Here is a 71,632-nt window from a genome sequence, read left to right as displayed (position 1 = left end):
GGAGAGGCTGTACATGCCCCTCCCCCCCATACTACCAGGTGGCCCAGGTACACTACAGAACTCTGCCCTATATGGCACCTGCTTGCCTTAATAGTCAGGCCTGCCTACTGCATGGCCTGAAGTACTTCCCTTAGGTGGTTTAAGTGATCCCCCCAGGTAGAACTGTATACTGCTATATCATCCAGATAAGCTGCACTGAACTGTTTCAACCCAGACAAGACCCTGTTCACCAACCTTTGGAAGTTGGCAGGTGCATTTTTTAATCCAAAGGGCATTACCTTGCACTGATAATGTCCCTCTGGTGTGGAGAATGCTGACCTCTCCTTTTCTCCATCAGTGAGGGCAATCTGCCATTTACCTGAAGTCAAATCAAAAGTACTCAGGTACTTAACAGCCCCTAACCTATCAATGAGCTCATCAGCACTAGGTATAGGGTGAGCATCCGTCTTTGTGACTGTATTCAAACCTCTGTAGTCCACACAGAACCGTAACTCCTTGGGTCCCCCCCGAGGGTTAGGTTTAGGTACCAGTACCACTGGACTGACCCATGGACTCTCAGACGGTCCAATTACCCTCAGCTCCAGCATCTTAGCAACCTCAGCTTTAATGCCGACTCTGACAGGGTCAGACGACCTGTACAGTTTACTTTTGACAGGTAGGCTGTCACCAGTGTCAATGTGGTGCACACACCACTCAGTGATGCCTGGGGTCAAAGAGAACAGGCCAGCAAACTGCTCCAGCACCTGCTTACAGACTCTGTGCTGCTGGTCTGCCAATTTGGGAGAGAGTACAACTCCCTCCACTGACCTATCTTGCACATTAGTGGAGAGGTCGGGCACAGGCTCAGTTTCCTCCTCCACACCCTCATCAGTGACCAGTAACATGGTCATGTCGCCCTGTCATGGTGAGGTTTCAATCTATTCACATGCAGGACCCTGTGAGGGTTCCTGGGGGTGCCAAGGTCAACCAAATGGGTAACCTCACCCTTCGTTTCTAAGATTGGATAGGGCCCACTCCACTTGTCATAGAGGGCCCTGGGAGCCACAGGCTCCAACACCCCCACCAACTGTCCTGGAGTATACTCAGGCATAGTAGCCTTTTGATCATACCAGTGCTTCATGAGCTCCTGGCCCGCCTCCAGTTTCCTGTTTGCCTTGTACTCCGCCATTCGAGATCTCAGGCCTAGCACGTAATCAAGCACATTGTCCTTCGCTTCTTTAAGAGGCTTCTCTAAAGACTCTCTTAGCAGGCTCAATGGCCCCCACACAGGATGTCCAAACACCAACTCAAAAGGACTGAAACCAACCCCTTTCTGTGGCACCTCCCTGTAGGCAAACAGTAAGCATGGGAAGAGAACATCCCATCTCCCTCTGTATTCTCTGACAACCCATTTATCATGCCCTTCAGGGTTTTGTTGGATCTCTCAAGACCATTTCCTTGAGGGTGATCGGGGGTGGTGAACGTGTAGTTGACACCACACTCATCCCACATAGCAGTCAGATAGCTGGACAGGAAGTTTGTGCCCCTATCTGTAAACCCTGGTATCCAGGCTTTTGGCATAGGCAGCAACTTTGACACACACTTCTTCCTTAGTGGAGATTTATGATCACTTTTGGAAAACCCACTCTGGTGAACACACCAAGCAGTGCTCTAGCCACTGCAGGAGCCTCAATGGTTCTAAGAGGTATGGCTTCAGGGTATCTAGTAGCATGGTCAACTACCACTAAGATATACCTATTCCCTGATGCAGTAGGTGGGTCCAGGGGACCAACAATGTCCATCCCCACCCTTTCAAAAGGGACCCCAACCACTGGCAGTGGTATTAGGGGAGCCTTTGTCTTGCCCCCTGCCTTGTCACTGGCCTGACAGGTGTCACAGGAGTTGCAAAACTCCTTTACCTTTTCAGACATATTGGGCCAGTAGAAATGGTTCACCAACCGGTTCCATGTCTTTGTCTGTCCAAATGTCCTGCCAAGGGGATATCGCAATTGAAGGTCAGGATGAACTCTCTGTACTTCTGGGGCACCACCAATCTCCTGGTGGCCCCCTCCTTGAGGTTTCTGGCCTCGGTATAAAGCAGTCCATCTTCCCAGTAGAGTTTGTGAAACCCACTGTCATCCCCCTCCTCTAGCTTAGAAGCAATCCGCCTCAAGCTCTCAAGGGTGGGGCAGTCTCGCTGTCCCTTACTGAACTCTTCCCAGGAGGGTCCACCTGCTCCTGTAAGTTCTGCCAAATCTGACAGCTCTGGCGGGGGTGGAGTCCCTCCCTCAGAGGCTAGATCCTCCCCATCAGGGTTAGATTCTTCCTGCACCTCTGGAGTTCCTTGGGTTGGCTCACCAGGCCCAGTGCCCTTGTCCTTGGATGCTTGGGCCCTTGTTCCAGGGTCCAAGTGTCCAGCCCCTCCTTTCTGGCTAGTCTGTGACCTAGTCACAGCACATACCCACTCAGGGAGCTCTAATATTTTCATATGGAGTCGTCTCTCCACCTCTGACCACACAGAGGCTTCAAGATCATTGCCCAGTAAACACTGGACTGGGAGCACCTTTGACACAGCTACCTTCATAGGGCCTGTCACACCTTCCCATTCAAAATCCACCACAGCCATGGGATGGAGTTTGGTAGTGCTGTCTGCATATGTCACCTGGTGAAATTCACCAGGTAACAACCTCGCTGGAGGCATCAGTTCATCCAGGACCATAGTTACACTAGCCCCAGTGTCTCCGATAGCCTCAACCTCAGTCCCATTCACTTTAGGCCTCTGCCTGTACTTGTCCATGTTTGGAGGTAAGGCAGCAAGGGTGGCAAGGTGGCAATACTCACCCCACCCAGGGACACTAAGGTTGCTTCCACCACCTGCCTGTTCTGTACACCACCCTCCACCCCTACACTGACACTGGCAATCCCTGTGGATGGCCCCTTAGGGGGGAGCTTCTTGGTGCAGACAGCATCTCCCTGCTTATTCCCTGGCTGGTTATAGTCAAAGCACTTAACCACCTTTGAGGGATCAAAGAACCTATCAGGCTTTCCCCGAAACCCCCTCCCTTTGAATTTGGGTTGGCTCGGTCCCCTCCTCCTTGTGCAGGTTTTTGTGTGTCTTTGAAGGACTCCTTAAGAATTTGACCTTCATTTCCCTGGGCTTCCGCTGGGGAGGGACCTTTCCTCCTTTCTTCTGGTCACCCCCCTGATGTTGAATGGAAACCCGGGTTCTCACCCACTCATCAGCTGATTCCCCCAGCTCCTCGGAGTCTGTCAGCTTAGAGTTCAAAAGATACTGGCGTAACTTCTCTTCTGCACAATGAGTCAAAATGTGTTCTTTCAAAAACAAATTATACAATCCCTCATATGTGTCAACTTTGTTACCAACAATCCAGCCTTCCAGTGACTTTACTGAAACGTCCACAAAGTCTACCCACGACTTTGAACTCTATTTCTGGGTGCCTCTAAACTTCACCCTGTACTATTCTGGAGTCAGACCAAATCTCTTGACTAAGCATGCCTTCATCTGCTGGTAAGATTCTGCATCCTCTCCCTTCAGGGTCAGGAGCCTATCGCTCCCAGCTACTAGAATCAACTCCCACAGGAGTGCACCCCAATATCTAGATTGAACCCTACTCATTTTAAGGTCCCTCTCAAAAGCTGCTAGCCACTTGTCAATGTCATCCTCCTCAGTGTACTTGGGTACTATGCCCTTGGGAAGTTTAGGTTCAAATCTACCACCCTTGGACATCTCAGCATCTTCTTCGCTTTCGCTGCCACCATTCCTTTTCTCCTCCTCCCTATCCCATTTTCTCTTAGCCAATTCGAATTTCTCCTTCTCCAAGGCAATCAACTCTAATTGAGCCTGAAGCAGTCTCTCTGCAAGGGACAATAGTGGTACCCGAGTAAGGGACCCTTCCCCACTCCCACCACCACCTTGATTCACCTGGCTAACACTAGTCACAATGGGAACCGTCTCATCCTCACCCCCCCACTGGGTGAGGTTGGGGGGGGGGAACGTCTTCCCACCCCCTTGGATTCTCCTCCGCTGCCCTGGCCCTAGGGACTCAAGCAACCCTGCCTTCCTCATCCTCTTGGCAGGATGCAGCCCCCTAAGCCTACACTGTCTCTAAGATCCGCCATCTTAAACTGGGACAGTTTAGCCAGGTCCAGCTCCATGGTTCCCTAGTTTTGGGTCACAAAAAACTAGGCACAATAGACTTAGAACAATTTGGAAAAATCAAAACAATGTATTAAAAACGGTTTAGTCCAAATTAGAAAAATCAAAATCAAAAGTTTTAGCTCTAATGTAGTAACAGCACGGTCAAGATATCTTGTTCCCATATACCGAAAATGCAGAATTTCATCAGTAAAAGAATTGTTATTTGTGTGCAAACAACCACCTAATGAATTTGTATGTTACAATTTCTATAAATTTTTTTAATCTTTTTTAACATTATTTTAAGTCGTAATGAATTTCCTTTCTTGTAAACTGTTTCTATATAATATTTGTGGTCCTCAGTTGAGTACCGAAACAAATAAAAACTTTTTGACTTTGACTTTTGACTTCTAAGGCAATTTAGAGGATTTTTATAATCTTAAATTATTCACTGAAAAGTGTACTTTTTAAACACAAGTCCTCATCCACACCGCTGAACACCAAATGTTGGAAAGTGGGTTATTGGTAGGGGCAAATGTAGGTCTGCCACTGGCAATAAGGCCACTAACACATGATAGGACTCTGCATAGATCTTGGAAAAATATTCCTTTGCTCAACCCTTGGAAACGTGGCTGCGAGCAGACAGGCTTAACTTCAAAGACAGGTATGTAAAGCATTTAAAAACACAATTTCAGTAAATAATTAAGACACAACACAAAATAAAAATCCAACACCAATTTATAAAAATAGGTAATATTTTTATCTTTTAAATGACACCAACACGAAAATAATCCACTGTAGATTAGTCACTTTAGTGCTTAGAAACCAACAGCACCCCTTTAAGTCATTTCGTTTTCTCTGTCAGGGACATACCTTTATAAATTGTTCTGAAGAATTCTCACCACTGTAGAGGGCCGCCTTCAGCAAGCGGGGTCCAGTTAGAACACCTTCCTGGCATTCTGCTTGCGGGTCCCAAAGTATCCAACACACAATCCAAGGTTCTGAAATCTCCAAGAGGGTCCTTGAAAGTGTGAAACTTCAATTCCGCAATCCACTTGAACAAAACCCTTACAAAGCCACTGGTATTCCAGGCTTTGAATTCTTTGTAGGGCTGTCCAGGTGAGCTCTGTTAACCTGTAGCTTGTAGGGAGTTTCACTCTTGAGTCCATTGGCAGCAAGGTAATCCACAGGGCTGTAGTTTCAGATGGTGCAGTCTTCATAGGCCAGGCCTTAGAGTTCCTTGCACAGCAAAAAAATCTTCAGCAGGGCACTTCTTGCTTCATTCAGTTTCAAGCCGCAGATCTGGAGGGCTCTGCCCCTCTCAGATACTTATTCAAAATTCTCTGGGTCAAGCACCAGGTCACTTCTGACCAATGAGAGCAGGGCACCTCCTCATAGTTATGACCACATCCTGTGGAGTGTGGCATTAGTTTGTCCCAGAGTGCATCATTCTACCAAATTCATAATGGCTGATTTTCCAGCAAGGAGGTACGACCTGGCTAAACACACCCCCTGGGATATCCTATTTCCATGGATTCTCCCCCTACCATCTACAGATACCTTCCTTAAGCCTAGCCCTGACTCTGGGTCAAGACTGTCATAGTGGACTGAAACCCAGGCCTCCACTCTGCCTTTGAAGAGCGTAGTTTACAACGCCACCTCCTGGCCTGGCATTCCTATAGAACAGCACACTGCCCTCCCAGAAACCTGGCTAATCCACTTACCTCTTACCAATCAGGGCAGACCACTGAAAGGCTGAATTTGGACTTACAAACAGGAAAGTCTCATAACTTATTGTATGTACACTTTAGGAGAAATTTAACAATATAATATTGTTGGATTTACTACCACCATTCTGGGAAGTCTTTGAATGGTCCGGCAGGTCCTCTACTATCAATATTTATTAATCAATCACTTCCTACCATGTTAACCTATGGACCATGGGGTTTGCAATAGGGAAAATGACCTGGGCCACTTTTCAAGAACCAGGGCTTATAAAACGATATTTAATAAGTATTTCCCTAACTTCTACAGGACCCCCACCCCCTGTGCAACTAGGGGAGACTTCAAGGGTTCTGAATCTGCAGAACGATTGCAGATCATCCTTACCCAATTCTTCTAGCATCAAAGTCGAATTTGAGCACCTCTTTAATACAATGTGGGGAAGTGAAATGTCAAATTTCACTTTACCCAGGCATATAAAAAATCATTTCATAAGGGCTCTCCTTATAGATAACTGACCCCCCCCCCCCACCCCTGGGATACCTAGGGGTGACCCTGGGGGTCCCTAACATGGAAAGACATGGTAGGTTTTTAATATTTAAGGGCCCCTACCCCCAAAGTCGAATTTGGGCACACTTTAAAGTTTAGAAGCTGTCCTGGCCACCAGTGCAGCTTTTAAACTGACCTCAGGCTTCAGCACTGCACACATGCTGGTGCAGAGAATCTGCTGGCCCTCAAACTGCCATGCCCCAGGTTACTGGAGACTTCTAGGTCGTTTCAATCCCCTGCCCTATTACATATTAGGGGCTTAGGTGGTAGGTCATGCCAACTACAAGGGTACCCCACCATACTATTGTGTACCCTAGTGTATGTTGGGTGTCTTAACTGTGTTCCTTATAGCTTGGCACTTGCCCTGGGCCTCGTTAAACATAGCCCAGGGTCAGTCAGAGTCAGTTACCACCAGTTCCAGTCAGCAAAAAGTTGGGGGTGCCCAGGGCACAGGATGACTTTGCAACACATGCCTAATGTCCCCTAAAGTGCGTGTGGGCAATGGAACGGATCTACTGAAGTCAAAACAGTTTATGGCGACTTGTGGGGTTTTAGAGGATATTTCTGGGTTAGCTTTAATTTATGTCATTAGGAAGGATCTGCACTTGGTGGTGGTTAGCTGCAATGGGGGAGGCGGTCCATCCTCGCACTCCAGGCATCAACATCAGTGGTAAGGCAGCTCCCAGCCAGGTTAATGGATCCAGGCAATGCCGCACAAGCAGGGTTGCATCGGGTGACCTGCTCTTCCCACAGTGCTTTTTGGTCCTCAGCATGTTGGCGATAGTGACAGCCCGCAACTCTGGGCACTGTCTCTCTGTTAGAGATGACCAAAGCAACGGACAATAATTATTTCAACATACATAACATCTATTGCCGGCTGCCCATGCCAACCTTATAGCACTGTGGGCCTGGAATAGTCTGAATATTCACACTTGCACAATTGTTTGGGTTAGGAGTTGTCATGTTACTAGGACTGGCAGCAAGTCAGGATCAAGGTGGTGCAAACTGAAGTGGCCTCCGGAAGCAAGGAGGGCCACTTATTCTGTGGGGGTGATATGGCAGACAGAGGACAACGCATACATCCTAGGTGCGGTTTTGACTAAATGGACTTTGCAGTTAGAGACGGGATTGTATTTTGCATTTAGCGGATTCTTCGCTGCGTGACCAACAAGGTCCTTGGGCCACCTGGAGTGAGGCACGTGCCCTCTCTTTGATTTATGGATAAATGCTGCCACTTCTGAAAAGAAAAAGAAAAAAAAACGAACCGAGGTGTGAACGAAAGGAGCCGCCTGCCACCAGCCCTGGCATACAGGTATGCAAATCAAGCATGTGACGTTTGAAATCTGTGGGCACGGCTGGGCTGCGCGTAGGTCCACCATAGTGGGGTTGTTAGACGGACCGGGAGGGTCGGCCGAGGATAAGGGGAGAGGTCTCCGGGGAGAGCCGTCTCCAGCGATCGTACAGACAAGTAACTTCCCCCCCACAGACGGACACCACACCAGGTTAAGGTTTAACGACACTTTATAAGCAATTCTTTAAGTACGGTGAAATGATACAAGGAGGTCTGGACTCAGGGGTCCCCTCGATTCTGGTCTATGGATTGGGAAAAGGGTAGCGGGACAGTCTTGTTACCAATAGCTGGAATAGCTCTCAATCCTCGAGCTCGGCGTTCTAGATGGACGGGCCGCGGCGGAGCCAGCAGGTCCCGAGATGGATGAAGGAAGCGACGGTCCGCGGCGGAGCCAGCAGGTCCCGATGAAGATGGTGGTTACAAACGGTCCGCGGCCACGCCAGCAGGTCCCGACGACGATGAAGGTTTACGAAGGTTGCGGCAGCGCCAGCAGGCAGGACGATAGTTCGCAAGGCAGAGCTACGGCAGCGCCAATAGCCCGTCAAGGATGAGTTCTTCTCTGCGTCTCTCGACTCCAGGATACAACTACCTTCCTGCTCTGGAGCTACCCCAGTTATAGGGCTGGTGCCCTTTGATGTCCGGACCCTCGCACTTGGAGGTCGGGGGGTCCGGGATGAAGGAGTCCAGACACCCAGCAGGGGGGTGGAGCCAGCGCCCGGGGTGGTTGTGGGCGAGCGGTACCTGGCGGGGGAGAGCCATCGACACCTCTTTCTCCCATTGACCTGCCAAGTAGTCCGCTCACCTCCTGGGTGGATGGTGGTGCCGGGATGTCTGAGGCCTGGCCAGGCCCAGGGTTGGGGTCGATCGGGGGCCACGCGGCCTCGTGGTGGAGGGTCCAAGATGGCGCCCAGGCTGGGTGCGCGGGCCGGTAGTGGATCGGGCCCACGAGGTCGATATGTTCAGAGGCAAGGGTCCCGGAGGGGACGGAAAACGTGAAGTGGTGGTGTGTGGCACTTGAGGGGCCGGGCTCGGGCCTGGTCGGGCGGAGGTGGAGCGGCCATTCACGTGGCCTGTCCAACATGCGTCCCTCCCAGCTGAAGGCGGGGAGAGTCACCCATCCTCTTGGGGACTCTCCTCGTCGAGGCGGAAACAGCGGGACAGGCCATCCGCGTTGGCGTGATCTGGCCCAGGCCGGTGTTCAACAGTGAAGTCCATCCCTTGTAGGGAGATGGACCAACGTAGTAGTTTTGGGTTCTCCCCCCGCATCTGCATCAGCCACTGCAGGGGTCGATGGTCATTCTGCACCCGGAAGTGTGTGCCAAAGAGGTAGGGCCGGAGCTTCTTGAGGGCCCATACCACAGCGAAGGCCTCCCTCTCGATGGTGCTCCAGCGTTGTTCTCGAGGTAGGAGTCGCCTGCTGATGAAGGCCACTGGCTGATCAAGGCCTTCGGTGTTCAATTGAGACAGGACCGCCCCAATGCCGTGGTCGGAGGCATCCGTCTGGACGACGAATTCCCGGCTGTAGTCGGGGGCCTGGAGCACAGGGGCGGAGCACATGGCGGCCTTCAGTTGTTCGAAGGCTGTTTGACAATCTGGGGTCCAGTTGACCTTCTTGGGTTGATTTTTGGACGTGAGTTCTGTGAGGGGCCCCACTATGGTACCATAGTCTTTCACGAACCGTCTGTAATAGCCCGTGAGTCCCAGAAAGGCGCGTACCTCGGTCTGGGTGATGGGGGGCTGCCAGGACTGGATGGCGGCAATCTTGAGCTGCAGAGGGGCCACCAGGCCGCTTCCCACCTGGTGTCCGAGGTAGGTTACGGACCCCTGACCAATTTGGCATTTGCTGGCCTTGATCGTGAGGCCAGCTCGCTGAAGGGCCTGTAGCACCGCTCGGAGGTGGTGGAGGTGGTCGGACCAATGGTGGCTGTACACAGCGATGTCGTCTAGGTAGGCGGCGCTGAATCCTTCGAGCCCGGCCAAGACCTGATTGACGAGCCGCTGAAATGTTGCTGGAGCATTCTTCATGCCGAAGGGCATGACCTTGAAATGATAATGGCCATCAGGAGTGGAAAATGCAGATCGTTCTTGGGCCCGGGGTGTGAGGCCGATCTGCCAATAGCCCGCCGTCAGGTCGAAAATACTGAGGTAGCGGGCAGCTCCCATGCGGTCGATTAGTTCGTCTGCCCGGGGGATGGGGTGTGCGTCCGTTTTAGTGACCGCATTCAAGCCCCGGTAGTCGACGCAGAACCGGAGTTCCGGTGTGGTGCCGGGAGGGGCTGCTTTGGGGACCAGTACTACCGGGCTGGCCCAGGGGCTGTCTGAGGGCTCAATGACCCCGAGCGTGAGCATTTTGGTTACTTCTTCCTGGATGCAGGCCCGTACCCGATCTGGTACGCGGTAGGCCCGGTGGCGGATAGGGGGGCTGTCCCCCGTGTCCACGTCGTGCACACACCAGGAAGTGACACCTGGGGTGAGGGAAAACAGGCCGGCGAACTGCAACAGAAGGTCTCGACATTCTTGGCGTTGTTCCAGGGTGAGGGCCTCCGAGAGTTGGACCCCATCCACAGAGCCATCTTTCTCCCGAGTCCGTAGGAGGTCAGGGAGGGGTTCGGAGTCTCCTTCGGCTCCATTGTCTGTGGCCATCAGGAGGCTGAGTTCTGAACGTACAAAGTGGGGTTTCAGTCTGTTAGCGTGGAGGACTCGGAGGGGGTTCCGTGAAGATTCCATGTCGATGAGGAAGGTGACGGGACCCTTGCGCTCGACTACTTTGAAGGGCCCCGTCCACCTGTCTTGCAAGGCGCAGGGTTCGGTGGGGGACATCACCCATACCTGTTGTCCGGGTTCAAATTCGATGGATGAGGCATTTTGGTCATACCACTTTTTCATGTCCTCTTGACTGGCCTCCAAGTTTGCTTTTGCCAGCTCTCTGAACCGTCGGGTCTGGTTGCGGAGGGTTAGGAGGTATTTGAAGACATCTGGAGGGTTCTTTAGAGGGGGCATTTCCCAGCCTTCCTTGACTAGACTGAGGGGCCCCCGTACGGGGTGTCCATACAATAATTCAAATGGGCTGAAGCCGAGGGACTTCTGGGGGACCTCTCGATATGCGAAGAGGAGGCACGGCAGCAGCACATCCCACTGGCGACGGAGGGGCTCTTCCAACCCCCCAATCATCCCTTTGAGCGTGCGGTTGAACCGCTCAACGAGTCCGTTTCCTTGAGGGTGATAGGGGGTCGTGAATCGGTAGGTGACCCCACACTGTTGCCAGAGGGACTTCATATACTTAGAGATAAAGTTTGTGCCTCTGTCGCTGACGACTTCTCGGGGGAAGCCCACACGGGAGAAGATCCCCATCAGGGCCCGGCCGACTACCGGGGCTGTCACAGTTCGCAGGGGAACAGCCTCGGGGTAGCGGGTGGCGTGGTCCACCAGTACCAGGATGAACCGATGTCCTTGTCTTGTACGGGGGTCCAGGGGCCCCACAATGTCTATCCCGACCCTCTCGAACGGGGTGGTGACCACGGGAAATGTTTGCAGGGGGGCTTTTAGTTTGCGGCCGCTCTTTCCACTGGCTTGGCACGTGGGGCAAGATCGGCAATGTTGGAGTACATCATTCCTCATTTTGGGCCAGAAGAAGTGGGTCACTAGGCGGCTGTAGGTTTTATCCTGACCCAGGTGTCCAGCCAGGGGGACATCGTGGGCCAGGTTTAGCAAGAAGTCTCTAAAACGGAGGGGCACCACTAGCACTCGGCTGGCCCCCAGCTCCGCGATCCTTTGCTCACTGTATAGCAGATCATTGTCCCAGTAAATCCAATGTGTTCCGGAGGTATCCCCTGCGCTCTGGGCGAGGGCTTGTTGGCGGAGTCCCTCGATGGAGGGACAGGTCTTCTGCTCTTGTCGAAACTGCTCCTGAGTGGGCCCCCCCTCTTGATGCCACTGGTCGAGGCCAGCGAGGTCCGGAGGTTGAGCTGGTTCTGGGGGGACGGCACGGTCGGTGTCTTCGACTGGGGCGACCGGGGGAGGAGGCGCCGGCCATTCGGGCTCCTCCGGTCGGGGATTGGCACGGGCGGCCATGGACCGGGTGGTGACGCACGCCCAGTCCGGGATGCCCAACATCCCCAGGTGTTCTCTTTGTTCTACGGCTGCCCACGGAGAGCTTTCAAGGTCATTTCCCAGGAGGCAGTCTACGGGGGCGTCATCCCGGACCGTCACTTTCAACATGCCGGAGACCCCTCCCCATTCGAAAGGGACGCAGGCCATCCGACACAGACTTTCCGAGTTATCGGCTGAACGGACAGGGCAGAGAATGTTTGGTAGGAATTGTTCTGGGGTCACCAGGTGACAGCGGACGGCTGTTACACTGGCCCCGGTGTCACGGAGGGCTTCGGCCTGGCGTCCATTGATGCTCACCCATTGGCTGTACTTCCGGGTGTTAGCGGGTAGGGGGACCCGCGGGACCATGTCTTTCCCCCCTAAGCATGCTAGAGCCATGGCGGCTGGCTCCCATTCTTGATGCTCTTGCTCATATTCTTCCTGTTCCTCGGAGATCTGTTCTTCCCCCAGGGCAGCAGCGGCCACTTGGCGGGGTCTTGGGCTCTGGTACTGTGGGCAATTTGGGTCGTTTGCATAGTGGCCGACTCGTTGGCATCGGTGACACGTGACATTGGCTCGGTATCCCGGTCGCGCCGGGGTGCTGCCCCGGTTGGCCGGGGGGGTGGTGCTGGTAGTGGGGGCGACCGGAGCGTTGTCTCTTCCTCGTCCTTGGCCCCCTCCTCCTCCTCGGGGACGGTGCTGACCGTTGTTGTTCCGGTTCTGTTCATAGGATCCATTTCGGCCCACTCTGGTGATTTCCCACCGGTCAGCCTCGGCTGCGAGCTGCCGTGGATCAGTCAATTTGCTGTCGAGGAGGTGCTGCCGGAGTTCAATGAAGCAATTGTTTGATAGATGCTCCCACACCATGAGATTGAATAGTTGTTCGTAAGTTGTGACATTGCTTCCTTTGATCCAGCCCTCGAAGGCTCGGCTAAAATAGTTCACGTAGTCCACCCAAGTTGTACCCGGGATGCGGGTGCAGTCTCGGAACCTCTGACGGTACATCTCGGGTGTGAGCCCATAGCGGGTGAGGAGGGCAGCTTTCATGTGGTCATAGGAGGTCATCTGGTGGTCCGGGAGCTGTAGCAGGGCATCGCGGCCCTCATTGAGGAATCTCCCCCATAGACCGGCTCCCCAGTCGCTTCGATCGATCCGGTGGGCGGTCATAGCGATTTCGTAGGCCTTGAACCATTGCTGGATGTCGTCCTCTCGGAAGTATTCTCGAACGACATCCTTGGGGATGTGTACCTTCTTATCTGTTGTCCCTGGGGTGGGGGGTTGCTCGGGCACTCCTAATTCTTTGTTCTGCTTGCGTAAGTCTATCTCAGCTAACTTGCGCTCGTGTTCATATGCCAGTCTCTTTTCCTCGAGCTCCCTTTGTCTCTGTTTTTCCTCTCTTTCTTCTCGGAGACGCAGGTGCTCTAAGCTCAGTTTCTGTTCGGCCAACTTAAGTTCAACATCCATTTTGAGCCGGGCCATTTCTAGCTCATGTAGCCGTGTTTTTTCTCGTTCCTGGATCTCGTCTTGCGAGAGACCCGTTCTTCGCTCCTCGGGGGCCGTGGTGTTTTTTTCTACTGCTGCGATGTTTTGGTCGGTGGTTCCGACGGCCCCGGTTTCTGCCCAGGACTCTAGGGCATGCTTGAAATCGTCTTTGGTACTTAGACCGGTGGTAGCTGTGAGAAGTTGGCCCGATATGCAACGTTCGCTATTCTAGCGACCGCTATGTATCGTACCAACGCCCCTTATGGTGTTTGGTTGTAAGTCAACCTATAGACCAGCTATCCTAGTAGCGTGGATACGAGCAGTCTAAGGCTAAAGACTCGAGAGGGCGTGTTAAGCCAGCTGTTTACCACACATGTACCCCTTGAACACCCAGTGAAAGGACACCACACAAGTGTTATGAAAATAAACAGGACATTTATTAAGAATCACAACAGCCCTGTACTCTTTATGAGGACAGGGTACTAAGCACAAACCAAATCTCTTTAGCAAATACTTCAAGTGCACAATTTAAAAACAAGTGTCCGAGGACACGGGAAGGTTAAGGTTTCGGGCGGACCCGATAAGGCAAGTCGGAAGCGAGGGACTCGGGACCCTAGAGTAAGGAGGCTATGCAGGCACCGAAATGCCGAGTTACCTAGCCACGAGGGCTGCGGCTGCACAAGTCTTACAGGCGTCGGGGTCTTCGCTGACGAGCCAGGAGCCGGAAGAAAAGGAGTTGCTGGCCGGCGACCAGTGCTGAATAGTTCGTAGAGATCCAAGCCTGGATCGGAGATTGAAGAAACCTGAAAGCAGAGGGGACCAAGTTCGTACTACTAGCCAGTAGTCAGAGGGTACCAGGAAGGCACCGGTTGGCCGTCACCTCGACCAGGTGAGTGGGCGACGCTAGGCTCTGCAGTCTCACGGACCAGGAGGCGTTGTCGGCGACCACGGTGGAGGTGCGAGCTGCCCCACGAAGGATGATGCTGTCGGCGTCGCTGGGCCCAGGATGGGGCAACAAGCCTTGGCAGATCTCAGGGCCACGTGGTGGGCCTAAGATGGCGTCTTGAGTGGACCAGGAGGGTCCGGGGTGCTTCTCGCAAAGATGGAAGCAAGGGCCAGTCTGGAGCAACCAGACCAGCAGTGATGATTCTCGGATGTCGTCACAGAAGGGCACAAGCCAGCGGCTAGTGACCAGACAACGTGCTGAGCAGCGAGCAGAAGGGCCCCACGCAGATCGTGGAGATGCTGGGAGACTGCACTTCGGTGCTGGAGCGGCTCAGGGTCGGGGCTTCTCGGACCCCAGAGCACTCACCAGAGAGTTACCTCGATGGTCGTGCTGGTTTTAAGAGCGTGCAGGTTCTGATGATGGCCGGTCCCTCGAGGTCTCGTCGCACCCACAGATCACAGCTGAGCTGATTGTGAGAAGTTGGCCCGATATGCAACGTTCGCTATTCTAGCGACCGCTATGTATCGTTCCAACGACCCTTATGGTGTTTGGTTGTAAGTCAACCTATAGACCAGCTATCCTAGTAGCGTGGATACGAGCAGTCTAAGGCTAAAGACTCGAGAGGGCGCGTTAAGCCAGCTGTTTACCACACATGTACCCCTTGAACACCCAGTGAAAGGACACCACACAAGTGTTATGAAAATAAACAGTATATTTATTAAGAATCACAACAGCCCTATACTCTTTATGAGGACAGGGTACTTAGCACAAACCAAATCTCTTTAGCAAATACTTTAAGTGCACAGTTAAAACAAGTGTCCGAGGACACGGAAAGGTTTAAGGCAAGTCGGAAGCGAGGGACTCGGGACCCTAGAGTAAGGAGGCTATGCAGGCACTGAAATGCCGAGTTACCTAGCCACGAGGGCTGCGGCTGCACAAGTCTTACAGGCGTCGGGGTCTTCGCTGACGAGCCAGAAGCCGGAAGAAAAGGAGTTGCTGGCCGGCGACCAGTGCTGAATAGTTCGTAGAGATCCAAGCCTGGATCGGAGATTGAAGAAACCTGAAAGCAGAGGGGACCAAGTTCGTACTACTAGCCAGTAGTCAGAGGGTACCAGGAAGGCACCAGTTGGCCGTCACCTCGACCAGGTGAGTGGGCGACGCTAGGCTCTGCAGTCTCACGGACCAGGAGGCGTTGTCGGCGACCACGGTGGAGGTGCGAGCTGTCCCACGACGGATGTCGCTGTCGGCGTCTTGAGTGGACCAGGAGGGTCCGGGGTGCTTCTCGAAAAGATGGAAGCAAGGGCCAGTCTGGAGCAACCAGACCGGCAGTGATGATTCTCGGATGTCGTCCCAGAAGGACACAAGCCAGCGGCTAGTGACCAGACAACGTGCTGAGCAGCGAGCAGAAGGGCCCCACGCAGATCGTGGAGATGCTGGGGGACTGCACTTCGGAGCTGGAGCGGCTCAGGGTCGGGGCTTCTCGGACCCCAGAGCACTCACCAGAGAGTTACCTCGATGGTCGTGCTGGTTTTTAAGAGAGCGCAGGTTCTGATGATGGCCGGTCCCTCGAGGTCTCGTCGCACCCACAGGTCACAGCTGAGCTGATGACGGGGGTAGAGGTCAGAGGTGCCAGGGAAGCCGGTTCTCGTCGAGCTGGGCCGTCGGATTCCTTGAGGAAGGACTTACAGCAAACCGCAGAGTTCTTAGATGGTGCCCGCTGATGCAGGGTGACTACTCCTTAGCCACAAGGGAGAAATCTTGAGAAGAGTCTTGAAGTCCTTTCGTAGAAAGTATTCTTGATTCAAAGATGATCTAATTTGGAAGGGTCCCCGCTCCGGCCTTTATCCTAAAGAAAGGGGTGGGTACATGACTAGGTCCTGCCCTAAGGGTGGGACCAGGAAGGGGGGTAGTTACACCCCTCTCCCCTGCCGGACTTTCCCCAGGCCAGGGCTGTCGCCCCTGGAACTGGTTCTAACCGGCAGATGCGTAGTGAGCACCGGGGTGCCACTCCGCAGTCACCTTCTCGCAAAAGCCCTACCTACCCAGAATACACAAACCCTGTCTGGGACGGTGCGAACACCGCCCTCGACAGGAAACCCTTTGTCCAAGCGCTCCTCGCTGGAAGGACTCCCAGCAGCAGGAGGTCAGACTCGTGTCTGTGGTGGCAGCATCCATTTTGTGGAGCTGAGGCTTTCGTTAACTTTAACCGGGGTTCACAGTTACGTACATGTCGTGTCCCTCTAGAAGGGCGGAATGCTAACCTCGTCGCCAGAGTTGGTGAGAGGGCAGCATCCCGATTCGTATGACACCTTACTCGACATGTCTTGATAACGCGACACCGAAGTTACCGATGTGGCACGCGCTATCATGGACCAGCCATTGGGTCTTTTCTCCGCAAGCTGCAACCGGCTCGGCTCGGGCCAGAACACAGTTCACGCGAGCCCATGCACTCTGCCTTCAGGATTGTCAAGGCCTGCCATAGGAGTGACTGATAGGGACTCGGGTGTCCATTGTATGGTTAGATATAGAGCTACTATATCTAAAGCAAAGGGTGATTACACGACTTCGCCCCAGCTGTCATGCAGCCAGTTGTGTCAAATTTAGGAGGCCAGCCAGGGGTGGCATAATACATGCTGCAGCCCCTGGCGGCCCTGGGTACACCTATGCCCTGAGTTACAGGGTCTGATAAGGTGGCCCAGTACCAATTGGTAAATGCACCTAGGGTACATATCGTAATTTAGAAAGAGAACAGCCAGGCTGTGGGTCTGATTGGCAGGCCCACAGCCAGAGAAAGTCGTAAACCAGTGAAACAAAAGCAAAAAATCTGGGTGATCATAGGATTGCAGACCCTACTCTCCTACATGACCCCCCCCCAAACGTCGGAACAACTAGCTAACCTTGACCAGGTGAGTCTTCTTGTTCTAAGTGGAAATATCTGGAGAGCCCATCGGCATTGCCATGATCAGTACCAGGTCTATGTTCCACTGTGAAGTCCATCCCCTGTAGGGAAATGGACCACCTAAGCAGTTTGGGGTTTTCACCCTTCATCTGATTTAGCCACAAGAGGGGCTTATGGTCGGTCTGAATCTTGAAGTGAGTGCCAAACAAGTATGGCCTCAGCTTCTTCAGGGCCCAAACCACAGCAAAGGCCTCCCTCTCGATAGCTGACCAATTCTTCTCTCTAGGGGTCAGCCTTCTGCTTATGACAGCAATGGGCTGGTCTTGACCATCAAAATTCAGTTGAGAAAGAACAGCTCCCACACCCAACTCAGAAGCATCTGTTTGGACAATGAATGGTTTGGAGTAGTCCGGACTCTTGAGGATAGGCGCCGTGCACATGGCCTGCTTTAGGTCATCGAATGCTTTTTGACAGCTCGCTGTCCACTGAACCTTTTTTGGCATTTTCTTACTTGTCAGTTCATTTAATGGTGTCACGATGGAACCATAGTTCCTGACAAACTTCCTATAGTAACCAGTCAGGCCCAAGAAAGCTCGAACCTGAGTCTGGGTGGTTGGAGGAGCCCAGTCCCTGATTGACTGTATCTTGCTCTCCAGTGGCTGAACCTGACCTCCACCTACAAGGTGGCCCAGGTATACAACCTGTGTCTGCCCTATCTGGCACTTGGTGGCCTTGATAGTGAGGCCTGCTGCTTGCAGCGCCTCCAATGTCTTCCGCAGGTGGACCAGGTGATCCTCCCAGGTGGAGCTAAAGACAGCAATATCGTCAAGATACGCCGCACAGAAGTCATCCAGCCCAGTAAGGACGTGATTCACCAACCGTTGGAAGGTGGCAGGTGCATTTTTCAGACCAAAGGGCATCACCACGAACTGATAATGCCCACCAGGGGTTGAAAATGCCGTTTTAGGCTTGGCGTCCTCAGCTAACCTGATTTGCCAATACCCAGCTGTCAGGTCAAACGTACTTAAGTAGTTGGCCGAAGCCAGACTATCAATAAGCTCGTCTGCCCTTGGTATTGGGTGGGCGTCAGTCTTAGTGACTGCATTGAGACCCCTGTAGTCTACGCAGAACCTCATCTCTCTCTTACCACCCTGGGTGTGAGGTTTCGGCACTAGAACTACGGGACTAGCCCAAGGGCTATCCGAGGGTTCAATGACTCCCAGCTCCAACATTTTCTGCACTTCACTTTTGATGCAGTCTCTAACGTGATCAGGCTGCCTGTAGATCTTACTCTTTACGGGCAAGCTGTCACCAGTGTCGACCTCATGGGTGCACCAATCGGTCTGACTGGGTGTCAGAGAAAACAGATGTCGGAACGACTGAAGAACCTGTTTACAGTCGCTCTGTTGATGTTCGGAGAGGCTGCCACAAAAGACAACACCATCTACCGAGCCATCGTCAGGATTCTGAGTGAGCAGGTCGGGGAGAGGGTCACTCTCCTCTTCCTGTCCCTCATCTAGGGCCATGAGCAAACTCATGTCCTTCCTGTCGACATATGCTTTTAGCCTGTTGACATGAAGCACCCTGTGGGGGCTCCGGGGAGTTCCCAGGTCGACCAGGTAGGTGACCTCTCCCTTCTTCTCCAGGATGGTGTGGGGCCCGGACCATTTGTCCTTGAGTGCTGCTGGGGCCACTGGCTCCAACACCCACACCTTCTGTCCGGGCTGGTAAACAGTCAAGACAGCCTTTTGGTCATGCCAAGCTTTTTGGAGTTCTTGGCTGGCCTTAAGGTTTTCGGATGCCTTTTCCATGTACTCAGCCATCCGCGAGCGGAGGCCAAGCACATAGTCCACTATGTTGGTTGCCGGCTTTTTGAGAGGTCTCTCCCATCCTTCCTTCACCAAACACAGGGGTCCCCTTACAGGATGCCCGTACAAAAGTTCAAAAGGGCTGTAGCCAACCCCCTTCTGTGGGACTTCTCTGTAGGCGAACAAGAGGCAGGGGATCAGGACGTCCCATCTACGCCGAAGCTTTTCCGGTAGTCCATGAATCATCCCTTTTAGGGTCCTGTTGAATCTCTCAACAAGCCCATTGCATTGTGGATGATAGGGTGTAGTGAACTTGTAGTTGACACCACATTCCTTCCACATAGCAGTTAAGTAGCTCGACATAAAGTTTGCACCTCTGTCGGAGACGACCTCCTTAGGGAAGCCCACTCTGGAGAACACTCCAACCAGGGCTCTTGCCACAACAGGTGCTGTAGTGGTCCTAAGGGGAATAGCTTCAGGGTACCTGGTGGCATGATCCACTACCACCAGTATAAACTTGTGCCCTGATGCTGTTGGTGGTTCCATGGGACCGACGATGTCGATCCCCACCCGTTCAAAGGGCACCCCCACCACAGGCATTGGTATAAGGGGGGCCTTTGTCGTGCCACCTGACTTACCACTGGCTTGGCAAGTGACACAGGAGCGGCAAAACTCCTTGGTATCCTCATTCATGTGAGGCCAGTGAAAGTGCGAGACAAGCCTGTCCCACGTTTTCGTCTGGCCTAAGTGACCTGCTAAGGGAATCTCGTGGGCCAAGGTAAGTAGGAAACCACGCTGAGACAAGGGGACGACCAGCCTCCTGGTCATGCCAGGCTTGGGGTCTCTTGACTCAGTGTACAGGAGTCCATCTTCCCAGTATACCTTGTGGGTACCTGTGGCGTTCCCAGCAGCCTCAGCAGCAGCCTGCTGTCTGAGGGGTTCAAGAGAAGGGCAGTCTAACTGGTCCTTCCCCAGGTCTTCCCTTGAGGGTCCCCCTGAGCCCAAGAATTCAACTTGATCAAGTTCGAACTCCCTAGGCTCAGTTTCCCTCAATTCCTGTAGGTCAGCCTCCTCTGAGACTTGATCCTCGACCTGGGGCAAGGGGGAAGGCGCAGCCTTAACCCTACTGCTCTTTTTCTTGGGAGGTGTCTGGTCCGTTGTTCCAGGATCCAGTACCTGTTCAGTGGGGCATTTCCTGACCTGTGACCTAGTCACAGCGAACACATGTGCTGGCAAACCTAACATTTCCATGTGAGTCCGGTGCTCCACTTCTGACCATTGTGACGACTCCAAATCATTGCCCAACAAACAATCCACTGGGAGGTCTGGACTAACTACAACCTTCTTTTGGCCAGTTACCCCTCCCCAGGAGAAAGCTACAATTGCCATACTGTGATTGGTAGTGACATTGCTTGCATTGGTCACCAGGAATTCTGTACCTGGCATGATCTGTCCAGGGTCCACAAAGTTAGGCGTCACCATGGTGACGCTGGCACAAGTGTCCCTATAGGCCTGAGCCATCTGTCCATTTATGAAAGGCGTCTGTCGGTATTTGCCCAGCGTATTGGGACTTATGTCAGGGGACACGTCCGCGTCCCCTGTACTGACAAGGACAGCCTGAGTGAGTGTGCCAACTAAGTTGTCACGCCCCTCAGAACCCAGGGTTAACCCTACTAAACCCTTGGGAGGCGCACTACCACTGCTGACTGTACTAGGGGGCACAGGTGCCTTAGGGGCTGCAGTGGCAGGAGTCTGCCCTCCTCCTTTCTTGGTGCACTCACTAAACCAGTGAGATTTACTTTTACAGTACTGGCACCATCTTTTGGATTGGCCTTCTTTCTTCTTTTGGGGAGCCTGACCCCCACCCTCTTTGGGTTGTTGGGGACCTGTCGAAGACTTCTGGTCATTTTGTTCCCCCTTAGAATCTTTACCCTTCTGGTCTGCTTTCTTCTGACCACCTTGATTCTGGCCCTGGTTCTGTTTAACTCTCGTACGAACCCATCTGTCTGCCTTCTTTCCCAATTCTTGGGGAGAGGTCAGATCCGAGTCGACAAGATGCTGATGCAACAACTGGTTCTGACAATTGTTTAAAATTTGTTCTCTCATCATCAAATTATACAATCCTGCGTAATCAGTAACCTTACTGCCCAGCAACCAGCCCTCAAAAGCCTTAGTGGCACAATCGACAAAATCAGACCAGTCTTGAGCCTGCGTTTTCTGGGTATCCCTGAACAGCACCCTGTACTGCTCAGTGGTTAGGCCGAACCCTTCAACGAGTGTATTCTTCAAGACGTGGTAATTATTAGCGTCCTCTACCCTTGTGGTGAGGAGCTTGTCTCTTCCTTTTCCTTCAAAGGAGAGCCACAAGATAGCTGCCCACTGACTCTGGGGAACGCCTTGCACAGTGCAGGCCCTCTCCAAAGCAGTAATCCATTTGTGGATGTCGTCCCCTTGTTTAAAGGGGGGCACTATCTTCCCAAGGTGTTTCGTATCGAAACTCTTTTCCCTATTACTAGGTACATTGCTGCCACCAGTGGGGATTGCCCCACTTAACTGTTGCTCTCTAGCGAAAGCAAGCTTTTCCTTGGCCAGGGCAAGTTCTTCCCTTTCGATCCTTAGATTAGCTGCCCTTTCCTTCGCTTCGTACACTCTCCTCTGAGGGGACGTCATCCCTCTTTGAGAAGAGTTGTGAGAGCCGTTGGTATGAAGGGATCTGCCAGAGTCTCTTGACAGAGATCGGGCTCGTCCATTCCCCAGGTTAAGCGGAACCGACAGCAGCGCCGGGGTTCCCCCAGTACCACTATCGTGTCTGCTTAAGTTGGACCGTGTTAGTCTGACGACTTCTACCTGTCCCTTATCTGCCTCGTCCCCAGAGAGATCCTCATCCTCGTCCTCCTCTCCCTCTTCGTTCTCAGTTACGAGGTGGATGAGGTCAGGATCATCTCGGGTTCCCTCGAGGGGAGGCATGTCTCCTTCTGGATTAGAAGAGCTACGAAGTTTCTCAGCTCTCCTGGCATCATAAGTCTCCAAGAGACCAATCAGAAAGGACGTTGTGGGGTTAGACCCCTGCTGAATCTTCCGGGAGTGACACAGTCGTCTTAACTCCTTGAAGCTCAGCACAGTATATCCTGAAGGGATGACCTGTGGAGAGTCAACTGACACAAGGGGAGACTCAGAGTTTCCTCCTTGGCCCGACATACTGTTTCTAGTGTGGTGTAAGTGATGCACCTACCTACACTATGTGTTTTCCTACTGATCCCTTGCTAAGAGTTGTAGCCAAGGTGTGCTAAGCCTTGAGGAGCTACAACAGCTGGTTCAGTAGAACTCAGAGTATTCTAAGCTTGAGTTATATGTACTAACAGTACTTGCGCGATCTTTCAACAAGATATTCTTAGGATACGTGTGGTAAAACAACAGCAAGCTCAAATCCCAACCGCTGCTCACCAATGTGAGAAGTTGGCCCGATATGCAACGTTCGCTATTCTAGCGACCGCTATGTATCGTTCCAACGACCCTTATGGTGTTTGGTTGTAAGTCAACCTATAGACCAGCTATCCTAGTAGCGTGGATACGAGCAGTCTAAGGCTAAAGACTCGAGAGGGCGCGTTAAGCCAGCTGTTTACCACACATGTACCCCTTGAACACCCAGTGAAAGGACACCACACAAGTGTTATGAAAATAAACAGTATATTTATTAAGAATCACAACAGCCCTATACTCTTTATGAGGACAGGGTACTTAGCACAAACCAAATCTCTTTAGCAAATACTTTAAGTGCACAGTTAAAACAAGTGTCCGAGGACACGGAAAGGTTTAAGGCAAGTCGGAAGCGAGGGACTCGGGACCCTAGAGTAAGGAGGCTATGCAGGCACTGAAATGCCGAGTTACCTAGCCACGAGGGCTGCGGCTGCACAAGTCTTACAGGCGTCGGGGTCTTCGCTGACGAGCCAGAAGCCGGAAGAAAAGGAGTTGCTGGCCGGCGACCAGTGCTGAATAGTTCGTAGAGATCCAAGCCTGGATCGGAGATTGAAGAAACCTGAAAGCAGAGGGGACCAAGTTCGTACTACTAGCCAGTAGTCAGAGGGTACCAGGAAGGCACCAGTTGGCCGTCACCTCGACCAGGTGAGTGGGCGACGCTAGGCTCTGCAGTCTCACGGACCAGGAGGCGTTGTCGGCGACCACGGTGGAGGTGCGAGCTGTCCCACGACGGATGTCGCTGTCGGCGTCTTGAGTGGACCAGGAGGGTCCGGGGTGCTTCTCGAAAAGATGGAAGCAAGGGCCAGTCTGGAGCAACCAGACCGGCAGTGATGATTCTCGGATGTCGTCCCAGAAGGACACAAGCCAGCGGCTAGTGACCAGACAACGTGCTGAGCAGCGAGCAGAAGGGCCCCACGCAGATCGTGGAGATGCTGGGGGACTGCACTTCGGAGCTGGAGCGGCTCAGGGTCGGGGCTTCTCGGACCCCAGAGCACTCACCAGAGAGTTACCTCGATGGTCGTGCTGGTTTTTAAGAGCGCGCAGGTTCTGATGATGGCCGGTCCCTCGAGGTCTCGTCGCACCCACAGGTCACAGCTGAGCTGATGACGGGGGTAGAGGTCAGAGGTGCCAGGGAAGCCGGTTCTCGTCGAGCTGGGCCGTCGGATTCCTTGAGGAAGGACTTACAGCAAACCGCAGAGTTCTTAGATGGTGCCCGCTGATGCAGGGTGACTACTCCTTAGCCACAAGGGAGAAATCTTGAGAAGAGTCTTGAAGTCCTTTCGTAGAAAGTATTCTTGATTCAAAGATGATCTAATTTGGAAGGGTCCCCGCTCCGGCCTTTATCCTAAAGAAAGGGGTGGGTACATGACTAGGTCCTGCCCTAAGGGTGGGACCAGGAAGGGGGGTAGTTACACCCCTCTCCCCTGCCGGACTTTCCCCAGGCCAGGGCTGTCGCCCCTGGAACTGGTTCTAACCGGCAGATGCGTAGTGAGCACCGGGGTGCCACTCCGCAGTCACCTTCTCGCAAAAGCCCTACCTACCCAGAATACACAAACCCTGTCTGGGACGGTGCGAACACCGCCCTCGACAGGAAACCCTTTGTCCAAGCGCTCCTCGCTGGAAGGACTCCCAGCAGCAGGAGGTCAGACTCGTGTCTGTGGTGGCAGCATCCATTTTGTGGAGCTGAGGCTTTCGTTAACTTTAACCGGGGTTCACAGTTACGTACATGTCGTGTCCCTCTAGAAGGGCGGAATGCTAACCTCGTCGCCAGAGTTGGTGAGAGGGCAGCATCCCGATTCGTATGACACCTTACTCGACATGTCTTGATAACGCGACACCGAAGTTACCGATGTGGCACGCGCTATCATGGACCAGCCATTGGGTCTTTTCTCCGCAAGCTGCAACCGGCTCGGCTCGGGCCAGAACACAGTTCACGCGAGCCCATGCACTCTGCCTTCAGGATTGTCAAGGCCTGCCATAGGAGTGACTGATAGGGACTCGGGTGTCCATTGTATGGTTAGATATAGAGCTACTATATCTAAAGCAAAGGGTGATTACACGACTTCGCCCCAGCTGTCATGCAGCCAGTTGTGTCAAATTTAGGAGGCCAGCCAGGGGTGGCATAATACATGCTGCAGCCCCTGGCGGCCCTGGGTACACCTATGCCCTGAGTTACAGGGTCTGATAAGGTGGCCCAGTACCAATTGGTAAATGCACCTAGGGTACATATCGTAATTTAGAAAGAGAACAGCCAGGCTGTGGGTCTGATTGGCAGGCCCACAGCCAGAGAAAGTCGTAAACCAGTGAAACAAAAGCAAAAAATCTGGGTGATCATAGGATTGCAGACCCTACTCTCCTACACTGATGACGTGGGTAGAGGTCAGAGGTGCCAGGGAAGCCGGTTCTCGTCGAGCTGGGCCATCGGATTCCTTGAGGAAGGACTTACAGCAAACCGCAGAGTTCTTAGATGGTGCCCGCTGATGCAGGGTGACTACTCCTTAGCCACAAGGGAGAAATCTTGAGAAGAGTCTTGAAGTCCTTTCGTAGAAAGTATTCTTGATTCAAAGATGATCTAATTTGGAAGGGTCCCCGCTCCGGTCTTTATTCTAAAGAAAGGGGTGGGTACATGACTAGGTCCTGCCCTAAGGGTGGGACCAGGAAGGGGGGTAGTTACACCCCTCTCCCCTGCCGGACTTTCCCCAGGCCAGGGCTGTCGCCCCTGGAACTGGTTCTAACCGGCAGATGCGTAGTGAGCACCGGGGTGCCACTCCGCAGTCACCTTCTCGCCAAAGCCCTACCTACCCAGAATACACAAACCCTGTCTGGGACGGTGCGAACACCGCCCTCGACAGGAAACCCTTTGTCCAAGTGCTCCTCGCTGGAAGGACTCCCAGCAGCAGGAGGTCAGACTCGTGTCTGTGGTGGCAGCATCCATTTTGTGGAGCTGAGGCTTCAGTTAACTTTAACCGGGGTTCACAGTTACGTACATGTCGTGTGCCTCTAGAAGGGTGGAATGCTAACCTCGTCGCCAGCATTGGTGAGAGGGCAGCACCCCGATTCGTATGACACCTTACTCGACATGCCTGGATAACGCGACACCGGAGTTACCGATATGGTACGCGTTATCATGGAACAGCTATTGGGTCTTGATTCCGCAAGCTGCAGCCGGGCTCGGCTCGGGCCTGAACCTAGCTCACACGAGCCCACGCACTCTGCCTTCAGGATCGTTAAGGCCTGCCATAGGAGTGACTGATAGGAACTCGGGTGTCCATTGTATGGTTAGATATAGAGCTACTATACCTAAAGCGAAGGGTGGTTACACGTCTTCGCCCCAGCTGTCGTGCAGCCAGTTGTGTCAAATTTAGGAGGCCAGCCAGGGGTGGCATAATACATGCTGCAGCCCCTGGCGGCCCTGGGTACACCTATGCCCTGAGTTACAGGGTCTGATAAGGTGGCCCAGTACCAATTGGAAATGCACCTAGGGTACATGGAATCCATTTTAAAGAGAGAGCAGTAGGCCTGGGGTCCTGATTGGCAGGGTCCCAGGTCGACTATGTCCAAAACCAGCTAAAACACAGGGCAAAAAGTTGGGGGCAACCATAGTCAGGATGTACCTTCCTACACAACCCCCCCCCAAACGAAAGGAGATAAGGCTATCCTTGTCCAGGTAAGCCTCTATCACCTAAGTGGCCATATAAGGAAGGACCAGCTCTGGCTTGGTTTCCCCCTGTGTCATGGTCCACTAGGCAACCCCTCACCCTAAGGGTATCTGAGGGTCTCCACCATAGGGAATCTCTGTCTCTGGTGTGCCTTGGGAAAGACGAAGGCTGATGCTGGGATGGAGTACTGAAGTGAGGCTCCTCTACCTTTGGGCTCAACTTCCTCCAATCACCATTCATCATGTGTGCCTTCCTTTCTTTAGCTGAGATGCACTGAGCTCTCAGGGTCAGCCTCTGGCTACCTAAAGCTGGAGGCTGAGTCCCTCTGTTTGGCTTACTGGGGGGACAGGTCAGGTCTGGGGTGTTTAGGCCCCATGTTTGGCTGTGCCCAACAGTGTCCAGCTGTGGGAGTTCCCTAACTACTTTTAAGGGGGATCCCTCAGGAGTCTGTTCTATTTTCACTTGGCTAGGTTTACCAGCTTCAGTGATCCTAATCTGCTGATTAAGGGGTTCTTTTGGACAGGGGGCCCTTTTGGGTCCACCACTGGCCTCCCTGTCCTCTTCAGCCCTGGGCTGACTGAGGCAGGGTAGAGAGGTGCAGGTTACCTGCTCCAGACTGGGTCCCACCTGGGAAGGGTCCACTGCCATCAGGGGCTCTGCCAGGCTAGGCCTGACTACCTCTGGGGCAGTTCCTTCAACAGGGGTAGAGTCAGTTCCCTGAGGAGGCTGGCTCTCACCTAGTGTCTGGGAGGGGGAAGACTCTTCTTCCTCCTCAATGCTCTCGGTTTGAGTGGAGTGATCCATTGTTTCAGGCTTCACAACCTCACTATCTGTTTGAGTAGAGGCTGAGACCATTTCAACCTTGCCAACCTTTTCAGGAGGGCACTCAGTCTGTGTTTGGGCTGTGACTGTCACAGCCCTCCTATCCTGTCCTGGAAAGTCTGTCTGAGCCTGGGCAGTGGCTACCACTGCCCTTCCAACCTTTTCAGGGAGGAATGGTGCTTGGACTGGGGCTGTAGCTATTACTGCCCCACTAACCTGTCTGGATAGGCCTATCATTCTGGAATGAGTTTCTTGCTCCACCTCAGCCCATGCTGAGAGTTCCAGGTCATTCCCCAGTAAGCAATCTACGGGTAGGTTATCTGTCACTGCCACTCTCATGGGCCCTGTGACATTACCCCAGCTGAGCTTGACTACTGCCATGGGATGCCTTCTCTTCATTCCATGAATGTCCGTCACCTGATAAGTAAAACCAGGGGTCAGTTGAGCAGAGGGGACCAGATGGTCACTCACCATGGTGAGGCTGGCCCCTGTGTCTCTGAATGCCTCAACTTTCTGACCATTCACTAAAACTTCTTGTCTATACTTTCCCAAAATGTGGGGTCCAGTAGTGAAGTTGGCAAACCCCATGCCAGTCTCACAGACAAGAGTGTGGTCAGGGAACCTGGCTAAGCCATAGTCCTCCTGATTGCCCAAAGTAATGCCCACCACATTCTTGGGGGCACTCCCACCACCTGGGGGATTACCACTAGTGGTAACAGGAGGTTTAGGAGTATTACTTGGGGGTATGTTTTCCTTATTGCTATTTTTAGGGCACTTGGCATCACTTTTGTAATGGCCCACCTGTTTACAGGTATGGCAATAAGGTTTCTTCTGTTCTGAAGGAGTGTTCTGGGACCCACCACCCTTGTTGGAGTTTTGGGGCCCTTGGGAAGTCTTCTCTGTGGATTTATCCCCACCCTTCTCTTGAGGCTTGGTCGATTCCTTTTTCTGGTCACCACCCTGGTTTTTAGGCCTAACCCTGGTTCTGACCCATTTGTCTGCCCTCTTACCCAATTCCTGTGGAGAGGTCAGATCAGAGTCTACCAGGTGCTGGTGTAATAACTGGTTCTGACAATTATTTAAGATTTGCTCCCTTATAATTAGATTATACAATCCTTTAAAATCAGTAACCTTACTACCCAGTAGCCAGCCTTCAAAAGCCTTAGTGGCACAATCGACAAAATCAGACCAATCTTGAGACTGCGTTTTCTGGGTATCCCTGAACAGCACCCTGTACTGCTCAGTGGTTAGGCCGAACCCTTCAACGAGTGTATTTTTCAAGATTTGGTAATTGTTAGCATCCTCCACCCTTGTGGTGAGGAGCTTGTCTCTTCCTTTTCCTTCAAAGGAGAGCCACAAGATAGCTGCCCACTGACTCTGGGGAACACCCTGCACAGTGCAGGCCCTCTCCAAAGCAGTAATCCATTTGTGGATGTCGTCCCCTTGTTTAAAGGGGGGCACTATCTTACCAAGGTGTTTCGTATCGAAACTCTTTTCCCTATTACTAGGTACATTGCTGTCACCAGTGGGGACTACCCCACTTAACTGTTGCTCTCTAGCAAAGGCAAGCCTTTCTTTGGCCAGGGCAAGTTCTTCCCTTTCGATCCTCAGATTGGCTGCCCTTTCCTTAGCTTCGTACACTCTCCTCTGAGGGGATGTCATCCCTCTTTGAGAAGAGTTGTGAGAGCCATTGGTTCGAAGGGATCCGCCAGAGTCTCTTGACAGAGATCGGGCTCGTCCATTCCCAATGTTAAGCTGACCTGAGAGTGGCCCCAGGGGTTCCCCAGTACCGCTATCATGTTTGCTTAAGTTGGACCTGCTTAGTCTGACGACTTCTACCTGTCCCTTATCTGCCTCATCCCCAGAGAGATCCTCATCCTCATCCTCCTCGCCATCTTCGTTCTCAGTTGCGAGGTGTATGAGGTCAGGATCGTCCCGGGTTCCCTCGAGGGGAGGCATGTCTCCTTCTGGATTAGAAGAGCTACGAAGTTTCTCAGCTCTCCTGGCATCATAAGTCTCCAAGAGACCAATCAGAAAGGACGTTGTGGGGTTAGACCCCTGCTGAATCTTCCGGGAGTGACACAGTCGTCTTAACTCCTTGAAGCTCAGCACAGTATATCCTGAAGGGATGACCTGTGGAGGGTCAACTGACACAAGGGGAGACTCAGAGTTTCCTCCCTGGCCCGACATACTGTTTCTAGTGTGGTGTAAGTGATGCACCTACCTACACTATGTGTTTTCCTACTGTTCCCTTGCTAAGAGTTGTAGCCAAGGTGTGCTAAGCCTTGAGGAGCTACAACAGCTGGTTCAGTAGAACTCAGAGTATTCTAAGCTTTTAGTTATATGTACTAACAGTACTTGTGCGATCTTTCAACAAGATATTCTTAGGATACGTGTGGTAAAACAACAGCAAGCTCAAATCCCAACCGCTGCTCACCAATGTGAGAAGTTGGCCCGATATGCAACGTTCGCTATTCTAGCGACCGCTATGTATCGTACCAACGCCCCTTATTGTGTTTGGTTGTAAGTCAACCTATAGACCAGCTATCCTAGTAGCGTGGATACGAGCAGTCTAAGGCTAAAGACTCGAGAGGGCGTGTTAAGCCAGCTGTTTACCACACATGTACCCCTTGAACACCCAGTGAAAGGACACCACACAAGTGTTATGAAAATAAACAGGACATTTATTAAGAATCACAACAGCCCTGTACTCTTTATGAGGACAGGGTACTAAGCACAAACCAAATCTCTTTAGCAAATACTTCAAGTGCACAATTTAAAAACAAGTGTCCGAGGACACGGGAAGGTTAAGGTTTCGGGCGGACCCGATAAGGCAAGTCGGAAGCGAGGGACTCGGGACCCTAGAGTAAGGAGGCTATGCAGGCACCGAAATGCCGAGTTACCTAGCCACGAGGGCTGCGGCTGCACAAGTCTTACAGGCGTCGGGGTCTTCGCTGACGAGCCAGGAGCCGGAAGAAAAGGAGTTGCTGGCCGGCGACCAGTGCTGAATAGTTCGTAGAGATCCAAGCCTGGATCGGAGATTGAAGAAACCTGAAAGCAGAGGGGACCAAGTTCGTACTACTAGCCAGTAGTCAGAGGGTACCAGGAAGGCACCGGTTGGCCGTCACCTCGACCAGGTGAGTGGGCGACGCTAGGCTCTGCAGTCTCACGGACCAGGAGGCGTTGTCGGCGACCACGGTGGAGGTGCGAGCTGTCCCACGAAGGATGATGCTGTCGGCGTCGCTGGGCCCAGGATGGGGCAACAAGCCTTGGCAGATCTCAGGGCCACGTGGTGGGCCTAAGATGGCGTCTTGAGTGGACCAGGAGGGTCCGGGGTGCTTCTCGCAAAGATGGAAGCAAGGGCCAGTCTGGAGCAACCAGACCAGCAGTGATGATTCTCGGATGTCGTCACAGAAGGGCACAAGCCAGCGGCTAGTGACCAGACAACGTGCTGAGCAGCGAGCAGAAGGGCCCCACGCAGATCGTGGAGATGCTGGGAGACTGCACTTCGGTGCTGGAGCGGCTCAGGGTCGGGGCTTCTCGGACCCCAGAGCACTCACCAGAGAGTTACCTCGATGGTCGTGCTGGTTTTAAGAGCGTGCAGGTTCTGATGATGGCCGGTCCCTCGAGGTCTCGTCGCACCCACAGATCACAGCTGAGCTGATGACGTGGGTAGAGGTCAGAGGTGCCAGGGAAGCCGGTTCTCGTCGAGCTGGGCCGTCGGATTCCTTGAGGAAGGACTTACAGCAAACCGCAGAGTTCTTAGATGGTGCCCGCTGATGCAGGGTGACTACTCCTTAGCCACAAGGGAGAAATCTTGAGAAGAGTCTTGAAGTCCTTTCGTAGAAAGTATTCTTGATTCAAAGATGATCTAATTTGGAAGGGTCCCCGCTCCGGTCTTTATTCTAAAGAAAGGGGTGGGTACATGACTAGGTCCTGCCCTAAGGGTGGGACCAGGAAGGGGGGTAGTTACACCCCTCTCCCCTGCCGGACTTTCCCCAGGCCAGGGCTGTCGCCCCTGGAACTGGTTCTAACCGGCAGATGCGTAGTGAGCACCGGGGTGCCACTCCGCAGTCACCTTCTCGCCAAAGCCCTACCTACCCAGAATACACAAACCCTGTCTGGGACGGTGCGAACACCGCCCTCGACAGGAAACCCTTTGTCCAAGTGCTCCTCGCTGGAAGGACTCCCAGCAGCAGGAGGTCAGACTCGTGTCTGTGGTGGCAGCATCCATTTTGTGGAGCTGAGGCTTCAGTTAACTTTAACCGGGGTTCACAGTTACGTACATGTCGTGTCCCTCTAGAAGGGTGGAATGCTAACCTCGTCGCCAGCATTGGTGAGAGGGCAGCACCCCGATTCGTATGACACCTTACTCGACATGCCTGGATAACGCGACACCGGAGTTACCGATATGGTACGCGTTATCATGGAACAGCTATTGGGTCTTGATTCCACAAGCTGCAACCGGGCTCGGCTCGGGCCTGAACCTAGCTCACACGAGCCCACGCACTCTGCCTTCAGGATCGTTAAGGCCTGCCATAGGAGTGACTGATAGGAACTCGGGTGTCCATTGTATGGTTAGATATAGAGCTACTATACCTAAAGCGAAGGGTGGTTACACGTCTTCGCCCCAGCTGTCGTGCAGCCAGTTGTGTCAAATTTAGGAGGCCAGCCAGGGGTGGCATAATACATGCTGCAGCCCCTGGCGGCCCTGGGTACACCTATGCCCTGAGTTACAGGGTCTGATAAGGTGGCCCAGTACCAATTGGAAATGCACCTAGGGTACATGGAATCCATTTTAAAGAGAGAGCAGTAGGCCTGGGGTCCTGATTGGCAGGGTCCCAGGTCGACTATGTCCAAAACCAGCTAAAACACAGGGCAAAAAGTTGGGGGCAACCATAGTCAGGATGTACCTTCCTACAGTAGCGATACCTAGTTCGATGCAGAATTGTTTTAATTCACGATGGCTGTACTCGTCCAATTTCTCTGTTAGACGGACCGGGAGGGTCGGCCGAGATTACGGGGAGAGGTCTCCAGGGAGAGCCGTCTCCAACGACTGTACAGGTAAGTAACTTCCCCCCCACAGACGGACACCACACAAGATTGAAGGTTAACGAGACTTTATATGCAATTCTTAGGTTACGTCGCTATGATACAAGGAGGTCTGGACTCAGGGGTCCCCTCGGTTCTGATCTCTGGTTGAGGAGAAAGGGTAGCGGGACAGTCTTAGTTACCAATGAGTTAAATAGCTCTCAATCCTCGAGCTCGGCGTGGTTGCTGATCGGGCCGTGGAGGAGCCAAGCAGGTCCCGAGATGGATGAAGGATGGTCGACGGGCCGTGGAGAAGCCAAGCAGGTCCCGATGAAGATGATGGTTACAACGGTCCGCGGCCTCGCCAGCAGATCCGGACGACGGTGAAGAATGAAGGTTACGACGGCTGTGGCAGCGCCAACAGGCAGGACGATGGTGCACAGGACAGGGCTACGGCAGCGCCAGTAGTCCGTCCAGGATGAGTTCCTCTTACGTCTCTCGACTCCAAGATACAACTGACTTCCTGCTCTGGAGCTGTCCCAGTTATAGGGCTGGCGTGCTTTGATGTCCGGACCCTCGCACTTGGAGGTCGGGAGGTCCGGGATGAGGGAGTCCAGACACCCAGCAGGGGGGTGGAGCCAGCGCCCGGGGAGGCGATGGGCGAGCGGCACTGGGCGGGGGGAGAGCCATCGGCACCTCTCTCTCCCATTGACTTGCCAAGTAGCCCGCTCACCTCCTGGGTGGAGGGTGGTGCCGGATTGTCTGAGGCTGGGCTAGGCCCAGGGTTGAGGTCGATCGGGGGCCAGGCGGCCTCGTGGCGAGGCGTCCAAGATGGCGGCCCGGGCTGGGTGCAGGGGCCGGCAGTGGATCGGACCCACGAGGTTATCATGTTCGAGGGCAGGGGTCCCTGAGGGGACGTAGGGCGTGCAATGGTGGTGTGTGGTGCTTGCGTGACTGGGCTCGGGCCTGGTCGAGCCGGGGGAGAGCGGCCCGTCATGTGGCCTGTCCAACATGCGTCCCCCCCAGCTGAAGGCGGGGAGAGTTACCCATCCTCTTGGGGACTCTCTTCGTCGAGGCGGAAAAACCGGGACAGGCCATCGGCGTTGGCGTGGTCGGCCCCAGGCCGGTGTTCGACTGTGAAGTCCATACCTTGTAAGGAGATGGACCAGCGTAGCAATTTTGGGTTTTCCCCCCGCATCTGCATCAACCACTGCAGGGGTCGGTGGTCAGTCTGCACCCGAAAGTGGGTGCCAAAAAGGTAGGGCCGGAGCTTCTTGAGGGCCCATACCACAGCGAAGGCTTCCCTCTCTATGGTGCTCCAGCGTTGTTCCCGGGGTAGGAGTCTCCGGCTGATGAAGGCCACCGGTTGATCGAGGCCTTCGGTGTTCACTTGGGACAGGACCGCCCCAATGCCCTGGTCGGAGGCGTCCGTCTGGACGACGAACTCCCGGCTGTAGTCTGGGGCCTGGAGCACAGGAGCGGAACACATGGCGGCCTTTAACTGTTCGAATGCCGCTTGACACTCTGGGGTCCAGTTCACCTTCTTGGGCTGATTTTTTGACGTGAGTTCGGTGAGAGGCCCCACGATGGTACCATAATCTTTCACGAACCTTCGGTAGTAGCCCGTGAGGCCCAGGAAGGCTCGCACCTCAGTTTGAGTGATAGGGGGTTGCCAGTTCTGGATGGCGGCAATTTTCAGCTGTAGGGGGGCCACTAGGCCGCTTCCCACCTGGTGTCCGAGGTAGGTCACCGACCCTTGTCCAATTTGGCATTTGCTGGCCTTGATCGTGAGGCCAGCTCGCTGAAGGGCTTGCAGCACTGCTTGGAGGTGGTGGAGGTGCTCGGTCCAATGGTGGCTGTACACAGCGATGTCGTCCAGGTAGGCGGCGCTGAACTCTTCGAGCCCCGCCAGGACCTGATTGACGAGCCGTTGGAACGTCGCTGGGGCGTTCTTCATGCCGAAGGGCATGACCGTAAAGTGATAGTGGCCATCGGGGGTGGAGAAGGCAGAGCGTTCTTGTGCTCGGGGTGTGAGGCCGATCTGCCAATAACCTGCCGTCAGGTCGAAGATGCTGAGGTAGCGGGCAGCGCCCATTCGGTCGACCAGTTCATCTGCCCGGGGGATGGGGTGTGCGTCCGTTCTGGTGACTTCATTCAGACCCCGGTAGTCGACACAGAACCGGAGTTCTGGTGTGGTCCCGGGGGCGGCTGCTTTGGGGACCAGTACGACCGGGCTGGCCCATGGACTGTCTGAGGGCTCGATGACCCCGAGCGTGAGCATCTTAGCTACTTCCGCCTGGATGCAGGCCCGTACCCGATCAGGTACGCGGTAGGCCCGGTGGCGGATAGGAGGGCTGTCTCCGGTGTCCACATCGTGCACACACCAGGAAGTGACACCCGGGGTGAGGGAGAACAGACTGGCGAACCGTGATAGGAGGGCTTGGCACTCTTGCCGTTGTTCTCTGGTGAGGGTCTCCGAGAGTCGGACCCCATCCACGGAGCCGTCTTGCTCCTGGGTCCGCAAGAGGTCAGGGAGAGGCTCGGAGTCGTCTTCAACCCCATTGTCTGTGGCCATCAAGAGGCTGAGTTCTGTTCGTGCAAAGTGGGGTTTCAGTCTGTTGGTGTGGAGGACTCGGAGCGGATTCCGGGCGGACCCCATATCGATCAGATAGGTGGCAGGACCCTTGCGCTCGATTACCTTGAAGGGTCCCGTCCATTTGTCTTGGAGAGCGCACGGTTCGGTGGGGGACATTACCCAGACCTGTTGCCCCGGCTCGAATTCAATGGATGAGGCGTTCTGGTCATACCATTTCTTCATGTCCTCTTGACTGGCCTCTAGGTTGGTTTTTGCTAGGTCTCTGAACCGCCGGGACTGGTTGCGGAGGGTGAGGAGGTACCGGAAGACATCTGGAGGACTCTTGGCCGGAGGCATCTCCCAGCCTTCTTTGATCAGGCTGAGTGGCCCCCGTACTGGGTGCCCATAGAGCAGCTCGAAGGGGCTGAAGCCTAGGGACTTCTGTGGGACCTCCCGGTAGGCGAAGAGGAGGCACGGCAGCAGCACGTCCCACTGGCGACGGAGGGGCTCTTCCAATCCCCCGATCATCCCTTTTAGCGTGCGATTGAACCGCTCAACAAGTCCGTTTCCTTGGGGGTGATAGGGGGTCGTGAAGCGGTAGGTGACCCCACACTGTTGCCAGAGGGACTTCATATATTTAGAAATGAAGTTCGTGCCTCTGTCACTGACGACTTCTCGGGGGAACCCCACACGGGAGAAGATCCCCATCAGGGCCCGGCCGACCACTGGGGCTGTCACGGTCCGGAGAGGAATAGCCTCAGGGTAGCGGGTGGCGTGGTCCACTAGTACCAGGATGAAGCGATGGCCTTGTCTTGTACGCGGGTCCAGGGGTCCCACAATGTCTATCCCGACCCTCTCAAATGGGGTTGTGACTACTGGAAAGGGTTGCAGGGGAGCCTTTAATTTGCGGCCGCTCTTCCCACTGGCTTGGCACGTGGGGCAAGATCGGCAATGCTGGTGCACATCGTTTCTCATTTTGGGCCAGAAGAAGTGGGTCACTAGGCGGCTGTAGGTTTTATCCTGTCCCAGGTGCCCTGCCAGGGGGGCATCGTGGGCCAGGTTTAGCAGGAAGTCTCTAAAGCGGAGGGGCACCACTAGTACTCGGTTGGCCCCCAGCTCGGCGATCCGTTGCTCGCTGTACAATAGATCATTGTCCCAGTAGACCCAATGAGTTCCGGAGGTATCCCCGGCGCTTTGGGCGAGCGCTTGTTGTCGGAGTCCCTCAAGGGAGGGACAGGTCTTCTGTTCCTGACGAAATTGTTCTTGTGTGGGTCCCCCTTCTTGAGCCCACTGATCAAGATTAGCGAGGTCGGAAGGTTGAGCAAGTTCGAGGGGGATGCCATGATCGGGGGTCTCGGCGGGGGCGACCGGAGGCGGTGGCGCCGGCCATTCTGGTTCTTCCGGGTGATGGTTGGCACGGGCGGCCATGGACCGGGTGGTGACGCACGCCCAGTCTGGGACGCCCAACATCCCCAAGTGTTCTTTTCGCTCCACGGCTGCCCACGGGGAGCTTTCCAGGTCATTTCCGAGGAGGCATTCCACGGGGGCGTCGTCTCGGACCGTTACCTTCAACATGCCGGAGACCCCTCCCCACTCAAAGGGGACGCAGGCCATCCGACACAGACTTTCCGAGTTGTCGGCTGATCGCACAGGGCAGAGAACGTTCGGTAGATATTGTTCTGGGGTCACCAGATGACAGCGGACGGCTGTCACACTGGCCCCGGTGTCTCGAAGGGCTTCGGCCCGTTGTCCATTGATGCTCACCCATTGGCTGTACTTCTGGGTGTTGGCGGGTAGGGGGACCCGCGGGACCATGTCTCTTCCCCCTAAGCACGCGAGAGTCATGGCGGCTGGCTCCCATTCTTGATACTCTTGCTCGCCTGTTTCTTGTTCCTCGGAGATCTGTTCTTCCCCTAGTGCCGCGGCGGCCACCTGGCGGGGTCTTGGACTCTGATACTGCGGGCAGCTTGGGTCGTTTGCATAGTGGCCGACTCGTTGGCATCGGTGACATGTAACATTGGCTCTGTATCCCGGTCGCGCCGGGGTGCTGCCCCGGTTGGCCGGGGGGGTGGTGCTGGTAGCGGGGGCGGCCGGAGTATTGTCTCTTCCTCGTCCTTGGCCCCCTCCTCCTCCTCTGGGTCGGTAGTGACCATTGTTGTTCCTGTTCTGCTCGTAGGACCCATTCCGGCCCACTCTGGTGATCTCCCACCGGTCAGCTTCGGCTGCGAGCTGCCGGGGATCGGTTAACTTGCTGTCGAGGAGGTGTTGGCGTAGTTCAATGAAGCAATTGTTGGACAGATGCTCCCATACCATCAGATTGAACAGCTGCTCGTAGGTCGTGACGTTGTTCCCTCTGATCCAGCCTTCGAAGGCTCGGCTAAAGTACGTTACATAGTCCACCCAAGTTGTACCTGGAATGCGTGTGCAGTCTCGGAACCTCTGACGGTACATCTCGGGCGTGAGGCCATAGCGGGTGAGGAGGGCCGCTTTCATATGGTCGTAGGAGGTCATCTGGTGGTCTGGGAGCTGTAACAGAGTATCGCGGCCCTCATTGAGGAATTTGCCCCATAGGCCGGCTCCCCAGTCGGTTCTATCGATCCGGTGCGCAGTCATCGCGATTTCATAGGCCTTAAACCATTGCTGGATGTCGTCTTCTCGAAAATATTCTCGGACCACATCCTTGGGGATGTGCACTTTTTTCTCCGCGGTCCCTGGGGTGGACGGTCTGTCGGGCACCCCTAACTCTTTATTTTGTTTGCGCAGGTTGATCTCGGCTAGGTTCCGTTCGTGCTCGTACGTTAGTCTTTTTTCCTCGAGCTCCCTTTGCCTCTGTTTCTCCTCTCTTTCTTCTCGGAGGCGAAGGTGCTCTAAGTTTATTTTTTGCTCGGCCAATTTGAGTTCTATGTCCATCTTGAGTCGGGCCATTTCGAGTTCGTGTAGTCGGGCTTTTTCTCTTTCTTGGATCTCGTCTTGCGAGAGACTGGTTCTTTGCCCCTCAGGGGCCGTGTTGGTATTTTTCGCGGTGCTTTGCTCAGGGGTTTCGACATCCCCGGTCTCTGCCCAAGATTCTAGGGCATGCTTAAAATCGTCCTTGGTACTTAGTCCGGTGGTAGCGATACCTAGTTCGATGCAGAACTGCTTTAGTTCACGATGGCTGTATTCCTCTAGTTTTTCCATTTGGAACTTCTCAGTTGATCCGCTCTCTTTAGTCGACATTGTTGTTCGTTGTGGGGTGAGCTACTCTCTGTACGTTATGCGGTGATTCGGATCGCGCCGCTGGCCACCAATGTTAGACGGACCGGGAGGGTCGGCCGAGATTACGGGGAGAGGTCTCCAGGGAGAGCCGTCTCCAACGACTGTACAGGTAAGTAACTTCCCCCCCACAGACGGACACCACACAAGATTGAAGGTTAACGAGACTTTATATGCAATTCTTAGGTTACGTCGCTATGATACAAGGAGGTCTGGACTCAGGGGTCCCCTCGGTTCTGATCTCTGGTTGAGGAGAAAGGGTAGCGGGACAGTCTTAGTTACCAATGAGTTAAATAGCTCTCAATCCTCGAGCTCGGCGTGGTTGCTGATCGGGCCGTGGAGGAGCCAAGCAGGTCCCGAGATGGATGAAGGATGGTCGACGGGCCGTGGAGAAGCCAAGCAGGTCCCGATGAAGATGATGGTTACAACGGTCCGCGGCCTCGCCAGCAGATCCGGACGACGGTGAAGAATGAAGGTTACGACGGCTGTGGCAGCGCCAACAGGCAGGACGATGGTGCACAGGACAGGGCTACGGCAGCGCCAGTAGTCCGTCCAGGATGAGTTCCTCTTACGTCTCTCGACTCCAAGATACAACTGACTTCCTGCTCTGGAGCTGTCCCAGTTATAGGGCTGGCGTGCTTTGATGTCCGGACCCTCGCACTTGGAGGTCGGGAGGTCCGGGATGAGGGAGTCCAGACACCCAGCAGGGGGGTGGAGCCAGCGCCCGGGGAGGCGATGGGCGAGCGGCACTGGGCGGGGGGAGAGCCATCGGCACCTCTCTCTCCCATTGACTTGCCAAGTAGCCCGCTCACCTCCTGGGTGGAGGGTGGTGCCGGATTGTCTGAGGCTGGGCTAGGCCCAGGGTTGAGGTCGATCGGGGGCCAGGCGGCCTCGTGGCGAGGCGTCCAAGATGGCGGCCCGGGCTGGGTGCAGGGGCCGGCAGTGGATCGGACCCACGAGGTTATCATGTTCGAGGGCAGGGGTCCCTGAGGGGACGTAGGGCGTGCAATGGTGGTGTGTGGTGCTTGCGTGACTGGGCTCGGGCCTGGTCGAGCCGGGGGAGAGCGGCCCGTCATGTGGCCTGTCCAACATTCTCCATCTGAAATTTCTCGGTGGATCCGCTTTCTTTGGTTGTCATCGTGATTTCGTCGTGGGGTGAGCTACTTTCTGTACGATTATGCGGTGATTCGGATCGCGCCGCTGGCCACCAATGTTAGACGGACCGGGAGGGTCGGCCGAGGATAAGGGGAGAGGTCTCCGGGGAGAGCCGTCTCCAGCGATCGTACAGACAAGTAACTTCCCCCCCACAGACGGACACCACACCAGGTTAAGGTTTAACGACACTTTATAAGCAATTCTTTAAGTACGGTGAAATGATACAAGGAGGTCTGGACTCAGGGGTCCCCTCGATTCTGGTCTCTGGATTGGGAAAAGGGTAGCGGGACAGTCTTGTTACCAATAGCTGGAATAGCTCTCAATCCTCGAGCTCGGCGTTCTAGATGGACGGGCCGCGGCGGAGCCAGCAGGTCCCGAGATGGATGAAGGAAGCGACGGTCCGCGGCGGAGCCAGCAGGTCCCGATGAAGATGGTGGTTACAAACGGTCCGCGGCCACGCCAGCAGGTCCCGACGACGATGAAGGTTTACGAAGGTTGCGGCAGCGCCAGCAGGCAGGACGATAGTTCGCAAGGCAGAGCTACGGCAGCGCCAATAGCCCGTCAAGGATGAGTTCTTCTCTGCGTCTCTCGACTCCAGGATACAACTACCTTCCTGCTCTGGAGCTACCCCAGTTATAGGGCTGGTGCCCTTTGATGTCCGGACCCTCGCACTTGGAGGTCGGGGGGTCCGGGATGAAGGAGTCCAGACACCCAGCAGGGGGGTGGAGCCAGCGCCCGGGGTGGTTGTGGGCGAGCGGTACCTGGCGGGGGAGAGCCATCGACACCTCTTTCTCCCATTGACCTGCCAAGTAGTCCGCTCACCTCCTGGGTGGATGGTGGTGCCGGGATGTCTGAGGCCTGGCCAGGCCCAGGGTTGGGGTCGATCGGGGGCCACGCGGCCTCGTGGTGGAGGGTCCAAGATGGCGCCCAGGCTGGGTGCGCGGGCCGGTAGTGGATCGGGCCCACGAGGTCGATATGTTCAGAGGCAAGGGTCCCGGAGGGGACGGAAAACGTGAAGTGGTGGTGTGTGGCACTTGAGGGGCCGGGCTCGGGCCTGGTCGGGCAGAGGGGGAGCGGCCCTTCACGTGGCCTGTCCAACAGGGGTATGTCGCATATCTTCTTCTCAGGTCTCAAAACAAGGGGTAGTTACTTGGGCATTTTCATTGCTGTATTCAGCGCGCTAATCTAATGCATGTGTATGTAAGGGCGTATGGGCATGGTATATCGCAGGAACTGCTAATTACATACATCCTCCAGTACCTCCAAGATACAGGTATGCCCATTTCACACACTTTCGGTGGAGGGCTAGCAATTCCGGGGGATACAAAGCGAACCAGGACATGGTTGGCTCAGCACCAAAGGTCACTATTGGTCAGCAGGTAGGGTTCCCTGGGATAGGATTACGGCAAGTAGGCAGAATGGGCTGTGTATGGGTCACCCCACAATAGGTGCAGTGACTGCAATAGTGGCCACATTATAAACCTTCCCTCAATACAGATGGTCTCCATTCATGAGTTCGCCATGTTACAGGATGCTTCAATTAAACACATTCCCTGCCCGGACAACCATAGATACATGGGGGAGGAAGCTAGCTTCTAGCAGGGGGGGCTGCTCTTCCACAATGGGGGAAACAAGGTGTTTAGAGCACTAATGGCTACAAGGTTGAAGGAATGGTGGCATGGCCATTATTCAAGCAAAGCTAGGTAGCTGGAATTGGCAGAACTTTCTATTGCACAAGCAAGGGTTATCAGCCTGGAATCACATCAGTTATATTTGCAGGCAGAAGGTGAGGGGGTAGCACGCATTAAGGCCAGGTTATGTAGCAGGTCTACAGGTATTTTATCTATAGGTCTCAGATGTGAATACTAGTACATTTCTTAAGGTGTACTTGCATTTGGCATAGAGATCGCGGTGTAATCCCCAGGTCAAAGATCATTTCCAAACAGGATATCCCACTAGGGTATGTGCCTGCTGATAACCCCTTTTATAATGGGTAGTGCATCAGTAACTAGCTCTATCTTTCACACTTTGAGCGTGATAAAATTTGCAACAGTAAGTTTAATTGCAATTTACAGCCTTTATTAAATAGCAAGTAATAATTACGATTGTACCAAGTTTGCTATGCACAGTTATTGGGTAAGGATTCCACTACAACGGCACAACATCACATATATTTGGCAATCAGGACACATGCTAGATGTTCCGTCCATAACCTAATGGGAGGTAAACGCACATTGTCAGCTATGTTAACAGGACACCTGCAACAGGGAGTGCCTCCATGCGGCAAGGAGTTGAAGGGTAGATAGGACTGGCAGGTCCTGCTTGCCACTTTCAACAAACAGGGTGCTTTCTAAGGGCATAGGAGGGGTCAAGCACCTATCATCCTAAAGTATGAGGTCACTATTAGATTTTAACAGGTATAATGAGCAGGGGACTATGGACTTAGTGTGGCACAAAAGACAATGCACCAAGGGTACGGGACTACAACACAACATGGGCAAGCAGGTTATCAATAGTTAAGGGGAGGTGCATACGTAGTGGCCAGCTAACGAGAATGCCCCTTTACATAACCGGTGGGAACCACAGGACGATCATCAGTAGAAGGGGTATACAACCGTTTCAACGCAACTTTTACAACGCATACTGTTTTAACGCACACCATTGCAATGCAGGATCCTTTACAACGTATGCCTTTACAACTCATGACATTACATAGCAGATGCTATTACAACGCATGCCATTACAACGTAAGTATAGGTAAGTATATCATTTTATTTAAACATTTTTTTAATTACAATTTTATTTAAATTAATTTAAAAAATATTAAAAATAAATTAAATACATTTATTTAAGTAATTTTATATATATAGTTTGGGCTATGGGGTACAGGGGTATTTTTAGGGTTCAGGGCTGGGTTTTGGGGTACAGGGGTATTTTTAGGGTTCAGGGCTTGTTAGACGGGGACCTGGAGGGTCGGCCGAGGACAAGAGGAGAGGCCTCCGGTGAGGGCCGTCTCCAGCGATCGTACAGACAAGTAACTTCCCCCCCCACAGATGGACACCACACAAGGATAAGGTCAACACTCTTTATATTTGATTCTTGAAGCAGGGATATCACGATACAGGGAGATCGGGACACAAGGGTCCTCTCAATTCTAGTCTCTGGAAAGGAAAGGGGGTAGCGGGACAGTCTTGGTACCGGTCTGGTACTGAGGTGGTACGATGAATAGCTCACAATCCTCGAGCTCGGAGTTCTGGAAGGTCGGGCCACGGCAGCGCCAGCAGGCTCGGATGATAAGTCTCACTTGAGAAGGGCCGCGGCAGCGCCAGCAGGTCCCGACGAGGATGTAGGTTGCAGAGGGCCGCGGCAGCGCCAGCAGGTCCCGACGAGGATGTAGGTTGCAGAGGGCCGCGGCAGCGCCAGCAGTCAGGACGATGATTCACAAGGCAGGGCTGCGGCAGCGCCAGCAGTCCGTCAAGGATGAGTTCTTCTAGGTGTCTCTCGACTCCAGGATACAACTGCCTTCCTGCTCTGGAGCTGCCCCAGTTATAGGTCTGGCCTCCTTTGATGTCCGGACCCTCGCTCTTGGAGGTCGGGAGGTCCGGGATGAGGGAGTCCAGACACCCAGCAGGGGGGTGGAGCCAGCGCCCGGGGAGGCTTGGGGCGATCGGCACCTGGCGGGGGAGAGCCATCGACACTCCTCTCTCCCATTGACCTGCCAAGTGGTCTCTTCACCTCCTGGGTGGATGGTGGTGCCTCGATGTCGGGGCCTGGCCAGGCCCAGGGTTGGGGTCGAGCTGAGGCCACGCGGCCTCGTGGTGCAGTGTCCAAGATGGCGGCTGGGCCCGGGCAATGGTGCTGACGGTGGCCCGGGTCAGCCGATGCTGGGATGTTCGGGGGCAGGCGTCCCGTGGGGGACGGGTTGCGGGTTGCTTCTGTGGGTCGCCGGGATAGTTCTTCTGGTGATACCGGGAGAGCCGGTGTCCGGGCCTTGTCCTGCGGGGAGGGAGCGCGCCCTTCACGAGGCCTGTCCAACATGCGTCCCCCCCAGCTGAAGGCAGGGAGAGTCACCCATCTTCTTGGGTACTCTCCTCGCCGAGGCGGAAAAAGCGTGACAGGCCGTCCGCGTTGGCGTGGTCTTGGCCCGGGCGATGCTCCACAGTGAAGTCCATCCCCTGCAAGGAGATGGACCATCGCAACAGTTTTGGGTTCTCCCCCCGCATTTGCATCAGCCACTGCAGGGGTCGGTGGTCTGTCTGTACCCTGAAATGGGTACCGAAGAGGTAGGGCCGGAGCTTCTTGAGGGCCCACACTACTGCGAAGGCCTCCCGCTCGGTAGTGCTCCAGCGCTGTTCTCGAGCTAGCAGGCGTCGGCTGATGAAGGCCACTGGCTGGTCGATTCCTTCGGCGTTGAGTTGGGAGAGGACTGCCCCAATGCCATGATCTGAGGCGTCCGTCTGGACGATGAATTCCCAGCTGTAGTCGGGGGCCTGGAGCACAGGGGCGGTGCACATGGCGGCCTTCAGTTTCTCGAAGGCCGCTTGACAGTCCGGGGTCCAGTAGACCATTTTGGGGTTTTTCTTGGATGTGAGTTCTGTGAGGGGCCCCACAATGCTGCCATAGTCTTTCACAAACCGCCGGTTTTATCCGGTGAGCCCCAAGAAGGCTCGGACCTCGGTTTGGGTGACGGGTGGTTGCCAGGCCTGGATGGCAGCGATCTTGAGCTGGAGGGGGGCCACCAGACCGCTCCCCACTTGGTGTCCGAGGTAGGTCACGGACCCCTGGCCAATCTGGCATTTGCTGGCCTTGATGGTAAGGCCGGCCTGTTGGAGGGCGTGCAGGACTTCTCGGAGGTGGTGAAGGTGGTCTGCCCAGTGATGGCTGTATACAGCAATATCGTCCAGGTAGGCGGCGCTGAACTCTTCGAGGCCCGCCAATACCTGGTTCACTAGTCGTTGAAAAGTGGCTGGAGCGTTTTTCATGCCAAATGGCACCACTTTGAAATGGTAGTGGCCATCCGGAGTAGAGAAGGCGGATCGTTCTTGGTTTCTGGGGGTGAGGCCGATCTGCCAGTAGCCCCTTGTCAGATCGAAGATGCTCAGGTAGCTGGCAGCCCTCATACGGTCAACCAGTTCATCTGCCCGGGGAATGGGGTGAGCGTCGGTTCGGGTGACAGCGTTCAGGCCCCGATAGTCTACACATAACCGGAGCTCGGGGGTGGTGCCCGGGGCGGCAGCTTTGGGGACCAGTACGACTGGGCTGGCCCAGGGGCTGTCGGAGGGCTCGATGACTCCAAGTGCGAGCATTTTAGAGACTTCGTCCTGGATGCAGGCGCGCACCCGATCCGGTACTCGGTACGCCCTGTGTCGAATAGGTGGACTATCCCCAGTGTCCACGTCGTGAAGGCACCAGGGGGTGACCCCCGGGGTGAGTGAGAACAGGCTCGCAAATTGCAGCAGGAGAGCCCGACAGTCTTGGCGTTGTTCCGGGGTCAAGGCATCGGAGAGTCGGACCCCGTCCACCAAGCCATCTTTCTCACGGGTCCTCATTAGGTCAGGGAGGGGCTCGGAGTCTTCTTCCGCCCCACTATCTGTTGCCATCAGTAGGCTGAGTTCCGAACGTACAAAGTGTGGTTTGAGTCTGTTGGCGTTGAGGACCCGGAGGGGGTTCCGGGGGGACTCCATGTCTATTAGGTAGGTGACAGGGCCCTTGCGCTCAATCACCTTGAAGGGCCCTGTCCATTTGTCCTGCAAGGCACAAGGTTCGACTGGAGACATCACCCATACTTGCTGACCAGGCTCGAACTCAATGGAGGAGGCATGTTGATCGTACCATTTCTTCATGTCCTCCTGACTGGCCTCCAGATTGGCTTTGGCGAGGTCCATGAATCGCCGGGTCTGGTTGCGGAGGGTCAGGAGGTACTTATACACGTCCGGGGGGGCCTTCTGGGGGGTCATCTCCCATTCCTCTTTAACCAGGCTGAGGGGCCCCCGGACAGGGTGTCCGTACAGGAGCTTGAAGGGGCTAAAATCGAGGGATTTCGGGGGAACCTCTCGGTAGGCGAAGAGGAGGCACGGGAGCAGCACGTCCCATTGGCGGCGTAGGGGTTCCTCCAGGCCCATGATCATCCCCTTGAGAGTGCGGTTAAACCGTTCGACCAGTCCGTTTCCTTGCGGGTGATAGGGGGTCGTGAACCGGTAGGTAACCCCGCACTGCTGCCAGAGAGATTTCATGTATTTGGAGATAAAGTTCGTGCCCCGGTCGCTGACGACTTCCCGGGGGAAGCCCACTCGAGAATAGATCCCCATTAAGGCTCGGCCTACCACTGGTGCTGTTATGGTCCGAAGAGGAATGGCCTCGGGATAGCGGGTGGCGTGGTCCACCAGGACCAGGATGAACCGGTGCCCTTGTGCTGTTCGGGGGTCCAGGGGCCCCACAATGTCTATTCCCACCCGTTCGAACGGGGTGGTGACGACGGGGAATGGTTGCAAGGGTGCTTTGATTTTTCGGCCGCTCTTCCCGCTAGCATGGCAGGTGGGGCAGGCCCGGCAGTGGTTGGAGACATCATTTCGCATCTTGGGCCAGTAGAAGTGTGTTACCAGGCGGTTGTAAGTTTTGTCTTGTCCCAAGTGCCCGGCAAGGGGGACATCGTGCGCTAAGTTCAAAAGGAAGTCTCTGAAGCGGAGGGGCACCACCAGCACCCGGCTGGCCCCCAACTCAGCAATTCTTTGCTCGCTGTACAGTAGGTCATTGTCCCAATAGATCCAGTGTGCCCCCGCAGTGTCTCCTGCGCTCTGGGCGAGGGCTTGCTGTCGGAGTCCCTCGAGGGAGGGACAGGTCTTCTGTTCTTGCCGGAATTGTTCCTGGGTGGGTCCACCCTCTTGACGCCACTGGGCCAGTTCTCGAAGGTCCTGGAGCTGAGCGGGCCCTTCTGAGTTTTGCTCTGGGGGGTCGGTACTGAGGGCGTCTCCCTCTGGGATGATCTGAGGAGGAGGTGCTAGCCATTCGGGTTCTTCGGGACTGGGGATGGTGCGGGCGACCATGGACCGGGTTGTTACGCAGGCCCAGTCTGGGAGGCCCAACATCCCCAGGTGCTCTCTTCTCTCAACGGCTGCCCAGGGGGAACTTTCGAGGTCATTTCCCAGGAGGCAGTCCACCGGGGCATCATCGCGGACAGTCACCTTTAGCATACCGGACACTCCTCCCCATTTGAAGGGGACGCAGGCCATCCGACACAAGCTCTCCGAATTGTCAGCCGATCGGACGGGGCAAAGAACGTTTGGCAAGATTTGTTCCGGGGTTACCAGATGACAGCGGACTGCCGTCACACTGGCCCCGGTGTCACGCAGGGCTTCGGCCTTGCGCCCATTAATGTTCACCCACTGGCTGTATTTTCTCATGTTGGCGGGTAGGGGAGCCCACGGAATCATGTCTATTTCCCCTAGGCAAGCCAGGATCATGGCGGCGGGTTCCCACTCGGGCTGTTCCTGTTCGTACTCTTCATAATCTTCGGGAGCTTGCTCCTCTCCCAGGGCGGCGGCAGCGACCTGGCGGGGTATGGGACTCTGGTTTTTCGGGCAGCTAGGGTCGCTGGCATAGTGGCCGGTCCGCTGGCACCGGTGGCAAGTAACGTTGGCTCGGAACCCCGGACGCATCGGGGGGTTTCCCCTACCGGCCGGGGGCGGGGTGTTGCTGGTGGGAGTTGCCGGGACGGCGTCTCTGCCCCGGCCCTGGCCTCCTCCTCCTCGGGGGCGATGGGGACCTTGGTTGGTCTGTTTGATTCACTTGGCCCACTTCGGGCAACTCGAGTGCTTTCCCATCGGTCAGCTTCGGCGGCGAGCTGCCGAGGTTCAGTCAGTTTACTGTCGAGGAGGTGCTGCCTGAGCTCGACAAAGCAATTGTTGGAGAGGTGCTCCCACACAATGAGGTTAAAGAGTTGCTCGTAGGTGGTTACATGGCTGCCCTTGATCCACCCCTCGAAGGCTCGGCTGAAATAGTTCACATACTCCACCCAAGTTGTACCCGGGATCCGTTTGCAGTCGCGGAACTGCTGGCGGTACATCTCGGGCGTGAGTCCGTATCGAGTGAGGAGGGCGGCCTTCATGTGGTCATAGGATGTCATCTGATGGTCCGGGAGCTGCAGCAGGGCGTCGCGCCCTTCATTGACGAACCTCCCCCATAGCCCGGCTCCCGAGTCACTTCGATCAATCCGGTGGGAGGTCATGGCGATCTCGTAGGCCTTGAACCACTGCTGGATATTGTCGATCCGATAATATTCTCTGACGACATCCTTGGGGATGTGGACTTTGGGTTCGGCAGTGCCCGGGGTGTGCGGCCGCTTGGGCACCCCAAGATCTTTGTTCTGTTTCCGCATCTCTATCTCTGCTAGCTTGCGCTCATGTTCGTATGCCAGTTTTTTCTCTTCGAGTTCTCTCTGCCTTTGTTTCTCTTCCCGCTCCTCTCGGAGCCGCAAGTGTTCTAATGTTATCTTTTGTTCCGCCAATTTCAGCTCTCCGTCCAACCGGAGCCGTGCCAACTCTAATTCATGGAGTCTGCTTTTCTCTCGTTCTTGGATCTCTTCCAGGGAGAGACCCGCTCTCCTTCCTTCCGTCGGAGTGGTGTTTGTTTCTGGTGCCTCGAGGTTTTGGTTCCGGGGTACGGCCGTACCCGTTTCTGCCCAAGATTCTAGGGCGTGTTTGAAGTCCTCTTTCGTGCTCAGCCCGGTGGTAGCAATGCCTAGTTCTATGCAAAATTGTTTTAGCTCTCGGTGGTTGTACTCTTCTAGTTTCTCCATCTGGAATTTCTCTGCGGATCCGCTCTCTTTTGTTGTCATTGTGGTTGAGTCGTGGGGTGAGTTACTCTCTGTACGATTACGCGTTGGTTCGGATCGCGCCGCTGGCCACCAATGTTAGACGGGGACCTGGAGGGTCGGCCGAGGACAAGACGAGAGGCCTCCGGTGAGGGCCGTCTCCAGCGATCGTACAGACAAGTAACTTCCCCCCCACAGATGGACACCACACAAGGATAAGGTCAACACTCTTTATATATGATTCTTGAAGCAGGGATATCACGATACAGGGAGATCGGGACACAAGGGTCCTCTCAATTCTAGTCTCTGGAAAGGAAAGGGGGTAGCGGGACAGTCTTGGTACCGGTCTGGTACTGAGGTGGTACGATGAATAGCTCACAATCCTCGAGCTCGGAGTTCTGGAAGGTCGGGCCGCGGCAGCGCCAGCAGGCTCGGATGATAAGTCTCACTTGAGAAGGGCCGCGGCAGCGCCAGCAGGTCCCGACGAGGATGTAGGTTGCAGAGGGCCGCGGCAGCGCCAGCAGGTCCCGACGAGGATGTAGGTTGCAGAGGGCCGCGGCAGCGCCAGCAGGCAGGACGATGATTCACAAGGCAGGGCTGCGGCAGCGCCAGCAGTCCGTCAAGGATGAGTTCTTCTAGGTGTCTCGACTCCAGGATACAGCTGCCTTCCTGCTCTGGAGCTGCCCCAGTTATAGGTCTGGCCTCCTATGATGTCCGGACCCTCGCTCTTGGAGGTCGGGAGGTCCAGGATGAGGGAGTCCAGACACCCAGCAGGGGGGTGGAGCCAGTGCCCGGGGAGGCTGGGGGCGATCGGCACCCGGCGGGGGAGAGCCATCTGTAGTAACGGAGCCACCCGGCCCGCACACGTACGCACACACGCACGCATACGCCTCAGGGGCGGGGTAGCCCCTGGGTATAAATAAACGGCCGGAAGACCGCTCGTGGTCTTTGGCCCTAACTGTCAGTCAGTGTTGCGTGGTTTCTTCACAGTCGTAGTTAGGCCCCACTTTGCGGCCTAGGCATCCCTTGCCCCCGTGTCTCCGGACACCACACTGGCGACGAGGCGGTCTCAGTTACCCGCGCCTCGCCACGCAGCTGTGCCGGTCATCCCTGCTCGGCCGAGCCCCGCGGTGGTGCTGCCGAGTGTGACGTGTGCACCAGGCCGTGGTGCGTCAGGTGAGCTCGCGCCTCTTCGAGGCCACAACCGACGGCCCGCCACCCTGCCCGCTCTTCGGCGGCCTGCCAGCACTCACGCCCGCGCTCACCTTCCTGCTGCCTTGGTGTGCGCTCCTCCGCCTGCCGCCGGCGCATCGGGGGGTGATCCTCGGCCCTCGCGCCCGTTCTTCAGCGGCCGCGCTTGGAGCCGCGGCCTCGCGCATGCGCACACTGCACCATGTCGCGTAAGCCCTGATTCAGCTCACGCATCAGGCTGCCGACCGGTGCGAAACGCCCTGCGTATCCTCACGCATCGGGCGGACGCTGCCATTCACTCGGAGGGTGTGTTCGGCCCTCGTCCAGGCTGCAATCCCGGCTCACTTCAGGTCACGTCTGCTGCCTCGACCACCAACACTGCGCCCCTGGCAATCCTGAGCTCTTCAAGCCTATTTCTGCACGCCTCACCCGGACCGGAAACCAAGTTACCCGGCGCTGCCTCTTCTGCCACGCGGGACCTGCTCCCCACTGTGCCTGCCCGTCCGGACCTGTCCTAGCCTCACACGTCGTGCCTTTCCACGTGCTCCTGCTGCTACGACCATGAGCCTACAGCTGGCCGATGGTGGTGCTACTGCCGCGACCCCTGCTCAGAACCAGCCACCTGCTCCTACTTGTCCTCCAGCCACGGTGCCGCCCCTCGGTGTTCCGGGTCCAGCTCCTGGTGCCGCGGCAGCCACTGCTGCAGCCCCCCCCCGGGCATGGCCTCGCAGCGCCGCTTCCCCCGTTCAGCGAACTTGCGGATCCACCCACGGCTGCGGCAAGATGGCGTCTGTGGATTGGAAGGTTGGAGCACTACTTTATCGGCGTCCGTGAGACCGATGGCAAAGTCAAGCGCTCTTTGCTTATGTGTTATGGCGGTGATGAGCTATATGAACTCTTTGAGACATTGCCAGATCGGGGTGGAGAACAGGACTACGAAGCCGCGGTACGTGCGTTGAACCTCTACTTCGATCCCAGGGTGAACCCTGACTACGAATGGTTTAAGCTACGCCAAGCCAGGCAGGGAGAGACGGAATCCATTGACTCTTTCTATGCCCGGTTACGGAAACTAGCTATTGCCTGCGAACTTCCGGACCAGCGCCTAGAAATTCGCGCACAACTAATCCAAGGGTGCCGGTCGGTACAACTCAGACGCCTCATCCTTAGGCAACCACGTATCTCCCTCGACGAGATCCTCGTCCTTGCGCGCTCGCATGAGCTCTCCAACGCCAGAGCTGACGAAATGCAAGCTGCTCTCGACCGACCCGGTGCACCCGTAAAGACCCCTCACATCAAGGAGGAACAAGTAGATGCCATTAGGCGCCGGCAACAAACACAAAGGGGGGCCTCACAAGCCTCTTCCCGGAACCCCTGTGGGAACTGCGGCATGGAACACCCCGCAGGAGGAAGGTGCTTCGCGAGAGGAAAAGTATGCTCCAACTGCGGAAAAGTGAATCACTTTGCGAAAATGTGTCGCAGTGGCGGGAACCGCCGCCTTAGCTCGAGCGGAAAAGGCCCTACACAGGCGGTGCGGCAACTCTCCTTGGACGATCCGGGCCCGTGCAGCGATACCTCCAGATCAGCATTCCGCGTCGATGACGATGATGATAACGTTTTCTTTGTCTCCTTCGTGGGGAGAGAAGGCTCTAGAAGACGACCACCCCCGATGTGTGAGATCTCCATCGCTGGCTCTCCCGTGCAAGCACTCATTGATACCGGGGCATCAGTAAATGTGATGGACAGCACGCAATACGAGCTACTATCTCCACGCCCACCACTGTCACCTTCAAACGCCAAAATATACACTTACGACAGGGACGACCCGCTTCCCCTGAGGGGAGTAATCGAGGTGACAGCTGCTTGCAATGATCAACAAGTCAAAACCAAGTTCCATGTTACCGGAGGCAGGCGCGGCACGCTTCTGAGCTGCCACACGGCGGAAGATTTGCAACTAGTATTCTTCGCGCGACAAGTGCATGAACTGCACGCGGAAGCCATCTTGCGGGATTTCCCGACCCTATTCAAAGGACTCGGCTGCCTAAAAGGTAAAAAGTTCAAACTACACGTTGACCCAACGGTCCGACCCACTGCCCTCAGACACAGACGAGTGCCATTTCACCTGCGGCAGCAAGTGGAGGAAGAACTGCGCAAACTCAAAGAGCTGGGGGTAATCGAAAAGGTGTCGGGCCCGACACCCTGGGTATCGCCGCTCGTGATCGCCCCTAAGCCGAAGCAGCCAGGCGCTATACGCCTGTGTGTGGACATGCGTCTTCCGAACAAAGCAGTGAAAAGGGAGAGGCATCTGACACCAACTATGGACGACATCGTGGCAGATCTCAACGGCGCTCGCTGGTTCTCCAAGCTGGACCTCAACGCCGGTTATCACCAGCTTGAGCTTCACCCGGACAGTCGCAACATCACGACATTCTCCACCCATGTCGGACTCCGGAGGTACAAGCGGCTGAGCTTTGGGGTGTCATCGGCGGCTGAAGTTTTCCAAAACGCCATCAGGGAGACACTCTCAGGCTTAACAGGAGTCATAAACCTAAGCGATGACATCCTTGTCTTCTCCAAAACCTTGGAAGAGCACCACGTCCACCTCCGAGCCACGTTGCAACGCCTCGCCGATCACGGCCTCACTCTCCATAGGGAAAAGTGTTCCTTCTACAAGGAATCAGTGGACTTCTTCGGATATATCTTCTCCAGGGAGGGACTTCAGGTCGATCCGAAGAAAGCGGACGCCATCCGGGCTGCTCCCAAGCCTACGTCGGCCACGGAGGTCAGAAGCTTCCTGGGGATGGCCACGTACTGTGGCCGTTTCAACCCTGGATTGGCATCCCTCTCCGAGCCACTACGCACCCTCACCAAATCGGGCCAACCATGGGCGTGGACCGCCAAGGAAGACGAAGCCTTCGCGGCAATCAAAGCTGCGCTAATCGACGACAAGGTCATGGCCTACTTCAGACCACACCGGCGCACGGAAGTCGTTGTGGACGCAAGTCCCGTTGGGCTGGGAGCCGTCCTCATGCAGGAGACAGAGGCGCACGAATGGGTGCCGACAGCCTACGCTAGCCGAGCACTGACCGCGACGGAGATGCGGTACGCCCAAATTGAACGTGAAGCACTGGCCATCAAATGGGCGTGCCAGCATTTTCACCTCTACCTGTTTGGACACAAGTTTAAAGTAGTGTCTGACCACAAGCCCCTTGTGCCTCTGTTTGCGGGAACAGCTAGGCTCGCCCCACCCAGGATTGAGAGATGGGCCGTACAACTCCAAACATACCGTTTCGAAGTCATCTATCGGCCTGGAGCCGATAATCCCGCGGACTTCCTATCAAGGCATCCCGGCACTTCCGATGCGGTCCAAACAACGAGCGATGTAGAAGACGTCGAGGAATACGTCCAAATGATCTCTCAAGAAGCCTGCCCAGTGGCCCTGACGCTGGAAGACATCGGGAAGGCCACGGATGAAGACGAGTGCCTCCTCAAAGTGAAAGCAACATTGGCAAATAGGAGCTGGAGAAACTTCCTGGATGGAGTCAGCGCCCTCACGCCCCAGGAACAGCTGGCAAGACAACAACTTTGGAGGGCTCAGAGTGAACTGAGTGTTGGACCCCATGGTGTGATCCTCCGAGGGACAGCGATCGTGGTACCTGCAAGGCTACAGGGGGTAGTCGTGCGCCTCGCACACCAAGGTCACCAGGGGGTGTCAAAGACCAAAGGACGCCTGCGCAACAAAGTGTGGTTCGCCGGCATGGACGCAGCGGTAGAGAAAGAGGTTGGCAACTGCCATTCGTGCACCATCACAGGCCGTGAACCTGCTCCCCACCCTGTGATCACCGAAGACCCCTGTCAAGAGCCATGGTCGAAAGTGAGCGTAGACTTCGGATCCTTCCCGGATGGACGGCACACCCTCGTCCTAATTGACTCCTACTCTCATTTTCCCATCGTGGAAATCGTACCCTCCACAGCGTTCCACCACGTCAAGAAAGCCCTGGAGAGAGTATTCGCCATGGTAGGCCTGCCAGAAGAAGTGAGGTCGGACTGACGTAAATAATTAATTTACTCTCTTAATTTCTATGCAGGTAAGTACTTAATCAATAATAACTCAGATCGGATGAAAAAAGACAGAGTGCGTGGTGTTAGAGTTTCTAAGGGTTTTATTCCTCAAAAAGGAATGGTCTTGATCAGGATATCATGTTCTGACCACCACAGGGGTGTCAGAAGGGATAGAGCGCTCCCGTTTTTTAACAATACATAGCTTATATACTTGATTTATACCATAAAAAGTAATGTAAGAGGCGTAACAGCTGAGAGAAGACAAGATAACAGTATACATGTGGTACTAATACGTAATCAAGAGGCGTAAACTAGGCGTGAACCAGAGGTGTGTGCTAGAAACGTCACTGATAGATGATGCAAGTGGGTGGCACCAAGAGGTGGTGCTAACAGAATTGTTGCGATGTCAGCAGAAATCGGAAGCTTGGATGCGCGCGCAGCTGCATGACGTGTGATTGACGGGGTGCAGGGGACTTGACATTTACACTGACGGAAAGAGACAGAAGTCTGGCATGTCAGATCAACTTGTACTTCTATCATATCTGATATCTAATGTTTAGGAACTATACTATCTGGGCGGAAAGGTCTCTAGGGCAGAAGCTATTCTATGCTAACCGTGGATGCGTGTATAAGCGCCTAAGTGTCTGCATGTGAAGCGTGGGGGCACGGGGCCTTCCATGGAAGCATGGCAACAGAGGCTATGAATTATTTGCATTGAGACAGGTCGGCCCTTTGGCTCTGCAGCTGGAGAGGATGTTTACAGGATCTAGTAGGCAGGAATGTATTCTCGGGGAGCGGAATAGATAACTCGAAGGTTATAGTCAGTCTTGGCAGAAAGCAGGCTTGAGCTGAGCGCGAGGGGCCGCGCTGAAAGTAAGTCAGAGTTCACGGGTACAGAGGTAGCCTGGGCAGAGGCTGCCAGAGTCAGGAGCCACAAAAGAGGTTCGATGGCAGAAATTCAGGGCCTACTCTGCTGGAGCAGGAAAACACGTAAAGTGTACTACAAAAAGACGGTGGCATAGCATACTTAGGAACGGACTATATAATCCATTCATGGTGGATCTGAAGGAGGACATGTTAACGGTGGACGCAAATGTATTTGCGTCTTCATAGCTGGCACAGGAGGGAAGTTACATGCACTTTAAGCTGGTACATGGAGTCGGTGGGGTACGCGCTAGGGAACATAACATGACCAAAAATTTATATTTCCTCATTCCCTCCTTGTTCCCTACGGACCCTTCATGATATATCGATCCTCATGAATCGATCAGTCTGTTCTTGCAACATCATTTGTTCTTCTTTCTTTCGATTACGTTTTGAGAGAAAACTGGAGTGTTCAATACAAGAGGTGGCACACAGTCCACAAATCGCTGGCCCACACTGCAGGCACAGGCAGCAACTGAATACTAGGACTAGGCCAATGCCTAGGAAGGATAGGATCTTCCATCCCCAAGCTGTTAACGTGGTCCAGAACCAACCGGACCAAGTCCAGGTGCCTGGATTCTGATGTATCTGATTTGCAATTTTATGAAGACGGGTGATAGCTTGATATACAGATGGTGCGTTTTGTGGTATGAAAACACAGCAACTTGACCCGATGACCTTACAGGCTCCACCTCTATCTGCCAAGATGACGTCAATTACAAGACGATTCTGAAGGACAACAACCCGCATGGCGGACTGCTCTTCGGTTAAGTTACCTAAGGCGGAGGCAGTTTCATTCACTACCGCTTCAAGTGTCCTAGTTAATCTGCGTATTAATTTACTATTCTGAACAGGGCCTAAAAAGAAAAAGAATCCTTTATTGAAATCGGTGTACTGTTCCCATGCCGTTTCTGTGTAGTCGACAAGTGGGATGTCTCTTCTGGGTCTATTCTTTACTAGATTGGTATTTCTATGGTAATCAGGGGGAGCTAGAAAAACTGGTGGCAGAAGGAATGCAATGTAACAGGTACCATCCCAATCTGGAGGTAGACGTGTGTATGCGGTATGACCACAAACAAAGTAAGAGTGACTGATAGCTTTAAAGGACGATTTTCCATGATCACTGAATTCGACCACAGTAGTGCATTTACTGTGACCTAAGTGTACAGAACCTTTCTTCTTTATACATAATTCACCAGTGACTGGCAATACTGACATAATGGGTAGAACTGGTGCAGCTTTGGACTCGACAGTAAGAATCATAAGGCTAATTGTATAATTACCTAATCCATATACTTCATTTTCTAGATCAGTTCCTATTCTAGTGGGGAGTCCCTCCTTATCTGGGTAACAGACGTCTAGCAGGACCAAGTTCAAATTTCCCCAAACCCAGCCCCCATCGAAAACAGCAATATCAGGATCTAAGGAATTAATTATTTTAAACCATGCTCCGCAGGAGCCATTGTGAGTGAACGGATACGGAAAGAGAGGCAGAGCTCCCTTGTAATTCTGATAGGGAGGGAGTCGGCCACATATCCAGCAATTTGTAGCATTGTTAGTTTGATGAGAATGATGTAACATACTAATGAATGTGTTGTTGCGCAGCGCAAGTCTGTAGGAAAGCTCGTGAGGAGGTAACTCACTAAAAGTGTGTTCAGCAGATACATTATAGGCAGAATGTTCATGCTTGAAAATAGGGTAATAGGTAGGCAATAGGATGCTAGTAATGATAATTAAAACACTGAGAATAAACATTATTATTAGTGTCACTATGCAGTGACTACGAAGTGATTTGCAGTATGTACGTTTCTTGGCCTCTCTCTCTTTCTCTCTATCTCGATCTAGGCGATACATGTCAGAAACTATTTAACCGATTCACCTAGGGGAGGACTTAAACAATTAAACTGTCTGACTTGCTAGATCGTAATTTCATGCGATAATTTTCTTGAGGAGTCTTTTCTCGTTTAGATTCTGTAAAGTCATTTTGTTCGACACAGTCTTTGGTGGGGGTGGACGAGTCTCGGTCAGATTTCAGTCCAGAAATTTTTTTTATATGACTCGTGTGGACCCACCCCTTTCTTCCTTCGATTTTCACGGCCGTCCTTGTTGTAAGCAGTACGGTCTTCGGAGACTTCCAGCGGGGCTCCAGCGGACTTTTTCTGTCGAAGTTTCGGACGAGTACCGTATCACCAGGACGGACGTCGTGTGGCTTTACATCAGTGTTGTCAGGGAAGGCTGCGGCAACCTGTGAACGACATGATTGGAGTGCAGACATCAAGGAGGCAAGGTAATCTGTTAACATGTTAGAATCAACATCAGTAATCTTTTTTGGAATGGGCGTCCCCCACATATTCGGTGGTCTTCCAAAGACCACCTCGTACGGCGATAGTCCTGATCTCGAATGGGCGACCATTCTCATGTAGAATAGTGCCACTGGCAGGGCGACTATCCAGTCGACCCCTTTCTCCTGACATATTTTGGCAAGGCGGATCTTTAGTGTCTGGTTATGCCTTTCAACAAGGCCTGCGGCTTCTGGATGTCGGACACAATGGAACTTCCACTGGTATCCCAGTAATAAAGAAACTTCTTTCATTAAGGCAGATGAGAATGGCTGACCGTTATCTGAGTACACGACACGAGGCAAGCCGTATCGTGGGAAGAATTCACGAACCAGCTGCTTGGCAGTGGTCGGAGCAGTGTAATCTGAGACTGGGTATGCTTCGGTCCAGCGGGACAGAGCACAGACAACTACGAGAACGTATTTAAATCCTCGACAACGATCCATCTGGATATAATCCATCTGGAGGACTTCAAAAGGGTGATCGGGAGGATGAAATCCACCTTGTTCTACAGGGACGCTTTTACCTGGATTGAACTGACAACAGATCATGCAAGTACGCACTTTCTGTTTTGCTGCTGCTCGTAAGTGTTTATTGTTCCAGAGATTTTGCAAACTGTCTAACATTGCTTTCTCTCCTAGATGTGCAGGACTATGTGCTGTATTTATCATAACTTGAACCATAGAGTCAGGGAGAAACCATGTAGATTTCCCTTCGTCATCCAACCTTGATCTGTCTGGATCCCTCCTAGTTCGATCCATTTCTTTATTTCTTCTGGAGTAGCATGTGTCTGAATGTCGATAACATCTAGTGTGGGATCCCTGACTGTCATACAGTTTGTCGGATCTGTTGTCTTTGTCGTATCAGTTATCTGAGTGTCGGTCAGTGCTGTATGTTTTGCTGTCTGATCTGCCAGGTCGTTACCCTGGGAAACAGAATCTGTGACTTTAGTATGTGCTTTACACTTCATGACGGATATGGCTGAAGGCAGATGTATTGCTTCTAACAGTGCTTGAATGAGAGGACCGTGTTGTATCTTGGCACCATGAGAGGTCAAAAAACCTCGTTCTTGCCACAGCATGCCGAAGTCGTGTACGACTCCGAACGCATAACGGGAATCTGTGTATATGTTGACATTTCTGTTCTTGGCTAGAATACAGGCTCGGGTCAGAGCGATGAGCTCTGCTGCTTGAGCAGATAATGTATCAATACGATGTGTTTCTTTAACTTCAGTTTCAGTGGTCACTGCATACGCGGCCACTAACTCTCCTGTACTTGTTCTCATGCATGAACCATCTACATAAAGTGTCAGGTCTGGATTTGTCAATGGAACATCTGTTAAATCTCGTCGGGGCTTTGTTACTGCATTAATGATCTCTATGCAATCATGCGGAACTGGATCTGTCATAACTGTAGGTAACAGTGTTGCTGGGTTCAGGATACTGCAGCGTCTGATTTCTATATGTGGCTGGAATAGTGTCAATTCGTAACCTGTCAGTCGTGCTATAGTCAAGTGTTGAGTCTGGGTTCTGTTTAACAGAACCTCTACAGAATGTGGGACTTGTACTGTTAACTGATGACCTAGAACAATTGAATCGCTCTGTCTGATTGCTAACGCTGTTGCTGCTACTGACTTTAAGCACGCAGGGAGTGCCTGGGCTACTGAATCCAATGTACTTGAAAAATAAGCGCAAGGCTTATGTGAACCTGCTTGGTCTTGAGTGAGGACAGACAACGCTGTACCATCACGTTCTGTAACAAAAAGTGTAAACGGTTTGCTGTAACATGGTGTCGCTAAAACTGGTGCTTGGCATAAAGCTTTCTTTAATTCCTCAAAGGCTTGTGTGTGTTCCTGAGTCCAAGGGAGGGCAGGCGAAGTTGCTGCCTCCTGCGTCGTTAACTGGATGAGTGGTTTAGCTAGAAATGCATATTGAGGAATCCATTGTCTGCAGTACGAGGTGAGGCCTATGAAGGCCCGCACTTCCTTTTGTGTCTGGGGTCGTGGCATATTTACAATTAACTGAATGCGATCGGGAGTGAGCTGTCTCCCCACTTTGGACAGCAAGTGACCCAAGTACACAACTTGCTGAACACAGAATTGTAGCTTCGAAGGAGACACCTTGTGTCCCTTGTCGGCCAGGAAATGCAAAACTGTTAACGATGCTTGTTCACATTCGGGCTCACTTCGTGCGGTGATCAGCAGATCATCGACGTATTGCAGTAAAGCGGTATTAACTGGCATTTGAATACAATCTAGTTGTCTTTTCAGTGCTTGACTATAGATGCTGGGGCTTTCTGTGAATCCTTGAGGTGCGCGGGAAAATTTGAAACTTCGTCCATTTAAACTGAATCCGAAGAGATATTGGCTCTCCGGATCAATAGGTACACTGAAGAAAGCGTTCTTGAGATCAATTACAGTAAAGAACGTTGCTTCTGAATCAATAGCAGTCAATAGGGAAGAGATATCGGGGACCACAGGGTACTGTGGTACAATGCATTTATTCAGCTCTCGAAGATCAATCACCAGCCGATATACTGGCGGTGCATTGCGGTCTGTACGTTTAAGAATTGGAATGATGGGTGAATTACAGATATTGGAGTCGGTCTCTACGACCACTCCCTGGGCAATAAGCTCTTCAATGATTTTCAGTAAAGCCATTACAGCATCGGGTGGTAACTTGTATTGTCTGATTCTGGGTAGGACAACTCCTGTCTTGAGTGTAACACGGTATGGAGTGATATGCATACAACCTACATCAGCTGGGCCTTTTGCCCATAAGTGATCTGGTACATTTTTCAATCTGACATCAAAATCACGTAAAACATAATGACCCTTGAAATCCCGTAGAAAGAGTCTAACTCCCTCCGGGGAACAGCATATTATAGCTCCTAGAGCCTTCAGTGTTTTAATTCCTAACAGATTTTCTGGACATGATTTCGTAAGTAACAAATCTGTAACTCGAGATAATGGACCCACAGCTAATGGTACTGGTTCCGATACTTCATTTACAATAGGCTGTCCTGAAAAACCAAGGGAAACATTCTGTGAGCCTGAGAGGGGTGCCCCTGGGACTTCATTGTGACTGATTGTAGTGCGACTTGCCCCTGTGTCAATTAAAAACTTTCTGTCTTTTCCTAATACGTGACTGTGTACATAAGGACCTTCTTGATCTACAGGAATTTCAATAAGAGGCAAACCACCTTCCCTCTCTAGGCTGTTTCATGTATATCGGGGGTAATCTGGATATGCAGCTTGGGCATACTGGTACATCTGTTGTGAGACTTGCTGAGTCGCGGCAATGGGCTGTGGCTGTGGTACTGCTACTGTCTGTGCTGTGTGGGACTGAGCATGCGCAGGCTGCATATTTTGCGTTTGTTGTTCGTTCTGCGAGGTCTGTTGATGGCCATGTTCATGTCTAGGCGGATGCGGTCTTTCTTTAGTTTTACCTGTCGCGATGTTGTGTTTCAGGACTGGGCATTCATGTACATAATGACCTGGCTGCTTGCAGTAATTACATGTCCCTTTAACGGGAGCTGCAGAATGATTAGTCTGGGCCCCACCTTTTCTTTGACCGTCGGCTGGGACCGTCTGAGCTACCAACATTTTCATTTTCGTGTCTTTCATACGTTTCTGTTCCTGATCTTGTTCTTCTCTAATTCTGTTCTGGTGATATTGTAACATTTGTAACATCTGGGACGGCGTATTTGCCTGCCAAGTACTTTCAACTTTGTACACTCTATTTTTGACTAATGGTAGGGAATTCTCTACTAACTTTGATACGAAAAGGTGTGGATATGACTCGCTACTAGGTTGTAGGCCACTATTTATAATGAAACATTTCTCGAATCTTGAATAGAAGTCACTAGTATCTTCATCTTGTTTCTGTTTACAGGACGAGATTGCGTCCCAATCTTCCTTTCTAGTTGTCAATAATCTTGGCAAAACCTGTACTATTAATCCGGGCAATGCTTTAGTCTTGTCCCCAAGGCCTACCCCTGGGATTCGTTTGCTTTCTTCGTCTTCTATTTCTGCCCATGCTATCTTTGACTCTCCCACCTCCCAATCCTTTTCCTTTAATTTCTCGTAAATGCCCGTGGGCAACAGTACCTTTAACATTTTCATAATATCCTCATACGTGTAATCCTCCATCAGTAACATGTCTTTGAGCTCTCTGTGAAAACCTGCAGGGTCTTTATCGTGACACGGGACTAATTTCTTCATTTCTAACAGTTCTAACTTAGTCAGTGGTGTGTGGACATACACACGCCTTAAAACTTGATCCGCACCCATAACTGGGTGTACTTCTCGTAAGGGGTTCTGACTTTCAATGCTACTCAGGCATTGCATGTGATACGTTTTCCTTTCTGGAGGCGGGGCGGGAACATATTCAGAGCTTATGAAGGTGTTATACTTACGTCGTTGTTCTAGAATTATTTGTATTAATTTGGTACTGAAACCTCTCCATCTATCCATGAGTAGGGCTTCTAATGTTTCGTGTAAGGGACCTGGATCGGAATGATGGTTTCTGAACTTGATGAGGAGGTGCTGAATCATGTATACACCTGCTATTTTCTGCTCGTCTGGGGAAAGGTTCAAGAATGTCTGCACTAACGTATCATCATTATATATGTCTGGGTTTTCGGCCCATAACACGGCTGACCGGGCTAGTTCCTGTTCATCCATAGAATTGAGTACATGGTACCCCATTCGGTCTCGAAGCCTTTTATCAGTTTCCTGGAACTGATGCTCAGAAGAATTCGGATTTGTTAAAGCAGAGAAAAAAACTCTCTTGTTTTCCGGACGGACGCCTTTCCTAAGGTAATCTCCCTTACCTACATACGCTATAGTATCTGTAGTCCTTCCTTGTTCTGTAAGTTCTTCTTCCTCCTCGGGGGAAGCTTTATCATTCCCTTCCCTATGTGCAGTTAATACTGCCTTTCTAATTTTCTGGGACATACTGGCTATGCAAGCCCCCCTATCATGTTTTCCCTCTGCTATATTTTGACCCCACTTGTTTAATGCGTCTAACTCACTTTGATCTGTCTCGGGCCTGTCTCGTTCTCTTATTAGACAATTTATAAGAAATCGTAATATCTGGGCTTGAATGTCAACTTTCTGTTTATGCATGGCATCTTTGACACTGTCAGGGTCTTTCCCTGTCTGAACAAACTCATATATTCTATCTAGACGCTCCTTCATTCCTACATAGCATAGCAAGCTATCAGTGGCAGATCTTAACCGAAGGGATGCCAATATCATTAGATCGTTTCTTCCAGGTACTGGATCATATCTGCAAACTGACATGTTTTCTTTTAATGCGTCAAGGCGCGTCGTGTGGGGAGACTGGAAAGGATTCTGCGTGTCCCTTAAATTGAATCTGTGTGTCAATGGCGGGGTCTGCGGACCCGCAGTCGCACCTCCTGCGGCGGATGCTTGGGCATTATCTCTCCGCGGAGTCTGTATCTGAACTTGAATTTGTCGTTTAGTAGGATCAGGTAGGACTTGTTTCGGTAAGTCAGTATTGAGTGCGGGAAGTGGCGGAGCTGGCGGAACAGGGGAGGTCTGTCGCGATACCGGCGGGACATGATCCGGGGGCGTAGTGCCACCCCCATCCCTGTCAGTAGGCAGGGCACGGACAGGCAGATTGGTGTAAGCTGGTACTACATCCTCTAAATATGAATTTAGGAATATATCTTTAGTAGTTTTATGCGTTACTTTAGTTGGGACTAATGGTGTCGGTAAGTTTTTCGGTATTTCTGATAGGGCTTCAGATGTGCCATCTGCTGCAAGATACATACCGTTTACAAGATTATTTCGGGCACGGTCTATTTGTTCTGTTTTTACTCGAATCCCTTCAGTAACTAATTCGTTTTCTTGGTCTTTCTCTGATTCTTTAAGTCTGTCTTCTCTACGGAGTGCTTTGTCAGCACGCTTACGTGATTCCTTACGCCAAAATTCTATGGCGTCCTTCTGGGATTGTCTAGCTTTCTTTTTCCATAATGCTTCTTCTACCCTCATGATGCACTCGGCATCCCATGTTCCGGTGACCGGCCATCTGTGTCTTTCGTCTAGGTGTTTGGTGTAATCGGCCCATAAATCTAGATATAATATGGCATCTATGCCATGCTTCTGGTACATAAAATTGCCGGGAGTGTCCCTAGGGGGAATAGGAATTTCTTCGTCCAGTATCCCTTTCCTAGTTCCTATCTGCTTTAACTTGTTGAAAAACGGCATTTTGCTTACTTATTACTGAATGTTTGATCTTTACTATTTAATACGAGTTACAGCTAGTTGATTCAAGAAACACAATAATGCACATTAAACAGTCACATTCATACCACGACATTAATCACATAAGGACATTTGAAGACATAGATGACTACCCCCCTATACTGGATGTACTGCTCAACAGTACAGATACACTGGTGTAACAGTGCAGAAATTCGGAATACTAGATATACTGCTAAACAGTACAGATACACTGCCTAAAAACAGTGCAGACCGGACTTGCGTACCCAAACCCGTCTAGATACGACCCAGCAATGGTACTCACCGGGAAGCACGGAAAAGGAAGGCCTCGGAAAACTCGACTGGACTCGACTCGGAAAACTTCGGAAAACTTCGGAAAATTTCGGAAACCTGGTGGGCCTCTGGACACCTCGGACCTTGCTTCTTTCGGCTAGGCTCTGGTCGGGATCCTCCGCACTCCTCACCGCCTCGTCTGGGCACTGATCGCAGTCTTCGTCACCTCCTTGAGTCAGAGGGAGATGCAGGAAATCCTGCCAGTACGCGTAGGTTCCTTCTAACTGATGGCAGGGGACACAGCTTGCAACGCACCAACCGGCGCGTGAGGTGGGGGAGGGGTCCCTATTCGGGCGCCAAAATGACGTAAATAATTAATTTACTCTCTTAATTTCTATGCAGGTAAGTACTTAATCAATAATAACTCAGATCGGATGAAAAAAGACAGAGTCCGTGGTGTTAGAGTTTCTAAGGGTTTTATTCCTCAAAAAGGAATGGTCTTGATCAGGATATCATGTTCTGACCACCACAGGGGTGTCAGAAGGGATAGAGCGCTCCCGTTTTTTAACAATACATAGCTTATATACTTGATTTATACCATAAAAAGTAATGTAAGAGGCGTAACAGCTGAGAGAAGACAAGATAACAGTATACATGTGGTACTAATACGTAATCAAGAGGCGTAAACTAGGCGTGAACCAGAGGTGTGTGCTAGAAACGTCACTGATAGATGATGCAAGTGGGTGGCACCAAGAGGTGGTGCTAACAGAATTGTTGCGATGTCAGCAGAAATCGGAAGCTTGGATGCGCGCGCAGCTGCATGACGTGTGATTGACGGGGTGCAGGGGACTTGACATTTACACTGACGGAAAGAGACAGAAGTCTGGCATGTCAGATCAACTTGTACTTCTATCATATCTGATATCTAATGTTTAGGAACTATACTATCTGGGCGGAAAGGTCTCTAGGGCAGAAGCTATTCTATGCTAACCGTGGATGCGTGTATAAGCGCCTAAGTGTCTGCATGTGAAGCGTGGGGGCACGGGGCCTTCCATGGAAGCATGGCAACAGAGGCTATGAATTATTTGCATTGAGACAGGTCGGCCCTTTGGCTCTGCAGCTGGAGAGGATGTTTACAGGATCTAGTAGGCAGGAATGTATTCTCGGGGAGCGGAATAGATAACTCGAAGGTTATAGTCAGTCTTGGCAGAAAGCAGGCTTGAGCTGAGCGCGAGGGGCCGCGCTGAAAGTAAGTCAGAGTTCACGGGTACAGAGGTAGCCTGGGCAGAGGCTGCCAGAGTCAGGAGCCACAAAAGAGGTTCGATGGCAGAAATTCAGGGCCTACTCTGCTGGAGCAGGAAAACACGTAAAGTGTACTACAAAAAGACGGTGGCATAGCATACTTAGGAACGGACTATATAATCCATTCATGGTGGATCTGAAGGAGGACATGTTAACGGTGGACGCAAATGTATTTGCGTCTTCATAGCTGGCACAGGAGGGAAGTTACATGCACTTTAAGCTGGTACATGGAGTCGGTGGGGTACGCGCTAGGGAACATAACATGACCAAAAATTTATATTTCCTCAGGACAATGGCCCTCCCTTTCAGGGGAAAGACTTCCAAGCATACCTAGCCGCCCGGAGCATCCACCACAGAAAAATCACTCCGCAATGGCCCCAGGCAAACGGGGAAGTCGAAAGATTTATGCGGACCTTAAACCGCGCGCTGCAAATTGGCGTGGAGAGAAAGGAGGACGCCGAAGAGTGCCTGTCACAGTTCCTCAGCGCATATCGACAAACACCCCACTCGACCACCCGCTGCGCTCCGGCGCACCTGGTATTCAAGAAGGTACCAAGAGACTGCGTGCCAGCTACACCTGCCTGGTGCCCTCCAGAGATAAACCACGAAGCCACCCAAGAACGACGGAAGCGCACAAATGACAAAGCCAGCCAGGCCAGGAAGGCCCAAGCCAGGTCATTAGTAGTTGGTGACAAAGTGGTCCTCAAGAACAGACACCGACATTCAAAATACGACCCAGCCTTTGAACCGGAAGTGTGGGAGATCGTGAATGTACATGGCACCATGGTGTCCGCATCCAGGGGCACACAAGCCGTGACTCGGAACGTGTCATGGTTCAAGCGTGTCTCTCGCGAAGGTGGACACGCCGGCTCTGCATCTGAGGAGGCGGAGGACGGAGACCAGGAGCCAGTACGCGAGGAGTCATCCACGGCCCCACGAGAAGAGGAAAGACCGATTCCACCGAGACTCGAGCCAGCCCACAACATCAGCCCCGAAAGCACCTCGAGCAATGGTCAACATCGTCCTGAGCAACCAGCGGAGATGGGAGGTCTGGAAAGTCGTCAAAGCCAAAGATATCACCTGCGACCCAATCCGACCCCCAACCAAAGGTTAAAGGACTATGCATGGAATATGAACTGATCAAAGACATCTCATGGCCGGGACTATTGATCTGTGAGTTTGGAGGGATGTAGTAACGGAGCCACCCGGCCCGCACACGTACGCACACACGCACGCATACGCCTCAGGGGCGGGGTAGCCCCTGGGTATAAATAAACGGCCGGAAGACCGCTCGTGGTCTTTGGCCCTAACTGTCAGTCAGTGTTGCGTGGTTTCTTCACAGTCGTAGTTAGGCCCCACTTTGCGGCCTAGGCATCCCTTGCCCCCGTGTCTCCGGACACCACACCATCGACACTCCTCTCTCCCATTGACCTGCCAAGTTGTCTCTTCACCTCCTGGGTGGATGGTGGTGCCTCAATGTCGGGGCCTGGCCAGGCCCAGGGTTGGGGTCGAGCTGAGGCCACGCGGCCTCGTGGTGCAGTGTCCAAGATGGCGGCTGGGCCCGGGCAATGGTGCTGACGGTGGCCCGGGTCAGCCGATGATGGGATGTTCGGGGGCAGGCGTCCCGTGGGGGACTGGTTGCGGGTTGCTTCTGTGGGTCGCCGGGGTAGTTCTTCTGGTGATACCGGGAGAGCCGGTGTCCGGGCCTTGTCCTGCGGGGAGGGAGCGCGCCCTTCACGAGGCCTGTCCAACAGGGCTAGGTTTGGGTTTTGGGGTACAGGGGTATTTTTAGGGTTCAGGGCTGCTTTGATGAAGATGGTGTACACCTGTCTAGAGTGGGTATGGACTTGTTCCTACTTGACCTGGGGGAGGCCTTAGAGACGGGTGTAAGTAACAAAGGCTATCTAGGTGGGGGGCTCTGGGGTGACGGTGGCCACACCCAGAGCTGTGGAGGAGTTACAGGGCGATCCAGAGGCTGTAAGGTACATACGGGGGACCATCTGCAGAAGCACAACAAGGGTGCAAAGGCCAAATATCCACAGGGAGGTCCTCACGTGGGATCCTGGAGGAGCGACGGGGCCCCGTTAGTCCTACGGGCGGTTGTGGACCTGAGCAACTGGGGGTTGCCTGGCAGGCTCCGCCCCCTTATGGGGCGTGAGCAAAGGGGTGGGCTGGTGGCCCACCGGTGGGAAGGGTCTTCCTCTCCCCCAAAATATGGCACACACCGTTGGGGAAGGCCACGGTGTAATTTGGCTCATCAGGTGGCAGGCAGCGAGGGGCTGCCTGCCTTGGGATCGCCCCTAAGATAACCCACCAATGTTGGCATATTTGTAATGCTAATAAACCTGCAGCAATTTTTTTGCACAAAAAAGGTGTCTCGTCTGGTTATTGCTCTAGGAGAATGCTGTATTGGGGGAGGCTGAGTGTTTGCCGATATTGGCACTATGCAGGCTGCCCGGGTGTCCACGAAGGGGACCCACTAAAAGGCCGGCCTATTTAGTGCCACAAGAGGCACAGGAGGCAGCCTTCCAGTGTTTGGGACCCTCATGGGTTCAGATTGCCGCGTCACTTCCGGGGACAGGGGTGGGGGCGGGGGATGAGGTACATATGCCTCTCCCCGCCCTCTGGGCACCCTCTTTGCCCACTACCCCGACACCGTTTCCCTCCCTACTGCATACCCGGCGTTCAAGGTGGGGGGGGGGGGGTTGTCTAATGTATTCTTTTGTGTTGCAGGCAGAGTTACAGGGCGAGCAAGAGGCTGTAAGGTACATACGGGTACCATCTGCAGAAGCACAACAAGGGTGCAAAGGCCAAATATACACATGGAGGTCCTCACATAGGACCCTGGACCTGTCTCTGTCCAAACCAGTGCCCTCTACGCACCTCTGTCTCTGCCCAAACCAATGCCCCCTGTACCTCTGTCTCTGCCTCAAACCAGTGCCCCCCTGCGCACCTCTGTCTCTGCCCAAACCAATGCCCCCTGTACCTCTGTCTCTGCCTCAAACCAGAGACCCCCTGCACACCTCTGTCTCTGCCCAAACCAGTGCCCCCCTGCCCGCCGCACCTGTCTCCGCCCCCCTGCGCACCCCTGCCCTCTGCCCAAACCAGTGACCCCCTGCACACCTCTGCCTCTGCCCAAAGCAGTGCCCCCCTGCCCGCCGCACCTGTCTCCGCCCCCCCTGCGCACCCCTGCCCCCGCACCTGTCGCTACCCAAACCAGTGCCCCCCTGCCCGCCGCACCTGTCTCTGCCCCCTCTGCTCACCCCTGCCCCCGCACCGGTCTCTGCCTCAAACCAGTTCCCCCCTGCGCACCTCTGTCTCTGCCCAAACCAGTGCCCCCCTACGCACCTCTGTTTCTGCCTCAAACCAATGCCCCCTGCGCACCTCTGTCTCTGCCTCAAACCAGTGCCCCCTGTGCACCTCTGTCTCTGCCTCAAACCAGAGCCCCCTGTGCACCTCTGTCTCTGCCTCAAACCAGAGCCCCCTGCGCACCTGTCTCTGCCCTAACCAGCGCCCCTGCGCATCTCTGTCTGCCCTAACCAGTGCCCCCCTGCGCACCTCTGTCTCTGCCCAAACCAGTGCCCCCCTGACCCCCACGCACCCGTCTCTGCCAGTGCGCCCCTGCGCACCTGTCTCTGTCCAAACCAGTGCCCCCCTGCACCGCTGTCTCTGCCCAAACCAGTGCCCCCCTGCACACCTGTCTGTGCCCAAACCAGTGCCCCCTGCACACCTGTCTGTGCCCAAACCAGTGCCCCCTGCACACCTGTCTCTGCCCAAACCAATGCGCCCCTGCGCACCTTTGTCTCTGCCCAAACCAGTGCCCCCCTGCGCACCTCTGTCTCTGCCTCAAACCAGTGCCCCCTGCGCACCTCTGCCTCTGTCCAAACCGGTGCCCCTCTGCACCTGTCTCTGCCCAAACCAGTGCCCCCCTGCCCACCGCACCGGTCTCTGCCCCCTCTACGCACCCCTACCCCCGCACATCTGTCTCTGCCCTAACTATAGCCCCTCTGTCCTTACACCTGTCTCTGCCCAAACCAGTGCCCCCTTGCGCACCTGTCTCTGCACAAACCAGTGCCCCCTTGCGCACCACTGTCTCTGCCCAAACCAGTGCCCCCCTGCGCACCTGTCTCTGCCTCAAACCAGGGCCCCCTGCGCACCTCTGTCTCTGCCCAAACTAGTGCCCCCTGCGCACCTCTGTCTCTGTCCTAACCAGCGCCCCCTGCACACCTCTGTCTCTGCCCTAACCAGTGCCCCCTGACCCCCGCGCACGTCTCTGCCCAAACCAGTGCACCCCTGTCTCTGCCCAAACCAGTGCCCTTCTGCACCTCTAACTCTGCCCAAACCAGTGCCCCCCTGCGCACCCCTGTGTTAGACGAGGACGGGAGGGTCGGCTGAGGACAAGGGGAGAGGCCTCCGGTGAGGGCCGTCTCCAGCGATCGTACAGACAAGTAACTTCCCCCCACAGATGGACACCACACAAGGATAAGGTTAACGTTCCTTATAAGCAATTCTTGAAGTACGGTGATACGATACAATGGAAGCAGGACACGATGATCCTCTTAATTCTAGTCTCTTGACAGGGAAAGGGGTAGCGGGACAGTCTTTGTTACCAATCTGGTACTGCGATGCGATGATGGTAGCACACAATCCTCGAGCTCGGCGTTCGAGAGGGACGGGCCGCGGCAGCGCCAGCAGGTCCCGAGGAGGTCGTAGATAGGAACGGGCCGCGGCAGCGCCAGCAGGTCCCGACGAGGACGAAGGTTGCAAGAAGGCCGCGGCAGCGCCAGCAGGTCCAACGAGGATGAAGGTTGCAGAAGGCTGCGGCAGCGCCAGCAGGCAGGACGACAGTTCACAAGGCAGGGCTGCGGCAGCGCCAGCAGTCCGTCAAGGATGAGTTCTTCACGGTGTCTCTCGACTCCAAGATACAACTGCCTTCCTGCTCTGGAGCTGCCCCAGTTATAGGTCTGGCGCCCTTTGATGTCCGGACCCTCGCACTTGGAGGTCGGGAGGTCCGGGATGAGGGAGTCCAGACACCCAGCAGGGGGGTGGAGCCAGCGCCCGGGGAGGCTGGGGGCGATCAGCACCTGGCGGGGGAGAGCTATCAACACTTCTTCCTCCCATTGACCTGCCAAGTGGTCCGTTCACCTCCTGGGTGGATGGTGGTGCCGGGATGTCGGGGCCTGGCCAGGCCCAGGGTTGGGGTCGAGCTGAGGCCACGCGGCCTCGTGGTGCAGTGTCCAAGATGGCGGCTGGGCCGGGCAATGGTGCTGCCGGTGGCCCGGGCCAGTGATACAGAGATGTCCGGGAGCAGGAGTCCCGTAGGGGACGGTTTGCGGGTTGCTTCGGTGGGTCGTACCTGGCGAGCCGGTGTCCGGGCCCTGTCAGGCGGGGAGGGAGCGAGCCCTTCATGTGGCCTGTCCAACACTCTGTCTGTGCCCAAACCAGTCCCCCCTGCACACCTGTCTATGCCCAAACCAGTGCCCCCCTGCGCACCTCTGTGTGTGCCCAAACCAGTCCCCCCTGCACACCTGTCTCTGCCCAAACCAGTGCCCCCCTGTGCACCTGTCTGTGCCCAAACCAGTGCCCCCTGCACACCTCTGTCTCTGCCCAAACCAGTGCCCCCCTGCGCACCTCTGTTTGCCCAAACCAGTGCCCCCCTGCCTGCCACACCTGTCTCTGCCCCCTCTGCGCACCCCTGCCCCTGCACCTATCTCTGCCCAAACCAGTGCTCCCCTGCGCACCTCTGTCTGTCCAAACCAGTGCCTCCCCACCTGTCTCTGACCAAATCAGTGCCCCCCTGCACACCTCTGTCTGCCCAAACCAGTGCCCCCCGCACCCGTCTCTGCCCAAACCAATGCCCCCCTGTACCTGTCTTTGCCCAAACCAGTGCCCCCCTGCGCACCTCTGACTCTTCCCAAACCAGTGTCTCCCGCACCCGTCTCTGGCCAAACCAGTGCCCCCGCACCCATCTCTGCCCAAACCAGTGCCCCCCTGTACCTGTGTCTCTGCCCTAACCAGTGCCCCCCTGCGCACATCTGTCTCTGCGCTAACTAGTGCCCCTCGGCCCTCACATCTGTCTCTGCCCAAACCAGTGCCCCCCTGCGCACCTCTGTCTCTGCACAAACCAGTGCCCCCCCTGCGCACCTCTGTCTCTGCCCAAACCAGTGCCCCCTGCGCACCTCTGTCTTTGCCCAAACCAGTGCCCCCTGCGCACCTCTGTCTCTGCCCAAACCAGTGCCCCACTGCACCTGTCTCTGCCCAAACCATTGTCCCCCTGTACCTCTCTCTGCCCAAACCAGTGCCCCTGCACCTGTCTCTGCCCAATCCAGTGCCCCCCTTGCACCTGTCTCTCTGCTGACCAGAGAGCACTCTGCCGGGGACTTACTTGTTTTGCCTGACATCCAACAGCTCGCGGAACCCGCTCCGCGGGTCCCGCATCGCGCTGTGTGACCCTCTGCAGCCCGGAGATAGGAGGATCAGCTGGGGGAGTTTGCTGTCGGGGCTGCGAGCGGCGAGCGCTCAGGAGGGACTTCAACTCCCAGGAGCGCCTGCCTGCCCGGAGGACCAACACCTGGGCCGCTCTCCCCGACCCCTCCCACCCTTCCACCGACCGTTTTTAAGCAGCATTTCCCTGTGAGCGAGTGGGACGCTTTGCTGACCAGAGAGCACTCTGCCGGGGACTTACTTGTTTTGCCTGACATCCAACAGCTCGCGGAACCCGCTCCGCGGGTCCCGCATCGCGCTGTGTGACCCTCTGCAGCCCGGAGATAGGAGGATCAGCTGGGGGAGTTTTCTGTCGGGGCTGCGAGCGGCGAGCGCTCAGGAGGGACTTCAACTCCCAGGAGCGCCTGCCTGCCCGGAGGACCAACACCTGGGCCGCTCTCCCCGACCCCTCCCACCCTTCCACCGACCGTTTTTAAGCAGCATTTCCCTGTGAGCGAGTGGGACGCTTTGCTGACCAGAGAGCACTCTGCCGGGGACTTACTTGTTTTGCCTGACATCCAACAGCTCGCGGAACCCGCTCCGCGGGTCCCGCATCGCGCTGTGTGACCCTCTGCAGCCCGGAGATAGGAGGATCAGCTGGGGGAGTTTGCTGTCGGGGCTGCGAGCGGCGAGCGCTCAGGAGGGACTTCAACTCCCAGGAGCGCCTGCCTGCCCGGAGGACCAACACCTGGGCCGCTCTCCCCGACCCCTCCCACCCTTCCACCGACCGTTTTTAAGCAGCATTTCCCTGTGAGCGAGTGGGACGCTTTGCTGACCAGAGAGCACTCTGCCGGGGACTTACTTGTTTTGCCTGACATCCAACAGCTCGCGGAACCCGCTCCGCGGGTCCCGCATCGCGCTGTGTGACCCTCTGCAGCCCGGAGATAGGAGGATCAGCTGGGGGAGTTTGCTGTCGGGGCTGCGAGCGGCGAGCGCTCAGGAGGGACTTCAACTCCCAGGAGCGCCTGCCTGCCCGGAGGACCAACACCTGGGCCGCTCTCCCCGACCCCTCCCACCCTTCCACCGACCGTTTTTAAGCAGCATTTCCCT

The sequence above is a fragment of the Lissotriton vulgaris genome, chromosome 9 (genome assembly GCF_964263255.1).
Source record: "Lissotriton vulgaris chromosome 9, aLisVul1.2, whole genome shotgun sequence".
Classification (NCBI taxonomy): Eukaryota; Metazoa; Chordata; class Amphibia; order Caudata; family Salamandridae; genus Lissotriton; species Lissotriton vulgaris.
The sequence above is the reverse complement of the archived record's forward strand: the minus strand, read 5'-3'. Positions refer to the sequence as shown.